General features: G+C 46.8%; 6 protein-coding genes and 1 long non-coding RNA gene across 8 annotated transcripts; 5 read left to right on the top strand and 2 right to left on the bottom strand.

The window, feature by feature from the left end:
* The first annotated feature begins 24,182 nt into the window (after positions 1–24,182).
* ube2v2 (ubiquitin-conjugating enzyme E2 variant 2) lies at positions 24,183–29,577 on the top strand. Its single transcript, XM_028977081.1, has 4 exons — positions 24,183–24,252; positions 27,698–27,846; positions 28,491–28,616; positions 28,731–29,577. Exons 1-4 carry the CDS (start codon positions 24,237–24,239, stop codon positions 28,875–28,877), a joined length of 438 nt encoding a protein of 145 aa, XP_028832914.1. The 5' UTR covers positions 24,183–24,236; the 3' UTR covers positions 28,878–29,577.
* A 1,977-nt stretch (positions 29,578–31,554) lies between these two features.
* nol7 (nucleolar protein 7) lies at positions 31,555–33,582 on the top strand. Its single transcript, XM_028978020.1, has 8 exons — positions 31,555–31,754; positions 31,835–31,895; positions 32,413–32,468; positions 32,549–32,574; positions 32,655–32,718; positions 32,786–32,907; positions 32,995–33,072; positions 33,297–33,582. The coding sequence occupies exons 1-8, from the start codon at positions 31,627–31,629 to the stop codon at positions 33,362–33,364; spliced, it is 603 nt and encodes a 200-aa protein (XP_028833853.1). The 5' UTR covers positions 31,555–31,626; the 3' UTR covers positions 33,365–33,582.
* A 920-nt stretch (positions 33,583–34,502) lies between these two features.
* Positions 34,503–44,115, bottom strand: ranbp9 (RAN binding protein 9). Its single transcript, XM_028977569.1, has 14 exons — positions 43,447–44,115; positions 42,736–42,847; positions 42,578–42,630; positions 42,140–42,307; positions 41,426–41,448; positions 40,559–40,743; positions 40,369–40,481; positions 38,019–38,127; positions 37,779–37,933; positions 37,384–37,534; positions 37,180–37,301; positions 36,190–36,341; positions 35,628–35,739; positions 34,503–35,533 (listed from the first exon to the last, which is right to left on the bottom strand). Exons 1-14 carry the CDS (start codon positions 43,664–43,666, stop codon positions 35,373–35,375), a joined length of 1,836 nt encoding a protein of 611 aa, XP_028833402.1. The 5' UTR covers positions 43,667–44,115; the 3' UTR covers positions 34,503–35,372.
* Positions 44,116–44,931: 816 nt separating this feature from the next.
* Positions 44,932–47,154, bottom strand: rnf182 (ring finger protein 182). The gene has a single exon (XM_028977570.1). The coding sequence runs from the start codon at positions 46,805–46,807 to the stop codon at positions 46,079–46,081; it is 729 nt and encodes a 242-aa protein (XP_028833403.1). The 5' UTR covers positions 46,808–47,154; the 3' UTR covers positions 44,932–46,078.
* Positions 47,155–48,433: 1,279 nt separating this feature from the next.
* On the top strand, positions 48,434–57,977 carry retreg1 (reticulophagy regulator 1). Of its 2 annotated transcripts, XM_028977172.1 has the most exons (9): positions 48,434–48,612; positions 49,071–49,177; positions 49,370–49,400; positions 53,695–53,815; positions 54,753–54,837; positions 55,228–55,350; positions 55,447–55,517; positions 55,592–55,706; positions 56,373–57,977. In XM_028977172.1, the coding sequence occupies exons 1-9, from the start codon at positions 48,452–48,454 to the stop codon at positions 56,888–56,890; spliced, it is 1,332 nt and encodes a 443-aa protein (XP_028833005.1). In that variant the 5' UTR covers positions 48,434–48,451; the 3' UTR covers positions 56,891–57,977. The 2 variants fall into 2 exon arrangements, with proteins under 2 accessions (XP_028833005.1, XP_028833006.1); XM_028977173.1 differs by lacking the exons at positions 48,434–48,612; positions 49,071–49,177; positions 49,370–49,400 and adding an exon at positions 50,890–51,527.
* A 4,913-nt stretch (positions 57,978–62,890) lies between these two features.
* LOC114789113 (uncharacterized) lies at positions 62,891–64,335 on the top strand. Its single transcript, XR_003749620.1, has 3 exons — positions 62,891–62,967; positions 63,583–63,627; positions 64,246–64,335. It is a non-coding gene; the product is annotated as an uncharacterized LOC114789113 (long non-coding RNA).
* A 91-nt stretch (positions 64,336–64,426) lies between these two features.
* and2 (actinodin2) lies at positions 64,427–65,723 on the top strand. Its single transcript, XM_028975586.1, has 2 exons — positions 64,427–64,435; positions 64,467–65,723. The coding sequence occupies exons 1-2, from the start codon at positions 64,427–64,429 to the stop codon at positions 65,721–65,723; spliced, it is 1,266 nt and encodes a 421-aa protein (XP_028831419.1).
* The last annotated feature ends 4,500 nt before the right edge of the window (positions 65,724–70,223 follow it).

The following is a 70,223-nucleotide window of genomic DNA, read 5'->3' as shown; positions in this document are numbered from 1 at the left end:
TAAGCTTAAAGTACCCACTCTTAGGGTCCATATTTGCAGCAATGACTTACATGCACATTGAATACTTCCTGTATTTGGTGTAATACAGAATAAAAGCGTTTTTCTACATTGAAAGAGAATATCTGCAAAGAGGTATATTGAAACCCTACACTGACATGTAAGCAGTCATAAAAAGGGTAGGAGAATTGCATCTATATACAAGGCCATCTGAAGATGGTTTTAATTACCACTTACAGGTAGTCTCAGAAATGTATAGAATTTTGTACTCGGAGCAGGTGACGGGCCTGATCAAGCTGCTGTATGATGGGTGTGACCCGTTCTGGGTTTTGAAATTCATCCTTGGATTTATGTGGCACTAATATCTGTTTCCCCAAGACATGTACATGACTTATTTCCATTTCAGGGATTTAGAGACGACATATGCATTTTTGGACGTCTTGCTAATGTTCACTCACCAGGTTTACTTACCATGGACGAGGAAGGTGAAATAATATAAGGACATCTGGATATAGATACTGGGAGAGAACCGGTTCCTGTACCTCACTGGGATGAGTCCAGGGCCACCGTAGCTCCTCGCCATGCAGAGAATCCTTCAGTGCCCTTACTACAGGGAATTTACCTGTACATTAGCCTGGAGGAAGAACCTGGAGGAATAACCAATCGTTTTCTATGAACAACAAGAACTCATCATTTTCCAGGACATTGTCAACCTGATTCTTCCCAGGGCGTAAAATACTTTTATAGATGACATTGCGGCACTGTCGGATCCGAGTATTCTGCTCGATGGTCGAAGCACAAGTACCTTCTCACTTCACTACATTGGAAACCCCCGGTACTTAGTAAAAAATGAAATGCAAAAGAACAAAATTGGCAAGAACTGAAAGGAAATTGCGCAGGCGTTCACGTGGCGTTCCCAATATTTATCTTTTTGTTTTTGTCACACATTCCTGCCACCATGGAACTCTGTGTATGTTGTCCGTGAGCCCAGACTTGAATACAATTGAACATCCCTGGAGAGATTTAAAAATGTCTGTGCACCAACGCTTCCCATCCAACCTGATGGAGCTTGACAGGTGCTGCAAAGAGGAATTAGCGTAACTGGCCAAGGATCGGTGCGCCAAGCTTGTGGCATCATATTCAAAAAGACTTGAGGCTGAATTGCGGCCAGAGGTGCATCGACAAAGTACGGAGCAAAGGGCAGTGAATACTTATGTACATGTGATTTCTCAGATTTTCTTTTTATTTTTAATAAATTTGCCAAAATTTCAAGAAAACTTTTTTCATGTTTTGTGTCGAATTCTGATGAAAAACGCATTTAATCCATTTTGGAATAAGGCTACACATAGCAAAATATGGAAAAATCCATACACTGTGAATGCGTTCTAGATGTACTGTAAAGGCTATTCTACTTACTACCACATGCTTTCAGGCTGCAGGCTGTTAAAATTGAGGATATAGAAAAACTGTTAATTATCTGGACAACATCCTCTAACAGCAGTCAAGTTGTCGTTTGTGTCAAAACTAATTGTGAATTTGTTATAAGATTAAAACGGAAGAGGACTTACTCTTTGCTTGAAGTGATTCGCGGAGCATCATTGTTTTCATCACAAGTGGCAGAATAACGTAAAGAATTCCCCGCTAACCTTTTCTTTTTGGCTGTGTTGCGTTTTGCCCAGATACAATGCTGCTATTTTCTGATTGGCTCTTGTGTAGGCCTTTTCTTTTTTTTTGATTGGCTGGTAATTGTCCGGCTCGAGGACCCAGCACTTGTTTCATAGTGAGGCGCTGTGGTTCCCCGATTTGGATCGCCACGTAGGTAAGGCCCTGCTGCTGTTCTGTCACCTGTATGTACTGTATAGTTAGTTCATTGTCTACAGTGCTTGACAAATCTATACAAAATGCCTCTGTGTATGGACCTGCCCTGTCTATAGTTACTTTTTACCAACTAAGCAGATAAATGGATGTTCATCTTTCATATTAAATTTATATTTAAAAAAAAAAGTATTTTCATTCATATTTTCAACTGCAAGTCCTCGGTGTGGGTCCCCGGTCCATGGTGAGGGGAGGATCCATCTTGGACATGATAAGTTTGTCTCAGCACAGTTTAGTGTGGTGACTAGCTGGCAGGGCTACTGTTTGGAGACTTATTCTCACCTGACGTGACGCTGGAAGCTAGTGTTCGATGACCGAAGTCTTAACTCGTTCTAAGAACAGTTGAGCCAGTCTGAGTAGTTCTTATTCAAGAATTAAACAAAGAATAAGGGAACTAAAAGAACACTAGAATAATAAAGAACTGCACTGCAACTTTTCTGCTCAGCCGCTACTTAAACTCTCACGCTCATCTATTTAATTAGTAGGTTAAATGAGATTGTAAATGAAAGTAATTAAGATTTTCCAATTTACGAAGCTTTGAAAAACAAAGAGTGTCCAAAGCGACTGGAGAATTTACGCATAAGCTTAAAGTACCCACTCTTACGGGCCATACTTGCAGCAATGACTTACATGCACTTTGAATACTTCCTGTATTTGGTGTAATACAGGGAAACAGAGTCTTTCTACAATGAAAGTAAATATCTGTAAAGAGGTATATTGAAACCCTACACTGACATGTAAGCAGTCATAAAAAGGGTAGGAGAATTGCAGCTATATAGAAGGCCATCTTAAGATGGTTTTGAATACCACTTACAGGTATTCTATTAAGTGTATAGAATTTTGTACTTGGAGCAGGTGACGGGCCTGATCAAGCTGCTGTATGATGGGTGTGACCCGTTCTGGGCTTTGAAATTCATCCTTGGAATTATGTGGCACTATTATCTGTTTCCCTAAGACATGATGTATTTCCTTTCCAGGGATTTAAAGACGACATATGTATTTTTGGATGTCTTGCTAATGTTCAGTCACCAGGTTTACTTACCATGGACGAGGAAGCTGAAATAATATTAGAACATCTGGATATAGATACTGGGAGAGAACCGGTTGCTGTACCTCACTGGGATGAGTCCAGGGCCACCGTAGCTCGTTGCCATGCAGAGAATCCTTCAGTGCCCTTACTACAGGGAATTTACCCGTACATTAGCCTGGAGGAAGAACCTGGAGGAAGAACCAATCACTTTCAATGAACAAGAAGAACTCATCTTTTTCCAGGACATTCAGTCAACCTGATTCTTCCCAGGGCGTAAAATGCTTTTATACAGTGGGTTGCAAAAGTATTTGCATCCCTTGAACTTTTCCACATTTTGTTACAATACAGCCACAAACATGAATCTATTTTATTGGAATTCCACATGAAAGACCAATACAAAGTGGTGTACACTTGAGAAGTGGAACGAAAATCATACATGATTCCAAACATTTTTTATAAATAAATAACTGAAAAGTGTGGTGTGCGTAATTATTCAGCCCCCTTTGGTCTGAGTATAGTCTGTTGCCCATAGACATTGCCTGATGAGTGCTGCTCTGTGACGGCCTCAGAGGTTGTTTAAGAGAATATTGGGAGCAACAACACCATGAAGTCCAACACCAGACAAGTTATTGAGAAATTTAAAGCAGACTTAGGCTACAAAAAGATTTCCTTAGCCTTGAACATCCCACAGAGCATTGTTCAAGCGATCATTCAGAAATGGAAGGAGTATGGCACAACTGTAAACCTACCAAGACAAGGGCGTCCACCTAAACTCACAGGCTGAACAAGGACAGCGCAAACATGTGGAAGAAGGTGCTCTGGTCAGGTGAGACCAAAATGGAACTTTTTGCCAAAATGCAAAACGCTATGTGTGGCGGAAAACTAACACCGCACATAACTCTGAACACAGCATCACTGTCAAATATGGTGGTGGCAGCATCATGCTCTGGAGGTGCTTCTCTTCAGCAGGGACAGGGAAACTGGTCAGAGTTGATGGGAAGATGGATGGTGCCCAATACAGGGCAATCTTGGAAGAAAACCTCTTGGAGTCTGCAAAAGACTTGAGACTGGGGTGGAGGTTCACCTTCCAGCAGGACAATGACCCTAAACATAAATCCAGCCCAACAATGGAATGGTTTAAAACAAAACACATCCATGTGTTAGAATGGTCCAGTCAATGTCCAGATCTAAATCCAATCGAGAATCTGTGGCAGGATCTGAAAACTGCTGTTTGCAAATGCTGTCCATCTAATCTGACTGAGCTGGAGCTGTTTTGCAAAGAAGAATTTCAGTCTCTAGATGTGCAAAGCTGGTAGAGACACACCCTAAAAGACTGCAATCTGTGCTTGAAGTGATTGGCGGACCATCATTGTTTTCATCACAAGTAGCAGAATAACGTAAAGAATTCCCCGCTAACCTTTTCGTTTTTGCTGTGTTGCGTTTTGCCCAGATACAATACTGCTATTTTCTGATTGGCTCTTGTGTAGGCCTTTCTTTTTTTTGATTGGGTGGTAATTGTCTGGTTCTAGGACCCAGCACTTGTTTCATAGTGAGGCGCTGTGGTTCCCCGATTTGGACCGCCACTGCTTCTGTTCTGTCACCTGTATGTACTGTATAGTTAGTTCATTGTCTACAGTGCTTGACAAATCTATACAAAATGCCTCTGTGTATGGACCTGCCCTGTCTATAGTTACTTTTTACCAACTAAGCAGAGAAATGGATGTTCATCTTTCATATTAAATTTATATTTAAAAAAAAGTATTTTCATTCATGCAACTGCAAGTCCTCGGTGTGGGTCCCCGGTCCATGGTGAGGGGAGGATCCATCTTGGACATGATAAGTTTGTCTCAGCACAGTTTAGTGTGGTGACTAGCTGGCAGGGCTACTGTTTGGAGACTTATTCTCACCTGACGTGACGCTGGAAGCTAGTGTTCGATGACCGAAGTCTTAACTCGTTCTAAGAACAGTTGAGCCAGTCTGAGTAGTTCTTATTCAAGAATTAAACAAAGAATAAGGGAACTAAAAGAACACAGGATAATAAAGAACTGCATAAACTTTTCTGCTCAGTCGCTATTTAAGCTCTCATGCACATCTATTTAATTAGTAGGTTAAATGAGATTGTAAATGAAAGAAACTAAGATTTTCCAATTCTATGAAGCTTTGAAAAACAAAGAGTGTCCAAAGCTACTGGAGAATTTACGCATAAGCTTAAAGTACCCACTCTTAGGGTCCATATTTGCAGCAATGACTTACATGCACATTGAATACTTCCTGTATTTGGTGTAATACAGAATAAAAGCGTTTTTCTACATTGAAAGAGAATATCTGCAAAGAGGTATATTGAAACCCTACACTGACATGTAAGCAGTCATAAAAAGGGTAGGAGAATTGCATCTATATACAAGGCCATCTGAAGATGGTTTTAATTACCACTTACAGGTAGTCTCAGAAATGTATAGAATTTTGTACTCGGAGCAGGTGACGGGCCTGATCAAGCTGCTGTATGATGGGTGTGACCCGTTCTGGGTTTTGAAATTCATCCTTGGATTTATGTGGCACTAATATCTGTTTCCCCAAGACATGTACATGACTTATTTCCATTTCAGGGATTTAGAGACGACATATGCATTTTTGGACGTCTTGCTAATGTTCACTCACCAGGTTTACTTACCATGGACGAGGAAGGTGAAATAATATAAGGACATCTGGATATAGATACTGGGAGAGAACCGGTTCCTGTACCTCACTGGGATGAGTCCAGGGCCACCGTAGCTCCTCGCCATGCAGAGAATCCTTCAGTGCCCTTACTACAGGGAATTTACCTGTACATTAGCCTGGAGGAAGAACCTGGAGGAATAACCAATCGTTTTCTATGAACAACAAGAACTCATCATTTTCCAGGACATTGTCAACCTGATTCTTCCCAGGGCGTAAAATACTTTTATAGATGACATTGCGGCACTGTCGGATCCGAGTATTCTGCTCGATGGTCGAAGCACAAGTACCTTCTCACTTCACTACATTGGAAACCCCCGGTACTTAGTAAAAAATGAAATGCAAAAGAACAAAATTGGCAAGAACTGAAAGGAAATTGCGCAGGCGTTCACGTGGCGTTCCCAATATTTATCTTTTTGTTTTTGTCACACATTCCTGCCACCATGGAACTCTGTGTATGTTGTCCGTGAGCCCAGACTTGAATACGATTGAACATCCCTGGAGAGATTTAAAAATGTCTGTGCACCAACGCTTCCCATCCAACCTGATGGAGCTTGACAGGTGCTGCAAAGAGGAATTAGCGTAACTGGCCAAGGATCGGTGCGCCAAGCTTGTGGCATCATATTCAAAAAGACTTGAGGCTGAATTGCGGCCAGAGGTGCATCGACAAAGTACGGAGCAAAGGGCAGTGAATACTTATGTACATGTGATTTCTCAGATTTTCTTTTTATTTTTAATAAATTTGCCAAAATTTCAAGAAAACTTTTTTCATGTTTTGTGTCGAATTCTGATGAAAAACGCATTTAATCCATTTTGGAATAAGGCTACACATAGCAAAATATGGAAAAATCCATACACTGTGAATGCGTTCTAGATGTACTGTAAAGGCTATTCTACTTACTACCACATGCTTTCAGGCTGCAGGCTGTTAAAATTGAGGATATAGAAAAACTGTTAATTATCTGGACAACATCCTCTAACAGCAGTCAAGTTGTCGTTTGTGTCAAAACTAATTGTGAATTTGTTATAAGATTAAAACGGAAGAGGACTTACTCTTTGCTTGAAGTGATTCGCGGAGCATCATTGTTTTCATCACAAGTGGCAGAATAACGTAAAGAATTCCCCGCTAACCTTTTCTTTTTGGCTGTGTTGCGTTTTGCCCAGATACAATGCTGCTATTTTCTGATTGGCTCTTGTGTAGGCCTTTTCTTTTTTTTTGATTGGCTGGTAATTGTCCGGCTCGAGGACCCAGCACTTGTTTAATAGTGAGGCGCTGTGGTTCCCCGATTTGGATCGCCACGTAGGAAAGGCCCTGCTGCTGTTCTGTCACCTGTATGTACTGTATAGTTAGTTCATTGTCTACAGTGCTTGACAAATCTATACAAAATGCCTCTGTGTATGGACCTGCCCTGTCTATAGTTACTTTTTACCAACTAAGCAGATAAATGGATGTTCATCTTTCATATTAAATTTATATTTAAAAAAAAAGTATTTTCATTCATATTTTCAACTGCAAGTCCTCGGTGTGGGTCCCCGGTCCATGGTGAGGGGAGGATCCATCTTGGACATGATAAGTTTGTCTCAGCACAGTTTAGTGTGGTGACTAGCTGGCAGGGCTACTGTTTGGAGACTTATTCTCACCTGACGTGACGCTGGAAGCTAGTGTTCGATGACCGAAGTCTTAACTCGTTCTAAGAACAGTTGAGCCAGTCTGAGTAGTTCTTATTCAAGAATTAAACAAAGAATAAGGGAACTAAAAGAACACAGAATAATAAAGAACTGCATTAACTTTTCTGCTCAGCCGCTACTTAAACTCTCACGCTCATCTATTTAATTAGTAGGTTAAATGAGATTGTAAATGAAAGTAATTAAGATTTTCCAATTTAGAAGCTTTGAAAGACAAAGAGTGTCCAAAGCGACTGGAGAATTTACGCATAAGCTTAAAGTACCCACTCTTACGGGCCATACTTGCAGCAATGACTTACATGCACTTTGAATACTTCCTGTATTTGGTGTAATACAGGGAAACAGAGTCTTTCTACAATGAAAGTAAATATCTGTAAAGAGGTATATTGAAACCCTACACTGACATGTAAGCAGTCATAAAAAGGGTAGGAGAATTACAGCTATATAGAAGGCCATCTTAAGATGGTTTTGAATACCACTTACAGGTATTCTATTAAGTGTATAGAATTTTGTACTTGGAGCAGGTGACGGGCCTGATCAAGCTGCTGTATGATGGGTGTGACCCGTTCTGGGCTTTGAAATTCATCCTTGGAATTATGTGGCACTATTATCTGTTTCCCTAAGACATGATGTATTTCCTTTCCAGGGATTTAAAGACGACATATGTATTTTTGGATGTCTTGCTAATGTTCAGTCACCAGGTTTACTTACCATGGACGAGGAAGCTGAAATAATATTAGAACATCTGGATATAGATACTGGGAGATAACCGGTTCCTGTACCTCACTGGGATGAGTCCAGGGCCACCGTAGCTCGTTGCCATGCAGAGAATCCTTCAGTGCCCTTACTACAGGGAATTTACCCGTACATTAGCCTGGAGGAAGAACCTGGAGGAAGAACCAATCACTTTCAATGAACAAGAAGAACTCATCTTTTTCCAGGACATTCAGTCAACCTGATTCTTCCCAGGGCGTAAAATGCTTTTATACAGTGGGTTGCAAAAGTATTTGCATCCCTTGAACTTTTCCACATTTTGTTACAATACAGCCACAAACATGAATCTATTTTATTGGAATTCCACATGAAAGACCAATACAAAGTGGTGTACACTTGAGAAATGGAACGAAAATCATACATGATTCCAAACATTTTTTATAAATAAATAACTGAAAAGTGTGGTGTGCGTAATTATTCAGCCCCCTTTGGTCTGAGTATAGTCTGTTGCCCATAGACATTGCCTGATGAGTGCTGCTCTGTGACGGCCTCAGAGGTTGTTTAAGAGAATATTGGGAGCAACAACACCATGAAGTCCAACACCAGACAAGTTATTGAGAAATTTAAAGCAGACTTAGGCTACAAAAAGATTTCCTTAGCCTTGAACATCCCACAGAGCATTGTTCAAGCGATCATTCAGAAATGGAAGGAGTATGGCACAACTGTAAACCTACTAAGACAAGGGCGTCCACCTAAACTCACAGGCTGAACAAGGACAGCGCAAACATGTGGAAGAAGGTGCTCTGGTCAGGTGAGACCAAAATGGAACTTTTTGCCAAAATGCAAAACGCTATGTGTGGCGGAAAACTAACACCGCACATCACTCTGAACACAGCATCACTGTCAAATATGGTGGTGGCAGCATCATGCTCTGGAGGTGCTTCTCTTCAGCAGGGACAGGGAAACTGGTCAGAGTTGATGGGAAGATGGATGGTGCCCAATACAGGGCAATCTTGGAAGAAAACCTCTTGGAGTCTGCAAAAGACTTGAGACTGGGGTGGAGGTTCACCTTCCAGCAGGACAATGACCCTAAACATAAATCCAGCCCAACAATGGAATGGTTTAAAACAAAACACATCCATGTGTTAGAATGGTCCAGTCAATGTCCAGATCTAAATCCAATCGAGAATCTGTGGCAGGATCTGAAAACTGCTGTTTGCAAATGCTGTCCATCTAATCTGACTGAGCTGGAGCTGTTTTGCAAAGAAGAATTTCAGTCTCTAGATGTGCAAAGCTGGTAGAGACACACCCTAAAAGACTGCAATCTGTGCTTGACGTGATTCGCGGAGCATCATTGTTTTCATCACAAGTAGCAGAATAACGTAAAGAATTCCCCGCTAACCTTTTCGTATTTGCTGTGTTGCGTTTTGCCCAGATACAATACTGCTATTTTCTGATTGGCTCTTGTGTAGGCCTTTCTTTTTTTTGATTGGGTGGTAATTGTCTGGTTCTAGGACCCAGCACTTAGTGAGGCGCTGTGGTTCCCCGATTTGGACCGCCACCGCTTCTGTTCTGTCACCTGTATGTACTGTATAGTTAGTTCATTGTCTACAGTGCTTGACAAATCTATACAAAATGCCTCTGTGTATGGACCTGCCCTGTCTATAGTTACTTTTTACCAACTAAGCAGATAAATGGATGTTCATCTTTCATATTAAATTTATATTTAAAAAAAAGTATTTTCATTCATGCAACTGCAAGTCCTCGGTGTGGGTCCTCGGTGTGGGTCCTGGGTCCATGGTGAGGGGAGGATCCATCTTGGACATGATAAGTTTGTCTCAGCACAGTTTAGTGTGGTGACTAGCTGGCAGGGCTACTGTTTGGAGACTTAATCGTGACGCTGGAAGCTAGTGTTCGATGACCGAAGTCTTAACTCGTTCTAAGAACAGTTGAGCCAGTCTGAGTAATTCTTATTCAAGAATTAAACAAAGAATAAGGGAACTAAAAGAACACAGAATAATAAAGAACTGCATAAACTTTTCTGCTCAGTCGCTATTTAAGCTCTCATGCACATCTATTTAATTAGTAGGTTAAATGAGATTGTAAATGAAAGAAATTAAGATTTTCCAATTCTATGAAGCTTTGAAAAACAAAGAGTGTCCAAAGCGACTGGAGAATTTACGCATAAGCTTAAAGTACCCACTCTTAGGGGCCATACTTGCAGCAATGACTTACATGCACATTGAATACTTCCTGTATTTGGTGTAATACAGAATAAAAGCGTTTTTCTACATTGAAAGAGAATATCTGCAAAGAGGTATATTGAGCCCCTACACTGACATGTAAGCAGTCATAAAAAGGGTAGGAGAATTGCATCTATATACAAGGCCATCTGAAGATGGTTTTAATTACCACTTACAGGTAGTCTCAGAAATGTATAGAATTTTGTACTTGCAGCAGGTGACGGGCCTGATCAAGCTGCTGTATGATGGGTGTGACCCGTTCTGGGTTTTGAAATTCATCCTTGGATTTATGTGGCACTAATATCTGTTTCCCCAAGACATGTACATGACTTATTTCCATTTCAGGGATTTAGAGACGACATATGCATTTTTGGACGTCTTGCTAATGTTCACTCACCAGGTTTACTTACCATGGACATGGAAGATGAAATCATATTAGAACATCTGGATATAGATACTGGGAGAGAACCGGTTCCTGTACCTCACTGGGATGAGTCCAGGGCCACCGTAGCTCCTCGCCATGCAGAGAATCCTTCAGTGCCCTTACTACAGGGAATTTACCTGTACATTAGCCTGGAGGAAGAACCTGGAGGAATAACCAATCGTTTTCTATGAACAACAAGAACTCATCATTTTCCAGGACATTGTCAACCTGATTCTTCCCAGGGCGTAAAATACTTTTATAGATGACATCACGGCACTGTCGGATCCGAGTATTCTGCTCGATGGTCGAAGCACAAGTACCTTCTCACTTCACTACATTGGAAACCCCCGGTACTTAGTAAAAAATGAAATGCAAAAGAACAAAATTGGCAAGAACTGAAAGGAAATTGCGCAGGCGTTCACGTGGCGTTCCCAATATTTATCTTTTTGTTTTTGTCACACATTCCTGCCACCATGGAACTCTGTGTATGTTGTCCGTGAGCCCAGACTTGAATCCGATTGAACATCCCTGGAGAGATTTAAAAATGTCTGTGCACCAACGCTTCCCATCCAACCTGATGGAGCTTGACAGGTGCTGCAAAGAGGAATTAGCGTAACTGGCCAAGGATCGGTGCGCCAAGCTTGTGGCATCATATTCAAAAAGACATGAGGCTGTAATTGCGGCCAGAGGTGCATCGACAAAGTACGGAGCAAAGGGCAGCGAATACTTATGTACATGTGATTTCTCAGATTTTCTTTTTATTTTTAATAAATTTGCCAAAATTTCAAGAAAACTTTTTTCATGTTTTGTGTCGAATTCTGATGAAAAACGCATTTAATCCATTTTGTAATAAGGCTACACATAGCAAAATATGGAAAAATCCATACACTGTGAATGCGTTCTAGATGTACTGTAAAGGCTATTCTACTTACTACCACATGCTTTCAGGCTGCAGGCTGTTAAAATTGAGGATATAGAAAAACTGTTAATTATCTGGGCAACATCCTCTAACAGCAGTCAAGTTGTCGTTTGTGTCAAACTAATTGTGAATTTGTTATAAGATTAAAACGGAAGAGGACTTACTCTTTGCTTGAAGTGATTCGCGGAGCATCATTGTTTTCATCACAAGTGGCAGAATAACGTAAAGAATTCCCCGCTAACCTTTTTTTTTGGCTGTGTTGCGTTTTGCCCAGATACAATGCTGCTATTTTCTGATTGGCTCTTGTGTAGGCCTTTTCTTTTTTTTTTGATTGGCTGGTAATTGTCCGGCTCGAGGACCCAGCACTTGTTTCATAGTGAGGCGCTGTGGTTCCCCGATTTGGATCGCCACGTAGGTAAGGCCCTGCTGCTGTTCTGTCACCTGTATGTACTGTATAGTTAGTTCATTGTCTACAGTGCTTGACAAATCTATACAAAATGCCTCTGTGTATGGACCTGCCCTGTCTATAGTTACTTTTTACCAACTAAGCAGAGAAATGGATGTTCATCTTTCATACTAAATATAAAAAAAAAACTATTTTCATAGTGATCCGCTTTCAGTCATCTCTTAAGACAGAAAATGTTTACAGGCTACTTTTTATCGCCAAAAACCTGTAGTCCTGTAGTATGTTTCTGTTCCTTGTAGTATCTGCCTTTTCTGCAGAGGCTTCTTTTTCCCTTCATTTGTTTGCACTTAAACATAGCAATCTGTAATAGCTATTTATTTTTTGTTAGCCCTTAGTCTTGGATCATTTTTTTCCAGGCTTGCCCTCATAGCGTGACGTGGTGGCTTCTCTGAGGACTTCCAGCCAGAGGATGACCAGCTTTGCAGTTGCCCGTTTGCAAATGTCGTTTGCAAGGTCCACACTGCCGGTCGCATCAATGCTCTTGCCCTGGCTCATCTTCAGCACACTTGTCACCGGTGTACCCGAGTATGGCCGCATTCCGTCGAGTCTTTGTGTGGGAGGGTGGCTACTCTCAGCACGAGTTCTCTCCTGGGCACCTGGGCACGTTGAGCATTCCGGGTGTGTCCATGCTTTTATTCCCGCAACTGCAAGTCCTCCGTGTGGGTCCCCGGTCCATGGTGAGGGGAGGATCCATCTTGGACATGATAAGTTTGTCTCAGCACAGTTTAGTGTGGTGACTAGATGGCAGGGCTACTGTTTGGAGACTTAATCTCACCTGACGTGACGCTGGAAGCTAGTGTTCGATGACCGAAGTCTTAACTCGTTCTAAGAACAGTTGAGCCAGTCTGAGTAGTTCTTATTCAAGAATTAAACAAAGAATAAGGGAACTAAAAGAACACAGAAAAATAGAGAAAAATCTGCTCAGTATACTTAAACTCTCAAACGCTCATCTATTTAATTAGTAATTAAATAAGATAGTAAATGAAAGTAACTAAGATTTTCCAATTTTATGAAGCTTTGAAAAACAAAGAGTGTCCAAAGCGACTGGAGAATTTACGCATAAGCTTAAAGTACCCACTCTTACGGGCCATACTTGCAGCAATGACTTACATGCACATTGAATACTTCCTGTATTTGGTGTAATACAGGGAAACAGTGTGTTTCTACCAGGAACGTTCACAACTGCAAAGAGGTATATTGAAACCCTACACTGACATGTAAGCAGTCATAAAAAAGATAGGAGAATTGCATCTACACATGAAGAAGGGTTATTACGATTTTAAATACCATTTATATGTAGTCTCAGAAGTGTATAGAATTTTGTCCGAGGAGTAACTGACGGGCCTGATCCAGCTGCTGCGGTAGGATGAGTGTGACCCGTTCTGGGTTTTGAAAGCCATCCTTGGATTTATGTGGCACTTATATCTGTTTCCCCAAGACATGTACATGACTTATTTATATTTCAAGGAATGCAAGATGGTATATGCATTTTTGGACGTCTTGCTAATGTTCACTCACCAGGTTTACTTACCATGGACGAGGAAGCTGAAATAATATTAGAACATCTGGATATAGATACTGGGCGAGAACCGGTTCCTGTACCTCACTGGGATGAGTCCAGGGCCACCGTAGCTCCTCGCCATGCAGAGAATCCTTCAGTGCCCTTACTACAGGGAATTTACCTGTACATTAGCCTGGAGGAAGAACCTGGAGGAAGAACCAATCGCTTTCAATGAGTTCAATGAACTCATCTTTTTCTAGGAGATTCAGTCAACCTGATTCTTCCCAGGGTGTAAAATACTTTTATACATGACTTTACGGCACTGTCGGATCCGCGTATTCTGCTCGAAGGTCGCCACCATGGAACTCCAAAAGTGTACAAAATGAAATAAATACCACAGAATGAAATAAATAACAATGTGAATAAATAAGAGAATTATATCAATACAATAGCGTCATAAGATTGTACAACAATTGAACACGTTTTGATATACAGCTCATTATTGTGAAATATTCTGCCATATATAAATAAATGTGCTTATTATTGAGAAATATTGGCTGATCTGTTATCACTTGTTAGTTTTCCTGGGTACTTGCTCGCCAGCCTGTATAACAGTTGTATGTATATAATGGTAGTACTCCTGCTTGGTGAGGGTTCAATCCACGACTCACTCCACACACAGCATAGTGCCATGTGCATCTAAAGGACTAGAACGTCTTTGATTGTTCAAACTACCGCCCCTGATGTAGGCCAGCGAGCTCCATAAATGAATATACTCTCAGTCAAGTTCTGGTCTTCAGGATCTGTGGCCTCAGAATCTGTACTACATCAGATACCCTCGTCACCCTCACCAGCACACTTGTGAATAAACTATGGATTCATGTGCTGCAGGACAGGAACGGAACAACAGCATTTATCAGACGCCCTTATCCAGAGCGACTTACAATCAGTATTTAACAGGGATTAAGTGTCTTGCTCAGGGACACAATGGTAGTAAGTGGGATTTGAACCTGGGTCTTCTGGTTCACAGGCGAGTGTCTTACCCACTAGGCCACTACCAAGCCCCAAATGGAGCTTGTTGTTTTTGGGGTCTTCACATGTCTGCTCCCTCATATCCCGTCCAGATCCCAACATACAGCTGGAACGTGGAAAACACCACTTTTCATCTAATGACTTAGAAGTTCTGTGTTCAGCAGATAAAACAGAGGTCCAGAAGCCCTGCGCTGCCATGTCTCCGACAGGCCCTCATCCGTCCTCCGCAGGGATGACCTGCCGCATGCAGGCAGCACGCTCCACAAAAACAAGCCTGCGGCCTGGGGAAGTTATTATTTTTCAAGTAAAATTATTCTGGTACAGCGCAGCCCATGTACAGCACAGCACAAGCATGCAGGGTCAAAGGGCACTTGACCCTTCATAAATATCTGCAGATGTCAACACATTCCGGCTCACAAGTGTCCTGGTTGTCCTGACCATTCATGAGAATAATTCAATTCACCTTCCTCTTCGAGCGCGAACGAATGGTTTAGCGGTGATGTTTTCTCAGCAGGCTTCCTGCCTGGTGAGCCATTCAGGTGTAACACACTCGCCTACGAACCAGACATCCCAGGTTCAAACCCACTTACTACTATAGTGTCCCTGAGCAAGACACTTAACCCTGAGTGTCTCCCGGGGCGTCTGATAAACGCTGTAAATGACACCCCTCGATGGACGGAGAAATCAGTAATATCTGACACTTCACAAATGTCAGGTCTGGGTGCACAACCACACAACCCTCTTCCTCCCATCAGAACAGTCTTCTGTCCCAGTATGATTGATGTTGATGCTCACAATTCTGTGTTTATGTGGCTATCAATACAATAGCCACATAAGATTGTACAACAATTGAACACGTTTTGATATACAGCTCATTATTGTGAAATATTCTGCCATATATAAATAAATGTGCTTATTATAGAGAAATATTGGCTGATCTGTTATCACTTGTTAGTTTTCCTGGGTACTTGCTCGCCAATGGCTCACCAGGCAGGAAGCCTGCTGAGAAAACATCACCGCTAAACCATTCGTTCGCGCTCGAAGAGGAAGGTGAATTGAATTATTCTCATGAATGGTCAGGACAACCAGGACACTTGTGAGCCGGAATGTGTTGACATCTGCAGATATTTATGAAGGTGCCCTTTGACCCTGCATGCTTGTGCTGTGCTGTACATGGGCCGCACTGTACCAGAATAATTTTACTTTCCCCATTACTTGAAAAATAATAACTTCCTGAAGTGGAAGTTGGTCTTTAATGAAGTGTAAAATGGGGATGACGAGGAGCGTGTCTTCACCGTAACATAAGTCCAACGGGTTGAGCTGCATCAGGTGGGCATGGTGGACTTGCAGAGGCAGGGTGGGGTCGCCCTGCTTTAAACATGTGGGTGGGGTTAGTCTGTTATCTTCACCTCAAACTTCACCTCAATACACTGTAAATCTCTGGACTCTGCAGTCCTGCTCTCAGGCATGCGTTAAACAAAGCCACAAATCTCCCGAGGAAGGAACAGGCCTTTAAAAGCTCTGGAGAACGTTATGTTACTTAACGTAACCCGGGTTCTCTGATACCACGAGTGAGGTATCTCACTATGAGAATGCCCTCAGCGTGACCGATCGTGGATGCACCAATGACGCCACGTCCGTCACAGACGGACCAATGGCAGCTGCACCCCGGGAGCCCCGCCTCCCTATATGAGGTGCTGCAGCCCACCGGAGCGGCCTTCTCTAGCATGCTCTTCCCCGTGCAAAATGCAAGGAGGGGGAAGTGGTGAGATACCTCACTCATGTTATCAGAGAACTGGGTTTACGTTAAGTAAACTAACGTTCTCTTTCAAACATTCGCTCGGTATCTCACTATGGGAAAGATATGGCCAACTCCCGTATTGAATGCTTTCCGAAGCACCTCCCGCACACGGAGTTGGTAAAATCTAAATTTGTGCGGTGTAGCCCAGCTAGCAGAGTTAACAACCTTGGGAACAAATGCAGGGTTAGGTAACAGCACGACCCTAGGCTCGCTTGTAGGCTTGTAGTTCATACACGAAGGGTGAACAGAGAACGCATGAATCTCACCCACCCGCTTCGCTGAGGACAGCGCGAGAAGCAAAGTTGTCTTATGGGTCATGAGTTTCACGCTCACCTCTTTCAGAGGCTCGAAGGGAGTTCAAACCCCACGTGACACGCTGATATAGCAGCCAGATACACTTTAACAGTGGAAAAAGCCCTGCCCTTGTCCAACATGTCCTGCAGGAAACATAACACATCAGTAACCGAACACACAAAGGGCAGGGAGACCAGCTGCATCCAAATTCAGCCTCTCACGGGCCAGACCCACAAATTCAGCTGACCAGGAGAGGGGTGGTAAATCTCCCAGCGCGAGGCGAGGACATCTTTGGCAGCCCTGCCGAACCTCTCCCACATCTGAGTGACCACCTGAGGGTGGAGCTTCCACTCCACGTACAGGGGGTTCCCCCTGGAGAGGAGGTCCGCCCCCAAATTCATCAAACCTGGTACATGAGTCGCCCACAGCGACGCGAGGTGGGCGTAACTCCAAAGAATTCATCTCTACGCAAGACCGTGTAGACGGCGAGAGCGTGTCCCCGCCATGCTGGTTGATAAACGCCACCTAAGTTGCATTGTCTGTCCTGATAAGAACATGACAGCCACGCAGGTGGGGGAGAAAATGCACCAAAGCGTGAAAAACTGCCAACAGCTCCAGGTAGTTCATATGGGCGTCCCGAAGCCGTGATGGCCAGAGCCCGTTGACCGTCACTGTCTTCCTTACGGACACGACACAAAATGGCGCACCGGACAAAAAATTGCCCGCCCTCTGCCACCAGTGGAGAGCCGTGAGGCAGTCCGTGACTGAACGGGCGAGGTGCTGGCAGCGCTGAAAATCCCTCATGTTCAACAGACCCAGCGGAACCACCGCTACAGTAGAGGCCATGAGTCCCAGCAGGTGCAGGCAGGTCCTGAACTGAACTGTGAATAAGAACAATAATAATAATAATAATATACAAAGGTTATATTCAGTCGTTTATTTGACCCCACCTCTGGAGATGCACGCGACCGTGCATCTGGCGTAAAAGTCCTCGCCACGCGGATTGAGCGGACGTCTGGACCGGCTGATCCGCTGCGGGCGACGCCTACCAAGGGCGGCCGAAGGAAGAAGATCGTTGTTTATTTAAAGGGCCTTTAGTCCAGGCCTACAGAGTCCACGTCTCCAGGAGCAACGGTTCACTTCCACTACGATAACATGACACGGTTTACATATTCATTTAAATGACGGCGGTAAGAAGAGTCATCTAGGACGAACTACGGCGGCCCGGCGAGATCAGCCCGAGGACGTGGAGGAGCCGTTGAGCGAGCCCTTCCGCGGTTTTAATGACAGTACGCGTCTCTCGGACAGTGAAGCACGAAAAGACACAGAATTTATCTGGATGCCCAGATACATTTACGTTTAGAGCATTTATCAGACGCCCTTATCCAGAGCGACTTACAATCAGTAGTTACAGGGACAGTCCCCCTGGAGCAACTTAAGTGTCTTGCTCAGGGACACAATGGTAGTAAGTGGGGTTTGAACCTGGGCCTTCTGGTTCATAGGCGAATGTGTTACCCACTAGGCTACCACCACCCCGTAGTATATATTATACATTCTGGGAGGGTACCAGTGCGCTCTTGGCATAGTTTATACTGAAACGCCGTGGAAAAGGAATCTGAGATACCTCCTGTGGGCAGGATAGATTCCTATGTGAAAATACGCATCCTGCAGGTTCACTTTAGTGAACCAGTCGCCAGGACGGCCCGAGCGAAAAAGACCCTTGTGAGTGAGCATTCTGAATCTGAACTGTCTGAGGTGTTTGTTGAGAACATGCAGGTCCAGAATAGGGCGGAGCCCTCCGTCGGTGCTTTACAGCGACTGTCCCCTGTCTGAAGCTGGTAGCCCAGTGTTGAGCCCGGGTCTCAGCTTCCCTGTTTCCCTGTTCCCTGGATAAGTTCAACCACAACAAGCGCTCGCCCGCGTACGGCCACCACTCTGAATCGCCCTACATGAAGTGAGCAGATTCAGGTCCGCGATCATGCAGATCTCCTCCCAGGTAGCTGGATTGGGGTTACCAGTGTCCAGCTGCTTCCCCAGCTCCTCGAGCAGTTCGGCTTGGTACACCATCAGGAGCGAGGTCACGTTAAGTGCCCTGGCGAAAAAGCACAGATGATCTTCTGATAAATGGAGGCGGCGAAGCGCTCCATTTTATCTGGGAGTGACGGTCCTGTTGATGAAAAAGAAGCCCTCCTAGTCGGGTGGAGGTGATGATCGTGGGGGGGTTGGAGAGCCCCAGCTCCTCTATGTCGCCAATATCCAAAACCGAGTAGCCCTTGATACGTACGCGGTTGGAAAAGGGTTAATCCCAGGACCGTCTGACCTCGGTCACACACGCAGGCACCACGGGAAGTGATGCGGGCAGACGAGAAGGGAGTCTTTTCCCGTCGAAAAAGTCCCTTTGCAGTGAGCGTAGCCATCCGGGTCAGCAAGCAACGCCTGAGCGTGCTCCACCCCCATGCATGTGATGCACATGTCCGCAGATGTTCACGGGGAAGAGTGCGAGAAGGCCGTTCCGGCGGGCTGTAGCACCTGATATAGGGAGGCGGGGCTCCCGTGGTGCAGCTGCCATTGGTCCTTAAGCGACGTGGTGTCATTGGTGCTTCCGCGATTGGTCACACTGAGGGCGTTCCCATAGTGAGATACCGAGTGAATGTTTGAAAGAGAACTGGCACACTGTAGATCTTGCATGCATCTCTTTTTCATCTTGTAAAAATAAACATTTTATTCTCAAAATTGCTATTACTGTTACATAGTTCCACACGAAGGGTTTTAATTATTAGTAAAAAAAAGAGTGACTTGTGTATTGTGTGTTGAAAATTCCAGTAATATTAATTCTTTTGTGTAGTGCCTGAGAAGGCAGAGTTACTGGAATTCTGTTCACTGCCCTGTTCAGGGAATGATGTTAATCTCCAAAGTGGGACTGGGAGTGACCTGTGGACCAACCTCTTCCCGTCACTCATGCCAGATTCCTCAGATAGGTGGAGCAGTTCAGAAAGAAGCCAGTAATTTCACACACTCAGGCCCTGTCCACACGAAAACCTGCGAAAACAGTGAAAGTGAAGTGATTGTCACATGTGATACACAGCAGCACTGCACACGGTGCACACAGTGAAATTTGTCCTCTGCATTTAACCCATCACCCTGAGTGAGCAGTGGGCACCATGACAGGCGCCCGGGGAGCAGTGTGTGGGGACGGTGCTTTGCTCAGTGGCACCTCAGTGGCACCTTGGCAGATCGGGATTCGAACCGGCAACCTTCTGATTACGGGGCCGCTAGGCCACCACTGCCCAATGCATCCACACGGCTTTACTAGATATAGCCGAGCTGGGTCGAGCTGAGTCAATGTTGAGGTGAACTCAATGACTGAGCGGCGAATCTTCGGCCGGTGCTGGTTTAATGTTGTGGGGATCACCTGCTTCCACCGTCCCGGGGCGTCCACGGTGAGTTACATGACACTAACACAACAGCGCTTTGACAAAAAAGGCGCTCTGTCGTCCACACAGAGACGCGGAAGAGAGAAATTTACTATGGAAAACCACCGTTTTGGATCCCCTCAAAATGCTGTCTCCGGGTGGATGTTCCGTGTGGAAACAAATAGGAGGGAATGTGTACTGTGAGCATTTTTTCCGAAGGAAGTAAAGCCGCTCAGAAACCTCTAGTGATTAGCCAAAGTTGAGAGTGGTGGAGAAGCATCCTCGTCTGGTCACCACTTGTTGATGGATGGATCTCTCAATTCTCATGAATTCATTCAGGGATAAACAGAGATCTTAGCAAGTCTTGAATACAGAGATCTGGATTCTGAACCTCGGGATCCTCCATGTAAGAAGATCCTTCTTACATGAGATCCTCGCAGTAATTTGAAGAGGAATTCTGCCTTCTCGCGGTAATTTGAAGAAGGATTCTTCCTTCTTGAGGTAATTTGAAGAGGAATTCTGCCTTCTCGCGGTAATTTGAAGAAGAATTCTTCCTTCTTGAGGTAATTTGAAGAGGAATTTTGCCTTGTCGCGGTAATTTGAAGAAGAATTCTTCCTTCTTGAGGTAATTTGAAGAGGAATTTTGCCTTGTCGCGGTAATTTGAAGAAGAATTCTTCCTTCTTGAGATAATTTGAAGAGGAATTCTGCCTTGTCGCAGTAATTTGAAGAGGAATTCTGCCTTCTCGCGGTAATTTGAAGAAGGATTCTTCCTTCTTGAGGTAATTTGAAGAGGAATTCTGCCTTCTTGCGGTAATTTGAAGAAGAATTCTTCCTTCTTGAGGTAATTTGAAGAGGAATTTTGCCTTGTCGCGGTAATTTGAAGAAGAATTCTTCCTTCTTGAGGTAATTTGAAGAGGAATTTTGCCTTGTCGCGGTAATTTGAAGAAGAATTCTTCCTTCTTGAGGTAATTTGAAGAGGAATTCTGCCTTGTCGCGGTAATTTGAAGAAGAATTCTAGCGTCTTGCAGTAATTTGAAGAAAAATTCTGCCTTGTCGCGGTAATTTGAAGAGGAATTCTGCCTTGTCACGGTAATTTGAAGAGGAATTCTAGCTTCTTGCAGTAATTTGAAGAGGAATTCTGCCTTCTCGCAGTAATTTGAAGAGGAATTTTGCCTTCTCGCGGTAATTTGAAGAGGAATTTTGCCTTCTCGCGGTAATTTGAAGAGGAATTTTGCCTTCTCGCGGCAATTTGAAGAGGAATTTTGCCTTCTCGCAGTAATTTGAAGAGAATGACTACCTTGTTGAGTAATTTGAAGAGGAATTCTGCCTTCTTGCGGTAATTTGAAGAAGAATTCTTCCTTCTTGAGGTAATTTGAAGAGGAATTCTGCCTTGTCGCGGTAATTTGAAGAAGAATTCTAGCTTCTCACGGTAATTTGAAGAGGAATTCTGCCTTCTCGCGGTAATTTGAAGAAGAATTCTTCCTTCTTGAGGTAATTTGAAGAGGAATTCTGCCTTGTCGCGGTAATTTGAAGAAGAATTCTTCCTTCTTGAGGTAATTTGAGGAGGAATTCTGCCTTGTTGAGTAATTTGAAGAGGAATTCTGCCTTCTTGCGGTAATTTGAAGAAGAATTTTTCCTTCTTGAGGTAATTTGAAGAGGAATTTTGCCTTGTCGCGGTAATTTGAAGAAGAATTCTTCCTTCTTGAGGTAATTTGAAGAGGAATTCTGCCTTGTCGCGGTAATTTGAAGAAGAATTCTAGCTTCTTGCAGTAATTTGAAGAAAAATTCTGCCTTGTCGCGGTAATTTGAAGAGGAATTCTGCCTTGTCGCGGTAATTTGAAGAAGAATTCTAGCTTCTTGCAGTAATTTGAAGAAAAATTCTGCCTTGTCGCGGTAATTTGAAGAGGAATTCTGCCTTGTCGCGGTAATTTGAAGAAGAATTCTAGCTTCTTGCAGTAATTTGAAGAAAAATTCTGCCTTGTCGCGGTAATTTGAAGAGGAATTCTGCCTTGTCGCGGTAATTTGAAGAGGAATTCTGCCTTGTCGCGGTAATTTGAAGAAGAATTCTAGCTTCTTGCAGTAATTTGAAGAAAAATTCTGCCTTGTTGCGGTAATTTGAAGAGGAATTCTGCCTTGTCGCGGTAATTTGAAGAAGAATTCTAGCTTCTTGCAGTAATTTGAAGAGGAATTCTGCCTTCTCGCAGTAATTTGAAGAAGAATTCTTCCTTCTTGAGGTAATTTGAAGAGGAATTTTGCCTTGTCGCGGTAATTTGAAGAAGAATTCTAGCTTCTTGCAGTAATTTGAAGACAAATTCTGCCTTGTCGCGGTAATTTGAAGAGGAATTCTGCCTTGTCGCGGTAATTTGAAGAAGAATTCTAGCTTCTTGCAGTAATTTGAAGAAAAATTCTGCCTTGTCGCGGTAATTTGAAGAGGAATTCTGCCTTGTCGCGGTAATTTGAAGAAGAATTCTAGCTTCTTGCAGTAATTTGAAGAAAAATTCTGCCTTGTCGCGGTAATTTGAAGAGGAATTCTGCCTTCTCACGGTAATTTGAAGAGGAATTCTGCCTTCTTGTGGTAATTTGAAGATCATTTCTGCCTTGTTGAGTAATTTGAAGAGAAATTCTGCCTCCTCGCGGTAATTTGAAGAAGAATTCTTCCTTCTTGAGGTAATTTGAAGAGGAATTCTGCCTTGTCGCGGTAATTTGAAGAAGAATTCTTCCTTCTTGAGGTAATTTGAAGAAGAATTCTAGCTTCTTGCAGTAATTTGAAGACAAATTCTGCCTTGTCGCGGTAATTTGAAGAAGAATTCTGCCTTCTTGAGGTAATTTGAAGAGGAATTCTGCCTTGTTGCGGTAATTTGAAGAAGAATTCTAGCTTCTTGCAGTAATTTGAAGAAAAATTCTGCCTTGTCGCGGTAATTTGAAGAGGAATTCTGCCTTGTCGCGGTAATTTGAAGAAGAATTCTTCCTTCTTGAGGTAATTTGAAGAGGAATTCTGCCTTCTCGCGGTAATTTGAAGAAGAATTCTTCCTTCTTGAGGTAATTTGAAGAGGAATTTTGCCTTGTCGCGGTAATTTGAAGAAGAATTCTTCCTTCTTGAGGTAATTTGAAGAGGAATTTTGCCTTGTCGCGGTAATTTGAAGAAGAATTCTTCCTTCTTGAGGTAATTTGAAGAGGAATTCTGCCTTGTCGCGGTAATTTGAAGAAGAATTCTAGCTTCTTGCAGTAATTTGAAGAAAAATTCTGCCTTGTCGCGGTAATTTGAAGAGGAATTCTGCCTTGTCGCGGTAATTTGAAGAAGAATTCTAGCTTCTTGCAGTAATTTGAAGAGGAATTCTGCCTTCTCGCAGTAATTTGAAGAGGAATTCTGCCTTCTCGCGGTAATTTGAAGAGGAATTTTGCCTTCTCGCGGTAATTTGAAGAGGAATTTTGCCTTCTCGCAGTAATTTGAAGAGAATGACTACCTTGTTGAGTAATTTGAAAAGGAATTCTGCCTTCTTGCGGTAATTTGAAGAAGAATTCTTCCTTCTTGAGGTAATTTGAAGAGGAATTCTGCCTTGTCACGGTAATTTGAAGAAGAATTCTAGCTTCTTGCAGTAATTTGAAGAAAAATTCTGCCTTGTCGCGGTAATTTGAAGAGGAATTCTGCCTTCTCACGGTAATTTGAAGAGGAATTCTGCCTTCTTGTGGTAATTTGAAGATCATTTCTGCCTTGTTGAGTAATTTGAAGAGGAATTCTGCCTTGTTGAGTAATTTGAAGAGGAATTCTGCCTTGTTGAGTAATTTGAAGAGGAATTTTGCCTTCTCGCAGTAATTTGAAGAGGAATTTTGCCTTCTCGCAGTAATTTGAAGAGGAATTCTCCCTTGTCGCGGTAATTTGAAGAGGAATTCTGCCTTCTCGTGGTAATTTGAAGAGGAATTCTGCCTTCTCGTAGTAATTTGAAGAGGAATTCTGCCTTCTCGTAGTAATTTGAAGAGGAAGTCTGCCTTCTTGCAGGGTGTCCTGCCCGGAGGACACGCCGTGGTTTTTTGCTCCCCGCTCACGCCTCTTTAGCGTCAGTGACGCTTTAGTCACGTGACGCCCTACGTCACGGCTCCGTGCGCGTCTGGACTTGGCTGGAGAAGATGGCGGCCTCCTCAGGTTAGTCTCCTGATTTGTGAAATGTTCCTCTCCGCGCCGGTAAACACGTCACGCTGCGTCGCGGTGGCCTCGCAGGTCCGAGTGGCGGCGTTTGGTGGTCCGCTTGTGGGGTGGATGTTGTAAAGCTGCGCGCTGCTACGGCAGCTGGCCTGTTCGGTGGCGGATCCTCGGTTCTTCTCCACGCGGAACCGGGGCACACCGGGCGCTCGTCAGAGCGGGGCGGCGGTATGTCGGAGCGCCGTTTCCGTCTTCATTGTGTGACACGCCGGCGGGTGGTCTGGTGGTGTCGGGCGGGGCGGGTGGGTGGGTGGGGGCTGACATTCAGCGACATCGTGGCGGGGCGAGTCCGACGGTACCGAGCGCTGCGGAGCACGACTTCCGGTACAAGCGGCGCGCGCACGCGCCCGTGTCGCCAGACGCGTCCAGACCATCACTACTTCACACATACACACACACACACTACTACTACTACTACTACTTCACACACACACACACACTACTACTACTACTTTACACATACACGCACACACTACTACTACTTTACACATACACGCACACACTACTACTACTTTACACATGCACACACACACTACTACTTTACACATGCACGCACACACTACTACTACTTTACACATACACGCACATACTACTACTTTACACATGCACGCACACACTACTACTACTTTACACATGCACGCACACACTACTACTACTTTACACATGCACGCACACACTACTACTACTTTACACATACACGCACACACTACTACTACTTTACACATACACGCACACACTACTACTACTTTACACATACACGCACACACTACTACTACTTTACACATGCACACACACACTACTACTTTACACATGCACGCACTCACTACTACTACTTTACACATACACGCACATACTACTACTTTACACATGCACGCACACACTACTACTACTTTACACATGCACGCACACACTACTACTACTTTACACATGCACGCACACACTACTACTACTTTACACATGCACGCACACACTACTACTACTTTACACATACACACACTACTACTTCACACATGCACACACACACTACTACTACTTCACACATACACACACACACACTACTACTACTTTACACATACACACACACGACGACGACGGGACACACACCAACACACAGCACGACGACGACGGGACCACAGACACACACACACGACGACGACGACGGCCAGAACACACACTGACGACACTGACGAGAGAACGGAACACACACACGACGACGGCACACACAACGACGACGAGGAAACAAACACCACACGACGACGACGAGGCACAAAACAGACGAGAACGACGGCACACACACACACACGACGACGACGGCACATCACACAGACGACGACGGCACACACCACACACAACGACGAGACGCACACACACACACACACACACACACACACACACACACCACTACTACATGTATACAAACCCACTACTACACACATACACACACTACTACACACACACTACTACTTACACACACACACTACACACACCACTACTACATGTATACAAACCCACTACTACACACATACACACACTACTACACACACACTACTACTTTACACACATACACACACACGCACACTACTACATGTATACAAACCCACACTACACACACACTACTTCACACACACACACTACTACTACTACTTCACACACACACACACACACAACTACTACACACTACTTCACACACACACCACACACACACTACTTCACACACACACACTACTACTACTACTTCACACACACACACACACTACTACTACTACTTCACACACACACACACACTACTACTACTACTTCACACACACACACACTACTACTTCACACACATACACACACACACTACTACACACACTACTACTATTACTTCACACACACACACACACACACACACTACTACACACACCACTACTACATGTATACAAACCCACTACTACACACATACACACACTACTACACACACACTACTACTTTACACACATACACACACACGCACACTACTACATGTATACAAACCCACTACTACACACACACACACTACTTCACACACACACACACACTACTACTACTTCACACACTACTTCACACACACACACACACACTACTACTACTTCACACACTACTTCACACACACACACACACACACACTACTTCACACACACACACTACTTCACACACACACACTACTACTACTACTTCACACACACACACACACACTACTACTACTATTACTTCACACACACACACACTACTACTACTTCACACACACACACTACTACACACACCACTACTACACACACACCACTACTACATGTATACAAACCCACTACTACACACATACACACACTACTACACACACACTACTACTTTACACACATACACACACACGCACACTACTACATGTATACAAACCCACTACTACACACACACACACTACTTCACACACACACACACACACACTACTACTATTTCACACTACTTCACACACACACACACACTACTTCACACACACACACTACTACTACTATTACTTCACACACACACTACTACTACTATTACTTCACACACACACTACTACTACTACTACTACTTCACACACACACCACTACTACATGTATACAAACCCACTACTACACACATACACACACTACTACACACACACTACTACTTTACACACATACACACACACACACACACACTGCTACACAAGTATACTACTATGCACACCATGAGAACGCAGCTATAATGCAATTTTATGTATACCATACATTTACATTTCTGGTTTACAGTCAGACTTTAAACATTATTTAAGCGGGTAATTATTATTATTATTAACGTAGGTATTTTATTCTGTATACACTGCAGTTTGCGGTGTATTTAACCCTTACATGAGATTACACGAGAGATTCTATAAGATGTGATAACAGCAGCCGTCATGCTGGACGTCACGCTGTAGATACTGTACATGAGACGTTATTCTTCTGCTCCGATAATGCTGATTGAAGGAGTGTGTGTGTGTGTGTAGTAGTTTGGGGCGGTGGCGGCCCTAAGGAAGCGGCCTCATAGTCAGAAGGTTGCCGGTTTGAATCCTGATCCGCCAAGGGGCCACCGAGGTCCCCTTGATGAAGGTCCCGTCCCCACACACTGTTCCCCGGGCGCCTGTCATGGTGCCCACTGCTCACCAAGGGTGATGATTAAATACAGAGGACACATTTCACCGTGTCGCCGTGTGCTGTGCTGCAGTGTCTCACGATGACTTTACACTTCACCGTCCCCGTACACTGCTCCCCGGCGCCTGTCATGCTGTCCACTGTCACCAAGGTGTGTGTGTGGCTCGGGATGGAGTGTGCGAGTGTGTGTAAAATTAAAAACCCCTTTTTTGTTGCAGGAGTTAAAGTTCCCCGTAATTTTCGCTTGTTGGAAGAGCTTGAAGAGGGCCAGAAGGGGGTTGGCGATGGGACGGTGAGCTGGGGACTCGAGGATGACGAGGACATGACGCTGACGCGGTGGACGGGCATGATCATCGGACCAGCGCGGGTGCGGCTCCCCCCCCAACCTATTTATTATTATTTTACGTTTTATTAGTTCCGTTTGGATGAGTTGTGCAGATTCGGAACAGCACGGATCCCAACTCCGTCCAGATGATCCGTAATCCGGGGGGGTCAGGGGTCATCACTGAACATTCGAGTTTATTATCTATTATTAGAAATGATATAGCGGCAGCTCCAGAGCCCGGCAGCAGTGAACAGCGCTTTTATTCTTATTATATAGATATATTATTATAGGAATAAATTAAACACGCCTCCTTTCTCCTTTTTTAAATATGTGCGACGTGTAAAATGACTTTTTCTCTCGTCTCGTTGGCGGTGATGAGCGGTAGTTTTAATAATACGACCATCATGGATAGTTTCAGATGCATTAGAAGTTATATAAACTAGTGTAGAAGAGTCGTTCTGTCGCCAATTTGCAGGCGTCTGCTCCTCAGTATGTGAATAATGTTGATTGTGGATGATTATTAACGAAGACTTTTTCTCTAATACAATCTTATGAAGAAGCTCAGAAAGAAGTTACTGAAGTAAATGTGCATATAAACCCCGAATTGTGGGATAAAAGAAGTTAGTGGGAGGGGAAGCAAGACGTCTCCTAACCAAACTCTCCTGTGCTGTTGTTTTTTTTCCCAGACTAACTACGAGAACCGGATATACAGCTTGAAGGTGGAGTGCGGACCCAAATATCCCGAGGCGCCGCCCACCGTTAGATTCGTAACAAAAATTAGCATGAATGGGATTAATAATTCCAACGGGATGGTAGGTATATTCTGTTCCAGTGCTGGCCGTTCATCTTATTAAGAACATTCTGAAAAATGTATAAAGGTTATGATGCTGTTTTTTTTTTTTCTTTCCTTTCCCCTCCTCTCCCAGGTGGATGCACGTAGCATACCAATTCTAGCGAAATGGCAAAATTCTTATAGCATTAAAGTTGTTCTTCAAGAGCTAAGGCGTCTAATGATGTCCAAAGAAAATATGAAGCTTCCCCAGCCCCCCGAAGGCCAGACGTACAGCAATTAATTGTAAATGATTGTTTTTGACCCTCTGTCTTAAACCTTAAACTCTGTTAGAAATGTCTTGTAAAAATCCTCACGAACGATGCTCACTCCGCGCGTACGCGTCTTGTCCCCGGGTGCACGATTGGACATTTCCGCGGGCCGCGCGGGGGAGAGAGAGACACACACCTGAGGGCACGGTGCACAAATGTCTTTTTTTTTTTTTTTTTTTTCCCTCCTCCCCCATTCAATGTCCCTTTGGCCATGAGCTTTAAGGTGATGGCAGGGCGGCGGCTGGAGGGACTGTACGAAGCATGCTACAAAGACATTTTTCTTTTTAACTCTCCCTTCCTCCGTTTCTGTTCTTTTTCGTCCTCCAGAGCTCCTTTTTACGTTCAGGTGGCTGCTCACCACTACAACCTAGATCGTGTGTGTATGACGGCATGCTATAAACCCGTAATACCCGGTTAGAGAGGACGTAACTTGGTAGGTAGCGCAGAAGACTTCCGAGGGAAATGCGTTGTGCCTGTACTCTTCCAGTAGCGTTTTCAGAAGAATAAAAAAAGTCGTTTTTTATGTTTTTTTTTTTCTGTCCTGTGCCGCCGCTTTTTTTGACACGTAACAGACGCCCTCCTCAGTTCTAAAAAGGTCCCTGCATTTAACTTCTAGAGAACATGGTAGGTGTATCAAAATGTGACTTGAGATTAAAATCACTCTGAGACTTATGTTGTGCCGTGTGTGTCTGTGTGAGAACGTTTCATGTGGAGAACAAGCATCTTTGAGTGCAGAGCAGCGGTGGCCAGCGCACCGGGAATCAGAAGGTCGCCGGTTCGAATCCCGACCCGCCAAGGTGCCACTGAGCAAAGCACCGTCCCCCCCACACGCTGCTCTGCTGCTCACCGAGGGTGACGATTAAATACAAATGACACGTTTCACTTCGGTGGTGGCCACTGACTGGTAGAACCACAACCAGCAGGAAAGTGATCTTTAAATCCCGCGATACCGAGCGACGTTTAAATGTCACGTCACTAACAGAACAACACGTCACTCGGTATCGCAGGATTTAAAGATCACTTTCCTGCTGATGTTCTAATGGGACAGAGGAAGCTTTAGTAAAGCAGTCCTACGCTACACTGTATATCTGTAATAAGTTATTGATCTGGTCAGAGGAGGATGGGTGCCCTGTGTCTGTACGGCCTTACAAGTATTGATTGATCGAGTCTACTGGGGAGGTGATGTGGCTGGACACCATGGTTACCGGTCATACCTGTCACCCGGACTCAACAGATCCTTTTCATGTCAGTGGGTGACATCACTTTTTTCCACATGTTGTTACGTCATAGCCTTAATTCAAAATGGACTAAATACATTTTTTCCTCAGAATTTTACACACATCTCTGCAATATTCCACCAATCAGGCCTGTATGGAACAGTGGCCAGACGGAAGCCACTCCTTACTAAAAAGGCACATGGCAGCCCACCTGGAGGACTCTCAGACCATGAGAAGCTAAATTCTCTGGCCTTATGAGACAAAGATGAAACTATTTGGTATGAATGCCAGGTGTCACGTTTGGTGGGAACCAGGCACCGCTCATCACCAGGCCAACACCATCCCTACAGTGAAGCATGGTGGTGGCAGCATCATGCTGTGGGGAACAGGCCAGGATAGAGAGAAAGATGACTGCAGCAAAGTACAGAGACATCCTGGATGAAAACCTGCTCCAGAGCGCTCCTGAAACTGATATCAAAGGAGTGTCTTCAGGACAACTCTGAATGTCCTTGAGTGGCCCGACCAGAGCCCAGACTTCAATCTGATTGTTTCAAGTCACTGGAGACCTGGTGGAGCTTGATAGATGCTGCAAAGAGGAACGGGCCAATCTGTCCAAGGATAGGTGTCCATCATATTCAAGAAGACTTGAGGCTGAAATTGTTGCCAAAGGTGCACCGAAAAGTACTGAGCAAAGTCTGTAAATACTTATTTCTCTGTTTTTTTTTATTTTAAAATTAAATACATTTGCCAAACTTTTTTCACATTGTCATTATGGGGTGCTGTGTGTAGAATTCTGAGGAATTCTAATCCATTGTGGAATAAAACTGTAAGTAACATAACAAATTGTGGAAAAATTGATTCGCTGTGAATACCTTCCAGATGTTCTGTCCATTCGATTCATCAGTAAAATCCATCAGCAACATGCAGACGTTGTCCTGATCTGATCCTGGCATCAGACAGAATATAGAATATGTGAAGTGAAAGTGATTAGTTGTCATATGTGACACCACAGTGCAGCACACGGTTGACACGGTGACGTGTGTCCTCTGTATTTAACCCGCATGACAGGTGCCCAGGGAGCAGTGTGTGGGGACGGTTACCTTCATCAGGGGGGACCTCGGTGGCACCTTGGCGGCTCGGGATTCGAGTCATATTATATTCATATCAGCAGGATAATATATTTTTAAAAACAAAAGGATGATGTGCACAGCCTCTTCTTTTCTCTGGCATGATTCTATATCGTTTTAAAACGAGGTCACTTTCACATGGAAGATCAAATTTTTGTATTAAAATATTTTACTTGTATTATATTAACTGGTTATTTACAGATCAGGTCCCAGTGAATCGACGCGTCATCATCTTACGAAGATTTTTTTTTTTTTAATGTCTTTATTTTAAATTCCTCCGAACCGACAGGTGGCGCTGCGCGGGTCCAACACGTGCTGCTAGCGGCTGCTTCACACCGCGGCGAGAAGACGGCGCGGTGTGCGGAGAGGCGGCCAAAATGAAGCGCGACGGCGGCGCGTCTCACGACTCGAGCGACGACGACGGAGCTCCGGACGAGGTGACGTTTGAGGATTCGAAGGCGACGGCGCTGCGGAGCGCCAGAGAGGCGGCGCAGGCAGCCAAGAGGTGACGGCGTGCTAGCGTGTAGCCTCGGGCTAACCGTGCACCTCCGCCGGCGACGTGTTAACAGTATTTTTCCTGAACAGAGAGAAGGAGCGTTTTAAAGAATGGCGGAGGAAGAGGCAACAGTTCTTCTTGGAACAGAAGGTACGGCCGCTTTTATTTACCCGGTCCGTCTCCAGGATGGGAACCAATCAGAGTAGAAACTGAACTGAAACGGACCAATCACGCCGCAGAAATAACTCTACGTTGAGCAATAAGATTATTATTTGAGGTTTTAATAGTAATATTTAATAAAACCGTATTAGTTAATGATTTAACGAAACTTATTGTGCGCTATTTAGTCAAATATGTACATTATTTAAAACCGCTATGACAGCCAGCATGTTAATTAGTTACATTTACATCATTTACCAGACGCCCTTATCCAGAGCGCCTTACAATCAGTAGTTACAGGGACAGTCCCCCCCCCTGGAGACGCTCAGAGTTAAGTGTCTTGCTCAGGGACACAATGGTTACAAGTGGGGTTTGAACCTGGGTCTTCTGGTTCATAGGCGAGTGCGTTACCCCACTAGGCAACTACCGTCCCAATAATTGAGAAAGAAAGCACAATTCATTTACTATTATCACGTTTTAAGAATTACTCGTGTTTTTATGCTTGTAGAAGAAAAGACTTCTTCCTGAAGATGTTCTGGAGGAGATAGGCGACTTTCCCGTACAGTGAGTTATGTCTGTGTATTTCTTGCTGACCTTTCTTGCTTACGTTCTTTGGTGTAATAAACTGCTTTTGTCTGTTGTAGGAAACTGGAGGTTTCAGAAGGAGGAGGTATCAGAAATCTGTGAAATATTACAGGTTTTAGTAAACAATGGTACATTTTTAAATATACCAACTCTTTCTGGATTTAGATGAACAGGCGGTGGGTGTAAAAGCGAAGCCTTCAGCTGGTGTGAAGAGGGCGAAGGTGCGGAGGTAAAGATCTGCTCGGGGTGAATTGGTGGTGTGCGGGGCTGGTTCAGTGAGAGCTGCGTCTCTGTAGGCTGCAGGCAAACTGCAGCGTGATGAGGGCGAAGGACCAGGATGAAGCCGCCTCCCGGCAGCAGGCCGCCGTGGACTTCATCCAGGCCCGACTGTACGGTCCGGGATCCAGGAGGATGACCAGTGAGATCCCTGCTTCCCGCCGATGCACGTCTGTACATCAACACCTTCAGTCATTCAAGTCTCCTTTTCTTTGTTTATTGCTTGCAGACAATCAACTACTTTCCATAAAGAGTAAGAGGGCTGTCCACAAAGGAGCTGCTGTCCAGTTCATGAATAAGTCGAAAGGTACGTTCAAAATCATTTTCAGGGTCGTGACCATCTGGAGATCTTTCGGTGCTGGTCTTCTGGAGGTTGTGATTTGGCGTGGAGTTGTGTCCTGTCCTTCAGAGAAGGGACCCTAACGTCCCGTTATTTCCTGACATGACCTAACATGTCTGGCTTATTCATTATTCCATTTTATTTGGTTCGTATTGTGTAGTAGTTAAATCATTTTTTTTTTTTTTTTGTAGGTGCGGAACTGAGAGCCAAGGCTGAGAAGTGCAACAAGAGATGGATCCACAAGAAGAAGCTGATATAACGAGAACAGAAGAGCAGTGGTCAGTAGGCTGGTGGAGATGATGCTGATCCCCGTTATGCAGAAGGTCCCTTACTGCCACTCGGTTGTTGTAAATTAATGGTCACTACTGTGTAAGTTGTATTATTGAAGATGACGTTATTTTGTGGAATGTCCCAGGCTGCTTGTTGCTTTTTATCCTTTTCTGCTCAGTTTTAATGGAAGTAAAAGGCTTTGTTTCAGTTTTGTGGTTTTATACCTGAGAACCTCTCTCCTTCTCAGGAGAGAATTATGTCTGTTCAATCCAAGCTTTCTGTATGAGCAATTAGACCCACTACCAGGCAGATCCAGATCCCAAGCTAAGATATTACTTCATGATGTTAAAGGTCCCCTGACATGAAAACGTGACTTTGTGAGATGGTTTAACATTAATTCCAGTTCCCCTAGCCTGTCTGTGGTCCTGCAGTGGCTAGAAATGGTGATGAGTTTGGTCATTCTGCTTCACCATTCAGAGAGCGGCAGCTCAGACGGTCTGATCTGGAATTTTCCCCCTTATGATGTCATAAGGGGAAAGGTTACCTCCCGTTTCTCATGCTTTTTCCCGCCCCTCCCCTAAAACATTCTCCACCGACCGTCATGGCTTACAAACGCGTGAAGCATTGCAGTAGCTCAGTGCTTTGATCTAAAAAGGAGCACAAATTTCTTTCTTTATTTTTTAGTTCCGTCACGTGAGATTCTGAAGAACCAGCGGGTTAATTTTATTTTTCCTGGAAAAGCGGCGACACGACTTCCTGTCTGTACCAAACATTGTGGTTGGTGAACTGAGGTGTTGACGTCATTTCCGCGAATGTCCCTCAACTTCTATAGGCCGCTGTCCTCCTCATTAGCGTTTAAAGCTACAGACACCGAAACAGTGCATCCTGAGAAATCTCATTGTGGGACTGGATCAGAGTGACTGTAATTCTGCACCATTAGGGCTTCTGAAAGAGACTTTGGATATAAAAGCACAAAATGTTCATGTCGGGGGACCTTTAAATCACCGAATACGAGTTTATGTACGTGGTCTGGCTCCGCTAGGCTTTACGACCTGTAAACCAGTCCGTGATGAGCTAGGGCAGGCAGGGTCAGCTTCTCCACAAGAACCGGAGCCTCGGCGCCATCCTCCTGGGTGTCAGTTTTATTGGAAATGGTGAAACAGTGCTGTAGACAATACTGAGTCCGTCTCCTCCCGTATGTAGGATAGATTTTAAAGGGCTTAGAAAATAAGGGTGGGGGTGCGGGACAGCTCCTCCAGGCCAGCGTCTCTTCGTCCCAACATTCCGCCGCTGGGCACCACACGCACACAGAGAGGTGCATGCTGGGACACTGGCCTGAAGCAGGCTGTGAGGAGCATCAACACATAGCATGAACAAAACTGTTACAAGTTCTCAAGTGTCCCAAAACATTGCATCAACCCAGCTGTGGCGTTGTCAGAGTGAGGCGGCGATTTGCATACTGAGGGGGCGGGGCTAGCTCATTATCATCACTAAGGATGAGTCTAGCAGCATTAGGCTTTAATGGGTTCGTCTTTTAAAACGGCGAAATGCTGCACTCGTCTCGTTAACAGAAATCCATTAGGGCTTCATAAAGGCTGATGGACAAGCTTTTTTCTTTTTAAATCTACTTTTGGGACCTTTATTATTTGGTCATGATTACTGCTGCCTTTCAACCAAGAACAAATATATTTCATATGCCAGTTTAATAATAATAACGTTAATTATAACGATAATAATTTGCATCATGCCTTGTAAACTAGGAAATAAACGATCAGTTTTTCACCACACCCCTCCCCCCCACCCTCAAAATTAAAAAGAAATTAAAAGACAAAAGAGAAGAAGGAGGGGGGCGGATAGCACGTGGCGACGTGGGCGTCTTGCTGGAGGATCCAGGTTCTACGGCAACACGAGTCCGTCAACAGAAGAACAGATCCGGGGTCGGGGGGGGGGGTCACGCGTGGCTGCCGCGAGACTGTTCACGCTGCACCCTGGTGGCTTCAGATGGCATGACGTGGGGGTTCTGGAGGTTGGTGCAGGTAGTCGTCCACCGAGGCGAAGGCGCAGGAGCCGCTGCCCGTCCGCGCCATCAGGGAGAGGCAGTGCGCGGCGTGGCCCATGGCCTGGGCCAGGGGGGGCTGCTTCGGCAGGTTCTGCGCCTCTGAAAACACACAAACACACGGGTCGCGCGCGGACGTCAGGCCGGCGCCGCATATTCAGACCTCACCGAGCGGACGCGCGACCGCCACACGTACCTAATATTGCACTGTTGAGGGTTGAGCAGACCGGCTCTCTTTGGACCGAGTCCAGCTGATACCCCACCGGGCTGTTCCAGGGGTCCGAATAGGCCAGCAAACTGAAGGCATCCTGCAGATACGGGAGATTCGGGAACATTACACACCGGCCGCAGTCTACTGTACACTAATCGGGGAATATTTGGAGAATAAAGATGAAAACAAATCCCAGTATATTGCAGGATGACTTGCCCACCGTTTTGTGCAGTGATGAACCCATAAGAACCTGGTGCTGTTTAGTTAATCACAGGCTGTGTGACCCCGGACTTGCAGCCAGACGGGCTTCTTGGTCACTAGTTACAGGGACAATAAGGGGTGGTGGTAGCCTAGCGGGTAACACACTCGCCTATGAACCAGAAGACCCAGGTTCAAACCCCACTTACTACCATCGTGTCCCTGAGCAAGACACTTAACCCCGAGTGTATCCAGGGGGGGACTGTCCCTGTAACTACTGATTGTAAGTCACTCTGGAAAAGGGCGTCTGGTAAATGCTGTAAATGCAATGAGTGAAGAGTGCCCGCACCTTGAGCATCTTCTTATTGGCGGAGCTTTTGCCACGTTCCCGGCGGAGGTGCTCGCTCATGGCCTGCAGCTCGCGTCCGAAGTGGATCATCCTCTCGATGGCCGCCTGGCTTCCTCCACACAGCTGCCTCTTAAACTGGGCAAGTTCCACCTCTGAATGAGACAAAAAATAAAAATACATACATTTACAGACCTCCTCCAGTAAACGTGCAAACTGGGATCACAGTGAAGACATCCTATGCAAACAGTCTTCAATGCAGAATAGAGCTGGTTTTGGCGGCCTGTCTTCATTTTAGTTTTAGTCGAGTCAGGCTGTCATTTCAGCCTTGGTCACGTCCAGACTCATTTTAGTCTAGTCAAGTTTCAAATTTTTAAGTCAGAATTAGCCATGAATATATTTTAGTCAATGAAAATTGCAATTTAATCTCTTTTCTAGTAATACAACTCTATTTAACCCAGCCAATACAGTACAAGTACAGAGTAGAACAGAGTAGAATTTAAATTAAAACAAGTTTAAAACATTTTTATATCATTGATACCGTACAGACTCGGGTCCATTCCACTCTTTTCCACTTCATTGTGGACACTTGATAACCAATCACCATATATATATATATATATATATATATATATATATATATATATATATATATATATATATATATATATATATATATATATATATATATATATATATATATATATATATATATATATATATTAAAAAAAAAAAAAAAAACAGACCACAAGCCTCCTGAAATTTAAATAATGCACAAACAGGAATTGAGGAGGTGACGTCATATGTGCGACCGGATGAGAGACACAGGGAACCGGAATACTGCATAATAATAATAATAACGCAATTAAATGAGAGGAAATAACGTCCTGTATTCTATTCGAAAATCTTTATTTTTGCTGACGTCTATTTCTCGTACTAATTTTTATTACTGACCGCTGCTGCAGAATAATGAATAAGGCGAGGACACCTCACCCATCTCTGCATCGCAGTCGTCCACTTCAGCTCCGTGTGTCGAGCTCCCGTTCAGGAACCCATTGGAGGAGGAATCTGAGACCCCGTTGGTGACGTGATCCACCTCCATCTCCAGATCGTTGCTGCGCGCACACACACACACACACACACACTGAGAACATCTTTAACACGAAGGACATCGGGGAAGAGCAGAACGGGCGGTACCTGGAGCCGGGCTGCTGGGTGCGGGCGCCATTGACGGAGCTGAGGTCGACCGTGCCGGGCGGACCCGAGGGACACGGCTTGTGGGGGTAGGCTGGGGGGTGGGCTTTACTGGATGACGAGGACACTCCGTTACAGCAGCTACCGTCAAAGCCTGCGAACGATTGAGAGAAGAAGTTATTCACCTGGTAAATGCTGTGAATGTCCTCACAACTCAGTTATTCCTCAGGCAATATATACTAATACTTCTTCTAAAGGGATTTTCAAATATTTGCTATACCGACAAAACTCTGTACGTATCGCTATAATCCTTATTATATACTTTTTCCATACTATTTTTTTAATCTACTGCTTAATTGGTCATTATCGAGTTTGAACGGTCAGTGCAGCACCCGTACCTGACAAGTAGGACTGGGAGCCAGAGGGTTTGTGGGTGGGGCTGCTGAAGGGGCGGGGCGAGCCAGGGTAGCTGTCCTGCGACTTTGGGCTGCGGCCACCCAGGCACCGGACCTCACTGTCCGTCCCGTTGACCATCTCTATGAACTGTCTGACCCTGGCGGGGACAGGTGAGGCCAAGATGGGTCACCAGGTCACAGGAGCTACATGTGGCCGGTCAATCGGTCCGTTCCAGAACTTACTTCAGCATGAATAAAAGGTCCGGGTTCCTCTCCAGGAGGCTGGGATAGAGCTGCTGGGTCGTCTCTATGGCTTCTCCCATTCTTCCTGCCAGAACCAGCTTCTGGATTTCTGCAGATGTATAAAAATACAGAAAAATCAATCCTTCTCAATTACATGCAAGTGACCTTCCTTCACAAAAGCAGTGAAAACGGTCCAGTCTCGCCATGAGAGCGAAAACAAGCACTTTCGGTTTAGATTGATAATATTTATTTGTATTCTTCCACAGCACTTATCTGATGTGTATGTCTTACCAAGAGATCTATTAACATTTCATTATTATGGCAATTTGCATATAACTCCAGAATGTTATGAAGAGCAATCAGATGAATTGCAAAGTCCCTCTTTGTCACGAAAATAAACTTTATCCCAAAAAAACCTGAACCTCTCTCCTTTTTTCCCCCCCTGTTTTTGATGATCTGACAGATGGTCGATTTTGGTGCAATCTTAGTAGCAGCTATATCATTTACATTTACAGTGTTTACCAGACTCCTTTATCCAGAGCGACTTACAGTCAATAGTTACAGGGACAGTCCCCCCCTGGAGACACTCAGGGTTAAGTGTCTTGCTCAGGGACACGATGGTAGTAAGTGGGATTTGAACCTGGGTCTTCTGGTTCATAGGTGAGTGTGTTACCCGCTAGGTTTCTACCACCCCATATCATTGCCTGTGAAGAACCTTTTATGCAAAGCAATGATGACTGGACTGTGGTTAACGGAGGAAGAACAACGATTTCAAGCATCAGCCTCCTTTTCAAGGATCCAGTCAGCTATTCTAACTCAATCAGCAGGACAGAATGATCTCCAGCCTTGTGCTCCTCAACACTCATTTCCCATATCAACCAGAGGACCACTGAAATGATCTCAGCAGGTCTTTGTGGCAGGGCTGAAATGCGGTGGAAGCGGGTGCTGTGAAGATGCTTCAGGGCGCCCAAGAAAGTCCGGGAAGCACCAGGACCGTCTCCTAAAGATGATTCAGCTGCGGGATCGAGGTGCCACCAGTGCAGAGCTTGCTCAGGAATGGCAGCAGGCTGGTGTGAGGGCATCTGCATGTACAGGAGATGAAGAATTTTGGAGGACGGCCTGGGGTCAAGAAGCCACTTTTCTCCAACAAAAACATCAAGGACAGACTGCTGAGGACCGGAGGAAAGTCATTTTCTCCGAAGACCCTTTACGATTGTTTGGGGCATCTAGAAAAATGATTGTCCAGAGATGAAAAGGTGACGCCACCATCAGTCCTGTCTTGGTGCACTGGTGGCTTAGCGGTTAAAGAAGTGGCCCCGTAACCAGGAGGTTGCCGGTTTGAATCCCGATCAGTCAAGGTGCCACCTTCCCCACACACTGCTCCCCGGGTGCCTATCAAGGTGCCCACTGCTCACCAAGGGTGATGGTTAAATACAGGGGACATGTTTCACTGTGTGCTGTAGTGTCTCACAATGACAATCACGTCACTTTCACTTGTTGCAACAGTAAAGCATCCTGAGACCATTCATGTGTGGGGCTGTTTCTCATCCAAGGGAGTGAACTCACCTCACAATTTTACCCCAGAACATCAGCCATGAATAAAGAACCAAGGTAGAACCAGGTACTTCCTCCGACAGCAACTTCTCCCAACCATCCAAGACCAGTTTGGTGAAGAACGATGCCTTTTCCAGCATGATGGAGCACCGCGCCGTAAGACCAGAGTGAGAACGATGCATCAAAACATTGAAATTTTGGGTCCACGTTCAGGAAACTCCCTAGACCTTCATCCAACTGAGAACTTGTCCTCAAGAGGCGGGTGGACAAACAAAAACCCACAAGTTCTGGCAAACTCCAAGCACTGATTATGAAGGAACGGGTCGCCGTCAGTCAGGATTTGGCCCCGAAGTTGATTGACAGCATGTCAGGGTGAATTGCAGAGGTCTTGGGGGGGGAAAGGGCCGACTTATAAAATGCTTGTAATTATACTTCAATACGGCACAGAAACACAGAACTTTGTGAAAACCAGGAATTGTTGTCAGAACACGACTGTGTACACGTCTCCTCACTTCTTCCTGTGGGGAACAATGCAGCTCTCGACTGTGTTCACGTTCATGTTTTATAAGGCTGATAAATGTCACGTTTGCAACTTTAAAAGCAATTAATTTTTACATCCTGGTCTCTTAGCTGCTTTGAACACAATGAATGATGCACAATCACTACAGAATATGTAAACATTAAAACCGATTATGTTTTCGCATCCGTAACCTATAAAGGAGTAATAAGGGGTGAAGATTCCAAAAGTTCTTCTGTTATTAAACCAAAGATGACTGTTTATGAAGACGAGACTCACTCTGTCGGTTTTTGATGGACGCCAGCTCCTCGTGAACGGCCTGATCGGTGGACTTGGCGAAGGCCTCGGCCGTGGCGCAGTAGCTGTGGTGAACAAGGTATGACGCCACCATCCTGAGAAGAGCAGGGCAGCAGATGTTCAGACCCCCATCATGCGGCGTTTCATCAGACAGACGCAGGGAGACACTCACTTTTGGATCATGGCCTGCCACTCCCCCTCCCGCTCCCCGATGGGGAAGTGTTCGATCTGGGCCTGGATCTTCGTCCTCCACTCCCGCATGTAGTCCTCAATGTCAAACACAAACGGATGCTGTCCAAAGTTGGCATCCACCACCTCCCCCGGGGTCTGCAGACCAACTGTGGGATACAGGTTGGGCTGCGATGACAAAAAAATAAAAATAAAAGTTTAAAAGTTTAAAGTGATTGTCACATGTGACACACAGCAGCACAGCACACACAGTGAAATGTGTCCTCTGTATTTAACTCATTACCCTTGGTGAGCAGTGGGCGGCCATGACAGGTGCCCGGGGAGCAGTGTGTGGGGACGGTGCTTTGCTCAGTGGCACTTTGGCTGGTCAGGATTCTAACCGGCAACCTTCTGGTTACGGGGCCGCTTCCTTAACCGCTAGACCTCCACTGCCCCCGGGGCAGCACAGACAGGCGTGGAAGGGGTTAAAACGCTCTCGTGTGGGCGGGGCCTTAGATCTTGACTATGAGGCCGCACACGACCTCGTTCATAAATCAGACGGGATTTAGGTGTGGGCAAATACTGGGTACAGACTGGCCGTCTCTAATAAAGTGGCCAGTGTTTATGCTCTGAAACACGAATAATTATCTGCATTTGTCTCGGGGACGGAGCACGTGGAGGCAGGTGCTGCACAGGTAAGGCCCACGGAAACATGCCAACGGCGCTTCTGCCCGAGGCCTTTTATTGTTTCACCTCTAAACATCTCCGTTCTACTGCTGAGAGGAGCAGTTAAAGACGTTTGTTATCTGGGAAGAGGTTCGAGCTGCTGGCCAGTTTCAGAAGGACGTCACAGCACGAAACCGATGCTTACCGGTAAATCTGTAAACGCTATACCTGCAGGAGGGAGAAAAAAAAAACAAAGATCACATCATACGGACGTACTGAAACACTGCAATAACATCAATAACAGTGGCAATAACTATGATTAATATTATATAGATATAATAGGTATCAAAATGGCCATCTTGGCCGTTATTATGACCAGTTACTGTTTTCCTCAGCTTATTAGACCTGCCGTGAATTCAGGGCTGGAACATTAAAGTAGGCTGGCAGTAGTCTAGCGGACTATGAACCAGAAGACCCAGGTTCAAACCCCACTTACTCCCATCGTGACCCTGAGCAGGACACTTAACCCTGAGTGTCTCCAGGGGGGGGGGGCTGTCCCTGTAACTACTGATTGTAAGTCGCTCTGGATGAGGGGGTAATTGTAAAAAAACTAACAATAATCATTAAAAGCATCTGACCGGTTTTATCGGCCACACCACAACCACGAAACCACAATCTGGAAAACTGGCGGCGCCAGAACCGCCACATTTCATACGCCATTCTACGTTTCTCAACCAAGCTAATCGTCTCTCTTCAGCCAAACATGACACTCAGGGTGTTTACTGCACAAAATATCAAGAATTTGAATGTTGTCAGAACTTGAATGTTCAAGGTGTCAGGTGTCTGTCTTTCCCTCTTCGGGATTAATAACGTTTTCTGATTCTGACGGTATTTACATCCTAAACAGCACTCCTCGTACCTAAACTGTGGCCATTCTTGGTGTAAAAGCAGGTGTTGTTGATGAGGTTGACACAGCAGCCAATCACATCGCCCGTGGTGAACGTGGGCCCGTACGGCTGGCCCGTCCCCGATGAGCAGAACGAGTGGCCGTCATCGCCGTGGTAGCCGTACGAGTGTTTGTCCCAGCCTGGAGCGTGACGGGAAGACAGGGGGAGGGGGGGGGTTATTTCTGCCGCCCCGGGCCGACGTGGTTTGAGCTCTCAGCGGCGTTTTATCTGAGACAGAGGGTCCCACCCTCGGGGGGAAAAAAGGGCCGGGACCCCCACAGATAACCACCAGGGACTCAAACATGTGACACTCATATATATATATACACACACACACACACACACACACACACACACACACTCACTCAGTCATAATGAGCTAGTATCATCCAGGCTGAATAACGCATTACCTGGAAGTCGGTTCATATTGACACCCTGGGCAGACAGGCCTATTCCCATGTAACTGAAAAACAGCAGCAATTATTCCCCTCATGCTGGACACGACATTACAATCTTCATATTCAGAACAAGTGGACTTAACGCGGACAAAACCGGCGCCACTACTCACCCATCTCGTCCCTTGCTGATGATTTTCACCTCGAAGTAATACACGCCGCAGGCGGCGGGGATCGGGTGGGTCGCTCGGACGGACGCCGCGTCCTTCGGGGTCTTTCCGTGACCTGAGACACAAACCCGGCGCGTTAATGTGCAAGGTCGGCGTGGGGTGTAATAGCCTCGTTTAAAATAAACAGGGCCGCTGAAGATGGAGGACTGACGTCACAAACTTGGGGGAAATGTTTTTTTACCGAAGCTGCGCTCCACACGGGGCCGGAGCGGCGACAAAAACGCGAGAAAACGTCCACTTTCCCCACGCTCGGCGGCGTGAAATTCCGCAGCGGGGCCCCGTAACGACGACGCGCTGACAGGCGGACAAGTGGCCGCTGAACCCGCTAGCCAGCCGGGCACGGCGACTAGAACCCACCGAGTGCGCGCCACCCGAGACCCGTTCACGAACAAGGCCGAAAAACACGCAGCACACGGTCCCCGAGGGTCCTCCGCACGACCGGCGGGGTCAAGCCCGTCCAAAGCGGCGGGCTGGCGCGCTAGCAGCCTGCGTGTAGCCACTAGCGGCTAGTTAGCAGCGCGGCTAACGGCCGAACTCGCCGAACCCGGAGCTCGGACTGTCGGCCCGGCAGACAGCCGCCGAGCCGGGCGCCGGAGGGTAGCCGGCCCCGCCGAGGCTAACGTCCGGTTGGGGGTTACGAGGAGCGCGGATCACCTTTGTAATGCACCCGGAGGTTGTTCTGGGAGAGGCCGATGTAGCTGAACTTGTCCTTGGGGCTCCACGACCGCGGCAGCGGGGTCTCCTGCTCGTTGACGGCCGGGTAGAGGCGCCGCAGCCGCTGGCTGAGCTCCTTCTCCTGCTCGTTCAGGGCCGAGTCTCCGTGGACAACAACCGACATCAGGAAGCCGCAGCCCGACGACGGTCCGCCCGACATGGCGACAGGTCGCTCCGCTTCGAGCCTGGATTCTTCACGTAGCTCGCCAGCCACCTCCGGCCGGCCTGCTGGCGCCCTGCACCGATGGATCTCGCCTGCTCACCCGGGCCTCAGGCGGCGGAGACCGATGCGGCGGGCCGGAAAAGCCCCGGAGAGCCTCTCGGTCGGCCGACTAAACTCGGCGGAGAATCGGCCCGACTGGCATTAGCTGACATGCACGACGCCGAACGAACCCGAGCCGGGATGAGGTCTGGAGCGTAATCCGACAGACGGAATTAGGAGCGGGCAGCTGTGCAGGTAAACCCGATCTTTTGTTTGTTGTCAGTGTGCGATCCGCAGACGCGATTGGCTGAGCGGAGGCTGGTCATACTTCCTGCAGGACCTCAGTACACGACCAGACAGACAGAAGGCGATCCGCGGTCCTCCCAGCGCACACGGGCGACGTCCAATCACGACGCGCGGTTATTCATCACATATTCATGAGGAAGGCGTGGCCTCGCCTTGCACTGGACTCACTTGATTTTCCGACAGGTGGAGCGATCAGCTTTTCAGAAGTGATCAGCTTTTCATGAGGAAGGCGTTGTCACATCCTGCACTGGACTCAGTTATTTTGCCGGTAGGTGGAGTGATCAGCTTTTCAGAAGTGATCAGCTTTTCATGAGGAAGGCGTGGCCTTTTCCTTCACTGGACTCACTTTTTTTTTCCGACAGGTGGAGCGATCAGCTTTTCAGAAGTGATCAGCTTTTCATGAGGAAGGCGTGGCCTTTTCCTTCACTGGACTCACTTTTTTTTTCCGACAGGTGGAGCGATCAGCTTTTCAGAAGTGATCAGCTTTTCATGAGGAAGGCGTGGTCACGTCCTGCTTTGGACTCATTTCTTTTTCCGGCAGGTGGAGTGATCAGCTTTTCAGAAGTGATCAGCTTTTCATGAGGAAGGCGTTGTCACATCCTGCACTGGACTCAGTTATTTTGCCGGTAGGTGGAGTGATCAGCTTTTCAGAAGTGATCAGATTTTCATGTGGAAGGCGTGGCTTTTCCTGCACTGGACTCAGTTGTTTTGCTGGCAGGTGGAGTGATCAGCTTTTCAGAAGTGATCAGCTTTTCATGAGGAAGGCGTTGTCACATCCTGCACTGGACTCAGTTATTTTGCCGGTAGGTGGAGTGATCAGCTTTTCAGAAGTGATCAGCTTTTCATGAGGAAGGCGTGGCCTTTTCCTTCACTGGACTCACTTTTTTTTCCGACAGGTGGAGCGATCAGCTTTTCAGAAGTGATCAGCTTTTCATGAGGAAGTCGTGGTCATGTCCTGCTTTGGACTCATTTCTTTTTCCGGCAGGTTGAGTAATCAGCTTTTCATGAGGAAGGCGTGGCCCTTTCCTGCACTGGACTCAGTTGTTTTGCTGGCAGGTGGAGTGATCAGCTTTTTTTAAATAAGTGATCAGCTTTTCATGAGGAATGCGTGGCCTTTTCCTGCACTGGACTCACTTATTTTTCCGACAGGTGGAGTGATCAGCTTTTCAGAAGTGATCAGATTTTCATGTGGAAGGCGTGGCTTTTCTTGCACTGGACTCAGTTATTTTTCCGGCAGGTGGAGTGATCTTTTTTTTTTTTTATAAGTGATCAGCTTTTCATGAGGAAGGCGTGGCCTTTTCCTGCACTGGACTCAGGTATTTTTCCGGCAGGTGGAGTGATCAGCTTTTCATGAGGAAGGCATTGTCACGTCCTGCACAGGATTTTTTTTTTCAGGAAAAATAGTATGTTTGCTTTTTTTACATGCACAGTAATGAATATATTCAGTATTTTCAGAAATAATCGGATTTAATTATATTAGTAAGAATAAAGTACATATATTTTATAAAATATTATATATTTTTTAACCTTCTTTACACAGACACACCAGCACCTACATTTCAACACTCATTAAGGCAAATACTTTTTAGATGTTTTGTAGATACTGCGTGTGTAACATTAGTACCACAGACTTGTATGTAATTTAATGTAATTTAATTTTTGAATGTAATGAAATAAAATGTTTACAATTTAAGAACAGCAGACGAAAAAAAACTAGACAAAATGGTGCATATAAATTGCCAAGTATAATCTAGACATTTTCATAAATAATTTGATGCATTAACCATTTGTTATCGTCCACTGGATATGTGCTTAACTTTGAATAATCAAGTATAAAACTTTATATAAAAAAAAAAACTATACTGACGAAAGCTAAATTAAATGAACGTTGTCTATTGTTGTTCTTTTATTTGAAACCTGTGAGCAGTACAAGCAGTTACTGATTATGAAGAATGATACTTAACTGACATCTAGATACTCGGTTTCCCGGTCAGGAAATTAAGAAAGAAACGCGTCCTGTCGTGCTGTGCATCTGGATGAAGGTCTGATGAGCGGCCTGGCCAGTTAAGGTGGCACGCAGTCCCAGAACTCATGGCACAGGCACTGACAGACCCCATACACCGTGATCATGAGGAGACTGACGGGCACCAGGCTGACCAGCAGCACGCCCACGGTGGTCTTCTGCATGATCAGCATGTAGACGCCCAGGGGCAGGGAGCTGAAGTAGAGCAGACCTAGGAGCCACACCAGGGCCCGGGCCGAGGTCTGGCACAGCAGGGCGGCACAGTTCCACACCGTCCACCTCTGGCCGATGGAGGCCATGGAGTCCAGGCTGGACGAGCGGTAGTCCCTGGCACTGTTCTGGGGACCAGCAGGCTCCTGCCGGGGCTCCATAATCGTGATGACCACGTAATTGGAGCTGCGTAAGGCTGAGGGCGACCCGGAAGCCGTCTGACCCACCAGAGAGCTCAGATGCCGGGTGCTGAGAAGTATCTCGCCACCTGAGCCGTCCAGGAGGTTCCTGTGGTTCCGTACCTGAAGAGACAAGGCCGTCACCAGGTTGAGGTCATCCGGCAGGCTGCCCGCGGCCTCTCCAGGCAAGCCGGTGACGTAGCGGCAGAACGGGCAGACCACCGCGTTCGGCGGCGACTCCCCCAGGTCCAGGATCTTAGCCAGACACTTGGCGCAGAGGCGGTGGCAGCACCCGAGCACCTTGGGCCGGCGGCCGGAGAGGCTGTAGGGGCAGTAGCAGATCTTGCACTCCAGCTCCTCTTCCGCGCTCTGTCCCATCATCTTGCCCGGCTCCTAGCTCACTGCCCTGGGGAACATGGTCCTGCGGCGCTTCCTGGAGGCAGTGCCATGCGCGCTGCGGCAGGCGGCTGAGCCCCTGGGCCGGGTTTGTGCCGTGGAGCCTTTCATGCAGCCTGTGGAAGGGTGGGGAGAGGCCCACGGCAGAAAAGATAACTGTTAACACAGCAGTAGAGAACAAACGGCGTGGCAACAAAGCCGGCCCTGTAAAAACCAGGCCTGGAATTCTCCAGTCGGCCCTTTTGTTGCCAGCGCAATTCAGTCCAATTAGCGATCCAACGCTCGGCCGTGGCGCACTGTTAACCCTGGCTGAGGACCTGGGGCGAGCCGCGGTAGAGAACCTTCCACGGACTCGAACAAAGTAGATCTGGCCGTACGCGACAGCACATACCTGGACGCGGAGTTCGATTAAACACGCCGTCCATGCAATTCTCACGCGTTAATCGGAGCAACGCTTGGCGCTGGGAAGCGTTCTTGGTTTTCCGCCAGGTCGGCGGGGAGAAAAAATGGGTCATGGCTCCGATGCTCTGCATTCCTCTGTGACCCCAGAAGACAGGTATTATTCAGAACTTGTGATGTGTGATGGGCCGTTTTACAAAGTCTCCGTATGGCCTGACGGTTCCTTCATCAGAATCAGAATCGTGTTTATTGGCCAAGCACGTACAAGGAAATTGATTTGCAAGGATGTGTGTACATTGTAGAATATGTTTATAAATATATATACTGAATATAAATGTATGTATGAATGTACATAGGTCTATAAGTGTGTATAGGTGCAGAGGGCCCCGTAACCAGAAGGTTGCCGGTTCAAATCCCGACCCGCCGAGGTGCCACTGAGGTGCCACTCAGAAAAGCACCGTCCCCACACACTGCTCACCGGGCGCCTGTCATGGTGCCCACTGCTCACTCAGGGTGATGGTTAAATACAGAGGACAAATTTCACTGTGTATCACAAGTGACAATCACTTCACTTACATTATATTATTATTTTTATTTATTTTTTTATTTTATTATTTACTTTATTTTTTTTTTTTTAGATGAACAATGTGCAGTACAATATAATGATTCGCAGTGAGACAGTTCCAGCTGTTTAGGAGGGAGATGGCGAGGAGGAAGAAGCTGTTCCTGTGTCGGGTGGTCCTGGTCTGCAGGCTCCTATAACGTCTGCCAGAGGGCAGCAGGTATGAGGGATATGAGATGATTTTCCCTGCCCTTTTCCTGGATCTTGAGAGGTACAGGTCCTGGATTTTTAAAATGAAGTGATTGTCACAGCAGCACAGCGCACAGTTCACACAGTGAAATTTGTCCTCTGCATTTAACCCATCACCCTTGGTGAGCAGTGGGCAGCCATGACAGGCGCCCGCGGAGCAGTGTGTGGGGACGGTGCTTTGCTTGGCGGATCGGGATTCGAACCAGCAACCTTATGGGGCCTCTTCCTTAACTGCTAGGCCACCACTGCCCCTGTCCTCTTGTTTGCTCCTGAGCATGTAAAACACAATTTTGAGTTCTAGATGTTTGGTTAAAATTGCAGGAAGGAAGTTGTCTGCTGCCATGTATTACTGGGTTCCTGCAGGACGCCAATTTGTACTTTACAATCACTTCTGCAGGTTTTCGAACTAAAACGCACAAATGGACGTCACGCGCGAGTGGCAGGTGACGTCATTTCCCCACAGCCCCGCGGTGACGTCACCGGGCGGAGATGCTCTGATGGCGGCGGCTCTGCGACGTCCCTGCGGCGGCTCGGCGCTGCTCGCCGGCGCGGCCGTCGCTGCGTCCGGCTCCGTTTTCTGGTAAGACATGAACGCCGGAGCGCTTTTAAACGAGAACAATTCGTTACGGCAATTCTGCTGAATCACAGAACAACAATATAATGAATGAAACACAAAATAAATCACATCACTTTTTTAAACGTCGAAGTAAAAAAGAACTGTGCATGTTTATGAAGATAAGATACGATACGATAAATCTTTATTGCCATGGTCACTTTTCAAGGAACAACGAAATTTAAGGTGCAGTCGGCTCAGGGAGGGGTATAGTTCAAGACAGGAATAGAATAAGACAGACTTATTAAGTAACAGCAAATTAATAGAATGTACTTGTATACGCACGTTATATACATTACATACGATTGACACGCGTAAAGAAATCAGCACGGAGGTATTTTCTGCGTGAGGGTCCTGGTCCTGTTGTCAGGTGGTAAAGGTCAGGGTCTTCACGCCGTTGTGTGGGTGTCCTTTTGTCCCCGCAGGCTCGTGACCTTTGGCCCCTGCAGACTGTACTGCCTCTTCTGCCTGAGTCTGGCGGCCAGGCTGACTTTTCAGCTGCTGAGAGGCGTGGCACGTTCCACCTCCACTGGTGCAGTATAACATTTAAGGGCGTGTTTCTGCTTGTGTACGGTACCTGGTACAGTTAATGGGATTTGGTATTAGGGGGGCCGCATTAATCCCGCAGTTAATGAATGCGGCGAGAAGGCAGAACGCCGCCACTGCGGTGTGGGTCGGATGCTTCATGTGACGTTGCTGACGCTCCCTCTTCTTGTCCTTGCAGGCGGTGGCCTGTGGCGCAGGGTGACTGGAGGGTGAGTTCAGATCGCCTCTCGGCTTCGTTTCACGACCCCGCGACCTCCACACAGATGTATGCCAGGTGGAGTCGGTGCAGCCTCCCCCCACTAGATGGCGCTGCGCCCTCTCTGTTCTCCATGAATGGAGTGGGCAGCAGCAGCTGTTGTTGGTGCAGATACGTCTAATGCCCGTTAATCCCAAGGAGCAACGTGGAAAACACGTCTCAGCACCGCAGCCGTAAAAAAAAAAAAACCTTTTGGGAAATAAGTATTTGACACATCGGCATTTTTATCAGTGTGGGGATTCCTAAGTGGGCTATTCACACAAAATGTGCACCAGATGTAGCCATCAAGCCAAATATTGAATTCTGAACATTTGAGTCATAATAAATAACGTGAAATGACACAGGGAATAAGAATTGAACACATGAAGATAACAAGGTACAAAATGGCAGGAGATCGCCTGAAGTCTGGCAGTATTGAGAGAGAAACCCCATATCAGTCCTAATAACGGCTTCTCATTACCCAGGAGGCACACGGCAAAGATCTTCATAATCATATCGCTTCATAAGCATTCTGATGGGAAAGGGTTCTAGGTGCTGAATGTTCCTGTGAGCGCTGTGCGGGCCATTATCAGGGAAAAGTACCGGGACATTATGTATTAAAACCTGCTGCCACCTACCAGAAAGAAAGAGGGTGGACATTTCAGCAAGACAATGATCCCGAACACAAGGCCAAGGAAACAAGGAAGTGGTTTCAAAGAAAGAAATTCAAGGTGGTAGGAGCCTAGTGGGTAACACACTCGCCTATGAACCAGAAGACCCAGGTTCAAACCCCACTTACTACCATCGTGTCCCTGAGCAGGACACTTAACCCTGAGTGTCTCCAGGGGGGGACTGTCCCTGTAACTACTGATTCTTAGTCTCTCTGGATAAGGGTGTATGGTAAATGCAGTAAAAGTAGTAGCTTGAATGGCCAGCCAGTCACCTGACATAAATCCCATAGAAAATGTTTGGAGAGAACTGAAGATCAAATCTTATTAAAAAAAAAAAAAAAAACCTCAAAAAGCCTTCAAGATTTGAAGACCATTTTGGATGAGTCCGAATCACTGCTCAGCTACAAGAAGATGTAATCGCCAACAAAGGCTTTTCTACAATGTACTAAATAATGTGTGTTCAATACTTATACCCTGTTTATTTATTATGGCTCAACTTGCATACTCAAATGTTCAGACACACAAGGTCCGCTCAGGAGGAAGAAGATGAGATCAAGCTCTGTAGTCACGAACCGTCCCACCTGGCCCTTTTTTAAACCGCCGGGTCGCTCTGCCTGGTATTTACGGTGGAATCGGTGTTAAACTGTCGCCTGGTTATGCATGAGCTTCTGTCACTCTGTGATGAGTAGGACGGTTTGATTGGATGAGGGAGGTGTTTTCGCAGGTTCTACGTTCTGCCATGTGTTGTTTGTTCCTGTGTTCTTGTGGCGAAAATGACGTAGCGCGCCAGCTGCTTTTAGCCGTGCGCGTGTGTGTGTAATGGATCGGATGACACGGCCCTCTGGGCTCCAGGAACTGTTTCCAACTTTCTCCTCATCGCTTCCCACTTCCCATTGGATGAGGTTCTGCAGCGACAGCCAATCAGAAGCCAACATTCTGGCCAGTGTGGGGTGTGCTGTGGAACATGGCGTGTGATTGGAGGGGACAGTGGCACGGCGGGTCTCGATCGTTTGATCTTCTTATGTCATTTCCATTACAGTCCGGTGTCATGGCCGCTCACTCTTTTAATAAAACTCGTTTTACAATGATGGACATGAAGAATCTGTCAGATAGTTGTGTTGATGATGATGATGATGAGGAGGAGGAGGAGCCTTCAGCACTTGTGCAACTCCAGTGATGGAGGTTCTAGAAACATCATGTGTATTTGTGAGATATGAAGTAAACAGTGTGTGTGTGTGTGTGTGTGTGTGTGTGTGTGAGAGGTGTCCAGTCCCCCCACCCCCTTTGTTGCGCTGCCTGTTGGAATGCCATCTGACTGGTATTTTTAGACCAGACGGGTAGAAAAACTACTGGCACGCTGAGCCACAGGGATTCATGTTCAGCCACAAAGCCTGCGAGATGCCTTCAGATGAGCCAGGGCTGAGATTAAGGTAAAGAAGGGTCTTCTGTCTCTCGGTTGAGTTGGACAGTTATTGGTACGATTTTCATCATATTGGCTACACTTAAACGAATACATTTTCTGTGTGTTGTGCATCATCATCGGTCTCATCATCATCATCATCATCACCTGGCTGTCAAAAGTCCAGTTTTGAAAACTGTAGAATGGATAATGGACAAATCGTCATCAGACCAGCTTGACTCGTTAATACAATTTTAACATTTATTAAAAAGCTACGCGTTTTTACTTAGTTAATAATTTGCGAGACTGTATTTTTATCGAATATGTAAAGGTTTGTCGCCACGTTGTATTTTTGGCCGATGCTCTGGTATATATTCTGTAGCCGCGGGGTGTACGTGCCTGGAGGCTCGTGGACAGGGATCCCGTGTCGTCCCCTCACGTGATACAGTCTGGGTCAAGTATGGTGGAATGGGGCCTGGGGTGGGGCCAGGTTCACTGGATGCTACACTTTTAATTATTAAAATGCATTAGCTGTGGATATTATCTAATTGAGCGAGAGTTGTACGTTGTGTTTTTAGTTACTGCTGTACAGGAGACAGTTTCGGCAGAAATCAGAACTATGAAGAGGTGACGTGGGACGTTGTGTGCGAGGTGGGCCGGGCTGCTTTCATTTTGCTCTATTTTTACACACTGTCTCTGGTAGGATTATCTTGGCTGCATGTACAGTACAGGCCAAAAGTTTGGACACCTTCCCATTCAACGTGTTTTCTTTATCTTCATGACCATTTACGTTGGTAGATTCTCACTGAAAGCATCAAAACTATGAATGAACACGTGTGGAGTTCTGTACTTAACAAAAAGTGGAGACCTGACCTCCACAGTCACCGGACCTGAACCCAATCCAGATGGTTTGGGGTGAGCTGGACCAACAAGTGCTAAACACCTCTGGGAACTCCTTCAAGACTGTTGGAAAAGCATTTCAGGTGATGACCTCTTGAAGCTCATCGAGAGAATGCCAAGAGTGTGCAAAGCAGGAATCAGAGCAAAGAAACTAGAATATAAAACATGTTTTCACTTATTTCACCTTTTTTTGTTAAGTACAGAACTCCACATGTGTTCATTCATAGTTTTGATGCCTTCAGTGAGAATCTACCATCGTAAATTGTCATGAAGATAATGAAGACAGATTGAATGAGAAGGTGTCCAAACTTTTGTCCTGTACTGTAGGTGGTAGTGGCCTAGTGGGTTTGACACAAAGTCCCAGGTTCAAACCCCACGTACTACCATCGTGTCCCCGAGGTTTGTGAGGTTTTAGGGAGTTGTTCCTTGTGTCCAGAAAGGGTCTAAGTATGAGGGCTGTCATCTGTAGCGGCTGTAAAGCCCACTGACACATACTGCTTATACAAAAATGAATTGTTGCTGATCTCTGCAGCAGCATGATTTTCTGGATTTTTATACGTTGTGAGGTGGAATTTGAGGTGGAATTTGTATTGGGTGTCAGAACATCCATTAACACCAACACTACTTAAAGTCTGAGACTAAAGTCTTTACACCTCACCGCTGTGCCATAAACAGGATCTTGCAACCCGGGTCACATGGGGCGCGTTGGTGGGTGAAGGTTTATTGCAGGGTCACATGGGGAGATTGACACCCCTCACCTGCCATGTGGGACTGAGCAGTCACCCTTCGGGGGTGTTTACACCACCTGGTCACCCGTGTCGCACCTACAGATGTATAGTGGGTGACAGCTGCTCCATGTCGAGCACCAACGTGTGGAAAACACGTCAGATGTCCCCATTCTGCTGGCATCTGTCACACTGCTGTCCCCTATTCCTATGAGCATTATATTAAAACACTGGCACCATGTATCACCATGGTTATTTGTTAGGTTATAATGCATTTACTCTGATAACACTGGTTCTCTTGTTCTGTTCCGGTTCTGTTGTCGTGGGAACAGAACTCACAATTTTGGTTTATTTATGCTTTTGAAATATGTGGCTTTCTGTTCATGTATTTGTTGCAATTTTAACAATTTGTGACAAAAAATCCCTAAATGTCACCTTGAGCTCCTTGGTTGTGTTAGAGAGGAACTCCAGCAGGACTCCACCCACTGACATGGCACCGCGGAGAACATATCGAGTTCTGCTGCTCCGAATCTGAAGCACTCATGGGTCCTTTACTTTTTCTCCCTTGTTTAGTTGGGACGTCATGGATCCCGACCATGAGAGCAGCTCTGAGTCGCCCTTCACAGATCCGTGGATCAGTCTGAAGATGTTCCTGGAGGAGACATCGTCTTTCAAGCAGCAGAACCCGGGAAAGGTATATGGAGGAAAAGGCCATGCGTTTTGCCGGTTTTATTCCATTCTTAGTGTATAAATGAAGGCACTATTACGTAGTTTCCTTTTTTCACTGTTCATATGCAGACGTGGGTAGTCACTTTTTGTAAAAAAAAATTTACTTATATGAGCAGGTTTACAACGGCAAACTTTGTACTTTTTACTTCAACACATAACGAATTGGAAACTCGACTCTGAACTTCGCTACGCTGGGCAACACTCAACTCGGTACTTTTATAAACCGTTTGTGTGCCTTATTTTAGCCAGACAGACGCCGCCAGTAGATCTAACACGTTTCACCGATCAGACACATGACCACACAAACCGGGGCGCCATGGCGGCACAAACTCGCCACACAGCACAGACGAGGAGTAAAAAATGTCAGATGCGACCATCTCCGGAACTAAAAGCGAAGTTTACAGTAAGAATACGGAATCCCGGTCTTTCCTCTCCACACTTTCACTGGTTTAATTTCAGCGTTTTATTGAATATTTCAATGCTGACATGTAATTGGGGTGTAGGGTGGTTGTAGGGTGGTAGTAGCCTAGTGGGTAACACACTCGCCTATGAACCAGAAGACCCGGGTTCGAATCCCACTTACTACCATTGTGTCCCTGAGCAAGACACTTAACCCTAAATTGCTCCAGGGAGACTGTCCCTGTAACTACTGATTGTAAGTCGCTCTGGATAAGGGCGTCTGATAAATGCTGTAAATGTAAATGTAAAATGTAAATGTAATTTTGTCTGAACACGTGGTGCTGTGCTACAGCGTTTCACTCGTTTCACTCGTTTGCCTGCTCCACCCACCTCTGATCATATGTAGTACTGTGAAAGTTGAGGTACTGAGAATCTGCGTGGACCTGGATGTGAGGAACGCCGTGTGCTGATCCCAGCGTGCCTCTGCCTCTCTTCTCTTCCAGTTCTGCCTGCTGGTCTGCAGCTTGTGTTCCTTCCTGGCGGTCCTCGGCCACTACGTTCCGGGAATTGTAATTTCATACGTTTTAGGTAGGCGCGGCTGCACATGAGTGAGGTGTCAGGGGTTTCGTATTCAGGACGTGCCGTAGTCAGAAATACATACTGATGATTTGCTGCCGTCTTTACGTTCATTTTGTTTTTTTATTCCATTCAGTCTTTTTCTTGTATGAATAATAAAGTCAACAATCTACGCACATTCCAGCTGTTAAAACCGTTATTAGACTTTATGAGCTCTGCCGGGTCGGATCCGGTGTCTGCCGCTCCGTCTGTACACGTTTATCATCCGGAGGTCAGTGTGGTCCTCGTTCCAGCGGCCCTGAATCCGTCTTCGTGCGTTCAGTAGGACAAATCGGGGTGACCCTATTAATGACTTCCCAGTGCGCCCCACCGTGTGTTCTAACGCTCCCTCCGCCTGCGCAGTTCTGGCCGTTTTCCTCTGGCCGCTGGTGTCGCCGACCGACCTCGGCCCGTGGGTCGAGCCGGTTCTGCAGAAGCTGGACTTTGGAGTGGGGGAGTTCCTTCAGAGGATCAAGGAGAACCACGGTACCAAGCACGAGCACACACAGATTACACACACACACACACATCACAGATCCACAACCGTCAAAACGCTGCAACCACCCTTCTGATTGCACACAGAGAAGAGGACCCTCCGGTCTCAGATGGACAGAGAAAGTCCTGAGGCAGATCTTTCATCCCTCTTCCCCAAGGTGTGGAGCAAGAAAAATGGCGCCATGTCAGGTCGTAGTCCGCGCTTGTTTTAAATGACGTGTGGTGATTGCAGCTGGACTCCGACGCGTGTAAGGAGTTGTCCGTGTCGGACACCGAGGTCACGTGGACGGACAACGGCACCTTCAACCTGTCGGAGGGCCACACGCCACAGACCGAGAACTCTGATGGTGAGACGCCGTCTGAGTTACGGACGTTCTGAGCTGATCACACATTTTTTCAGTCTTAAAGGAACTAATTAATTTATACGAAGATCAGTTACCGTATCGTATCCACTGAAAGTGAAGGTAACCGTATTTCGAGTCCTCACCGTTTCCAGGTTATAGTTTAAGATGGGGCAGGGCTCACTGCTCCCCGGGCGCCTGTCATGGTGGCCACTGTCACCAAGGGTGATGGTTAAATGCAGAGGACACGTTTCAGTGTCTCACAATGACAATCACGTAACTTTCACTTTCAAGATAGAGTGGTAGTAGCCTAGTGGGTAACACACTCACCTATGAACCAGAAGACCCAGGTTCGAACCCCACTTACTACCATTGTGTCCCTGAGCAGGACACTTAACCCTGAGTGTCTCCAGGGGGGGACTGTCCCTGTAACTACTGATTGTAAGTCGCTCTGGTTAAGGGCGTCTGGTAAATGCTGTAAATGTAAAAGTAAATGTTAAATTCATGCCATAAATTCATGTTTCTCTGCACCATATTTATATGATTGATGATATAATATGAGAACAGGACAGTTTTATGTAACGGGGACGTCCTGCATGCAGTTTAGTCTTAAGAACCAGGAGAGACGTAAAGTAACATGACCTGGAAATGACCTCTCCTCGCGATTCCCAGACCTGGACCGCCCCAGTGACCAGGAGGAGGTCTTCAGTGCCGGCCTGCCCGAGTTCCCCTCTGTGGAGAACGGCATGGGGACCAACGGCGATGAGGACGAGGACTTGAGCATCGGCCTGCCCACCGCAGCCGCCACATCGCGGTCAAAGCCCAAGCTCGGCAGAGCGGCCCTCGCGGAAGAAGCCCCGCCCACGGCGGCCCTGGAACTCGTCCAGAGGATGGCTGAGGACGCCATTGCCTCCGCCGTCACGGCGGCAGTCCAGGGGACGCTGCCTTCTCCCCCCCCTTCCTCCTCCTCCTCCTCCTCCACCTCATCTACACCCACGTCTGCTGACGCGCTGGCCCGCGCCCTGGCTGAGGACTCGGACAGCGAGGCGGAGGACTTCGAGCTGCTGGACCAGTCTGAGCTGGAGCAGCTGGAGGGAGAACTGGGCCTGAACCGGGCGGGTCAAGTGGCACCCGCCCCAAGCAGCACGCCCCCCACCGGCTTCATCTCCAAATTGCTGGGCCGCCGCTGAGCGCCCCGCCCTCCTGGACCGAGCTCATTCTTTCCATCGGCTGGGGTTCGGACCAGAGCTCATCGTCCCGGGGACAGGCTGGACAAAGTGTCCTTATGTCATTATCTCTGTCTGCGGACGAAGTCAGAATGCCGCTTTTTGGTTTAGAAGCGTCTCGTGTCAGTCCTCGTTGTTCAGAAGAATGGAGGACATTTCCAGCAGGTGGACGCCGTAGATGGCCGACTTGTTCGACCCATCAGACTCGCCGCACAGCTTGCACTCGCTATAATGTAGACGCTTTTCTTTTCTACATTTTCTATTTTTTTTTTCATTACTTAAAGAGCAACTTTTCATATTCAGTGTTTGATCTTGCATGCATGTGTTTCAGATTTGGGCTCGATACGTATCAAAAGTCACATAATATAATCACTATAATACACCAATATACATATACATACATATATATATATATATATATATACACACACACACACACACACACACACACATATATTGCCTTTTTAACCCTGTAAAAGGAATTCTCTGCATTGTGTTCTTGGGCTGGTTCTGTGGACATTACTGTTGTGGAGCCGAAGTGCATTTTCTGGGACCAGGTGGCTTTTATGGTTCGTTTTATTTCTGAAATGCTGTTGGCCTGTACGGAAACCTCAGTTGGGCTGTGACATCAGGGTTAAAGAGGTGATAAAGATTCACTCTGTAATGTAACCATGAGAAGTTCTGGGGTTTCATATTGGGGGCGTGGAACCATATGGGAATAAGTGACATTTTGTCAACCTTTACAGGAGAGCAAAAACAAAAGAGGCCGTATTTTCACCTCAGTTTGTGTTGTGTTCTCATTTTTAAATATGATTATTATTATTTATTATTATTAATATCACAAGCTTCACAAAAATACCTGACGTCCCCGCCCTGCTATCTGTGCCCTGCCGTTCCCGCCTTGCCATCCCTGCCCTCTTGTCGCCCTGCCATCCCCACCCTGTCGTCCCAGCCCTGCCGTCCCCCCATGCCGTCCCCACCCTGTCGTCCCAGCCCTGCCGTCCCCCCATGCCGTCCCCGCCATGTCGTCCCTGCCCTGCCGTCCCCTCGTGCCGTCCCCGCCATGTCGTCCCCGCCATGTCGTCCCCGCCATGTCGTCCCTGCCCTGCCGTCCCCCCATGCCGTCCCCGCCATGTCGTCCCCCCATGCCTTCCCCGCCATGTCGTCCCTGCCCTGCCGTCCCAGCCCTGCCGTCCCCCCATGCCGTCCCCGCCATGTCGTCCCTGCCCTGCCGTCCCCCCATGCCGTCCCCGCCATGTCGTCCCCCCATGCCTTCCCCGCCATGTCGTCCCTGCCCTGCCGTCCCCCCATGCCGTCCCCTCATGCCGTCCCCGCCCTGCCACCCGAGTTTAACTGAAATAAAGCATCACATCTTTCTGACTGCAGCTGGTTTGTGTTTCTTGCCAGTTTTAACTTGCCACACTGGCCACCGGTGGTACGTTCTGCAGTATAAAACATCATATGGACCATCAGTGATGGAGTGAGAGGTGTGAGGTATTCTGGGAAGGACGTAGTGTGATTTCTGGAAAAAAATCATAAAATAATTTATTGTCATAATAATATTATTCAGTGAGGCATCTTACAGAAACAGTTTTCATGCACAAATCGAGGTCCAGTACAAATGAACAATTCTGTTTCATTTTAGGAAACGAGCAGATAGAATTTATTTCAGCGTCTCCTCTAGATGGCAACACAATCCCATTTTCCATCCACAAACGTTCTCTCCAGGCTCTCAACCACTGCAGTCATGATTGAAAATGATTCTTTTTACATTGGATTTATACTCCTCTGCGCTGAGAAGGTGTGTGAGAAATCAGACCCGCCCAGACAGAAGCTACATTTCTGGAAATAATTCCAGTAGTAGGACTTTAAACCTCTAAACGGGGCAACGTGGCTCGTGTTAATGGGATGATGCGAGAGGTTATTTTCTTGGACAGACATACTGAAAGAGTACGAAAGGAAGGTGTCCAATGTGCGGCATTTAGAGTAAAGTTGGGATTTAACATGTTACAGGGGTCATGTGGAAAAATGGAGAAAGCTGCAATGGTGTCCGTAGTGCGAACAAAGTGCAAGATCTATATCAAATATTATACTCATTTACATTTACGTTTTACATTTACTTGGCAGACGGCCGTATCCAGAGCGACTTACATCGTGCTTCCATGTCACCATGGATGAAGTGATCAGTTCTGGTTCACTAGGACCCCCAACTATGAATACAATCATTTTATTCACTCTGTTCTAGTTTCTATACAGAAGTCAGACAAGAAGAAGGTTACAAGTTCATCTAAATCTTCTCTAAAGAGGAAGTTAATATTCGTTACTTAACTAAACATAGACAGCGGTAAAGAAAAGTTGGAGTTAAAAAACGTAAAATAACTGAATTATGGACCATACAGGCCTGCTATGAAACTGGCGGACACAGGAATCAGATTCGTGCCCATCAGTCCAGTCCAGTCTCCAGCAGAACACTGTCCAGAAGGTCACTTCCTCCATGGTCCAGTTCATGTAACACCTTCCTACCAGAACCTGCATGAACTGTCAGCCAGAGAAGCCCTGGATCAGACGGCACCTCAAGCTTTGGAGAAGATATGAGTCAGTTGTCCAACTGTCAGTGGTAAAATGTCCATAAATCCCACCCACTGCCAGCGGTCATACTGAAATGCACACATGTACGAAACTTTCTGTAAAGAAAAATATAAAAATCCACGTGCAGTCGTGTGGATTTAGTGACGTTTTATAAAAGAACCTTCTTTGTGGGTCTGGTACCGATGGTAGTAGCCCGGTGAGTAACACACTCGCCTATGAACCAGAAGACCCAGGTTCAAACCCCACTTACTACCATCATGTCCCTGAGCAAGACACTTAACCCTGAGTGTCTCCTGGGGGACTGTCCCTGTAACTACTAATTGTAAATTGCTCTGGATAAGGGCGTCTGGTAAATGCTGTAAATGTAAATGTTTGTGGATCAGTGTGACGAATGCTGAAAGATGATTGGACGTGACATTCTGAGGCTCGTTTGGAGCCGTCGGCCTGGAGTTGCTGCGCGAGGAGGACTTTACCGCATCTTGGACCAATTAGAGTCGGCGTTTCACAATGGCCTCTGGTGGCCCTTTAACTTTTGTTGGTTCTGGAACAGCAGGACGCCTGCAACATGTGTCCCAGGGCAAGGATCACGTCCAACATGGCTGTTCACCATCTGCCATGCAGATTCGAGGCAGACCTTCTCAGCAGGAGGAGTCCCGTTTGCTTTGGCTTGTTTTCTCTTCCATCATGCGTGGTTCCTCAGATCTTTTATGCCTTCCTTGCTCCTGCTTGATCAATATGAAATTAGCGTTCACATTCTTCCTGAGACAATGCCTCGTAAATTAGCCTGCACTGTAAATTCTGGGGATTTATGCAACTTCTGCCCCAAAAATGGGCAGTGCATCCTATTACATTTCTGCATTTCTCTTCCAAATGCACACTGCTCCTTGTTTCTGTGTCAGATTATTGTGCTGCCTTTGTGCTCCAGGATGAAAGAAAGTTTTTTTTTTTTTACTAGCGTCTTCCTGGAAAATATTCTGCTCTAGATACCTGCTGACACTGTTAAGATGTAAAATCTCCCGAATATTTCCTGATAGGTCAGTCACTTACACCACTAGATATTCGTGGAAGTGTGTACATATGAAAACTCACAATTACATACTTGTTTTTCATTATATTATTTCATTATATTATGCATACATTATATATTTAAAACTGTTCTAATACACACACACACACACACACACACACACGTGTTACATTATGCAGGATATTACAATTATATATGACCGACCACATACTCAATTATGTAATTATACCCAACCTTCCATTCTCATTGGCTGAGAGTAAATGAATAACTGTTGAATAATTGGAATAAATATATTGGTCATTTTAATACTGCACGTGGGCCTTTGAAAACCAACCTGGTAAAAATTCATTAGGCAGGAAGGGCAGAGGCGCTTTTTACACCTCGGGTTTGACCCTCTGACCTGTTACTCTTTGTGATTTTTACATTACAAGATGATATTACCGCGCACAGGAGAAGGACAAACTGGGCAGAACGTTTTTCAGAGCTGCTAGAAAATGATCTTTTACTCCAGGTGGTGCGGAGCTGCGAGAATTGTAAGAATTCCTGCCTGTGACATGCTGAAATTACGAGGCTCCACCACGTTCACCTCCAACCACTTCCACGCCGGATTGCAGGTTTTTGCTCACTGCTGAACACCTGTTTGGACATTTTTCAGCATAGTTATGTGACCGTGATTATATATTCAGGCTCAGGGCCTGTCCGATCCGGTCGTGCATCATCAGGAAATCAACTCTGACCGACCGCAGGGCGTTATGGTCCGAAAGAGTGTGTGTGTGTGTGTGTGTGTGAGGTTTCTGCCCACTGGTGTGCTGAATTTATTATAAATATATACATTATATTATGTTGTACAGCTTATTTGCAGTTTTATTACATCATCTAATTTTGACAGGTTCTGTAGTCATGTATTGACTGTTAAATTCATATATATTATTTAGAAATGATTAGAAATGTCAGCGTTGTATTTCTATTTCTTTTTATTTTTTTATTCAGTGTTGTCTTTTTGTTGTTTAGATGTAAAAGTTGTAAATTTATCAGCGTTAAACAAACCAGAATAAAGACCCAGATTCAAACCCCACTTACTACCATCGTGTCCCTGCGCAAGACACTTAACCCTGAGTGTCTCCAGGGGGGGACTGTCCCTGTAACTACTGACTGTAAGACGCTCTGGATAAGGGCGTCTGGTAAATGCTGTAAATGTAAAAGTAACACTACTCTGGTAAGTGAAGCTTTTATTGTCGTCCCATCCATATACACGGTACACAGTGAGATGAAATATCATCCTATCATGATCCAGGGTGGTAGTAGCCTAGTGGGTTAACACACTCGCCTATGAACCAGAAGACCCAGGTTCAAACCCCACTCACTACCATCGTGTCCCTGAGCAAGACACTTAACCCTGAGTGTCTCCAGGGGGGGACTGTCCCTGTAACTACTGGTTGTAAGTCGCTCTGGATAAGGGCGTCTGGTAAATGCTGTAAATGTAAATGTAATCCTGGAGGACGATATTTCCTCTTCAGGTTTGTAGGCCACTGGGCTTCTGTCAGAAACAGAGAAGAACAGTCGAGAGGTGAAAGGAGAAGAGCCCGGGGACGGACGATGTGCTGTGACAGGTCCAGGGTCCTGGCTGCAGAAACCGGTGATTTACTCGTGCTCGGGTTTTACCAGGCCTGCTGCCGTATGTCAGTTTTACGGCCTCCTTCTCTCCGACTTAACAAGCACCACGTTCCCCCGGCCCCAAATTCCAGGCCCGGGGCCAAGACTGGCGTCGATAATGGCCCGTTAATCAAAGCTCCAAGCCGTGATTTTATGATGATTTCTGCTCCTCATCAAGCCCACGAACCCTCTGGTTCTCCTCCACCAAGTACAGTCTTGCTGCCGAGGGTTCCTAATTACAGGACCCCCTATTGGTCGGTGAGATGTTCTCGTGGAGCCAATCGCCACAGAGAAAACAGCGGAAATCCTGACGTGTGTTTAACGACCTAGGGTTCGCTTAAAAAAGAAGCGGTCCCCCGGCACCCGGCCAGCAAGGTCCCCGGCCCAGAGCTGAACGGAGATCAGAGGAAGGTGAGTCCCGCCGGAGTCCATCACCTCGCGGTTGCATCAGATGTGTTGTTTATTCTGATATCAGGATGGTAGTAGCCTAGTGGGTTGCCCATGAACCAGAAGACCCAGGTTCAAACCCCACTTACTACCATTGTGTCCCTGAGCAGGACACTTAACCCTGAGTGTCTCCAGGGGGGGACTGTCCCTGTAACTACTGATTGTAAGTTGCTCTGGATAAGGGCGTCTGGTAAATACTGTAAATGTAAATATCAGCTGCTGCATTTTTTCGTCCTCAGGCGTTGCATAAAAATGTCCGGAGCCGCAGGACTCCGCCTCTTCGGCATGTTCGCCGGGCTGCTGCTCGCCGTCGTTCTGCTGCCGGGTAAGAGGTCTGCCACGACACCAGACACCACGACCACACACGCTCTCACGAGAGCCGACCTGGAAAAGTGTCCCCGACCGGGCGGTCAGAGGACTCGACTAGCGTGATGCAACGGGGTGAAGCCAGAGAACCAGACTCACACCTCACTGCAGCATGCAGCATGCAACATGCAGCATGCAGCATGCAACATGAGAGATTATCAATTATGGCGGCAAATTATAATCTAGCAGCATTTTTCAAGAATTGCTAAAAAAAACGTCCCTGGCAAAGTCCGTGTGAAGAAACCATCTGAACGTGTACGTTTGTGCATTTTATTCACGGCAGATTAAAGCGCTGCGGGGGACCGGCTGACGACGCTTTTCCCTCTGGCCATTAGTGTCGGAAGCGCTTTTATTTTACCGCACTGTGGTAATGAGGGAACCTCGGGCTCTCGCTGCCTCTGCTCGTTGTCGTTTAATGGGTGACACCTCCACATGTCCCCTGGAGCCAGCGTCCCCCGCTGGGCGCCTTTAAACTGAAGTGAACGCCCGCTGCTCACATTTCTCCTTGCTTGACTGGCATCGCAGCTGCCGCTTGACGGTTCCGTGTTCCTAATTTCCCTCGTTTGACACACAGACCTTCTGTGGGCCGGACCAGTGGGGCTTCCTGAGATGCAAGACGGTAAGGCAGTTGCTGAGTGGCGACCAGTGTTGGGGTTGTCCCTCTTCTGTGTGCGGGACGTTCCCTCTTTGTATGTCTTCTACTTGTATGAGTCCTGAGACCTTGAAGGATTCCTTGTGTTGTCAGGACATGAGTTAGCACCGGGCCAGAGACCATGCTTAGTGTTTGTCCCCAGAAGACAGACATTCCTCCTGTTGGTCTCAGGCTCTTTCCCTAATCTCCTAGCAAATTTGAGCTGAGCACAACAGCTCAGAAGCTCCTGGGCCAGTCTGAGACCAATCATCTCAGCAATAGATTACAGTCCACTTCCACAGTGGTGGGGGGGCAGTGGTGGCCAAGCGGTGAAGGAAGCGGCCCCGTAGTCAGAAGGTTGCCGGTTCGAATCCCGATCAGCCGAGGTGCCACCGTCCCCACACACTGCTCACCAAGGGTGATGGGTTAAATGCAGAGGACACATTTCACTGTGTGCACCGTATGCTGTGCTGCTGTGTATCACAAGTGACAATCACTTCACTTTATTTTTATTAATCATTAGTACATCCATACAGCAGTGATTCGTATAAATATATGGTAAAGACTATGGAACGTGACATGAAAGACAAGATGCCTTCATCACAGAAGCAGCCGCAGGGGAGAAGACGGAGGAGACAGACGCCCCGAGGAAGGTCGGCCGCAGCAGGAGGAACGTTGGCTACTACAGACGCCTGCCCGATTTCTGGAGCTGGTACAAGTATTTTGTAGAGACGCACAACCAGGAAGGAGTAAGTCCGCACGCAGCCAACGTCCAGGGTTCTGTTGCATGAACTTCGTGGATTTCTTGACTTTGTGTGTGATCGTAGGTGGAGGATCTGGATCGCTTGTACATGGCTTACCTGCAGAACAAGCACAGGAGTGAGGAGAAGCCCGACTTCAACCACTACCTCACCCACCTCAGCGAGGTCTACCGGGCCTGCGCCAAGTCCGACGACCCCGACTGCGTCGCAGAATCCACCAGCAAACCTCAGGCTAAAATCGTCATGCCTGTCCAGATACGAGACGCTCGCCTCCTGACGTGTAACCCCTACCTCGACCCCTACTGCCTCTTCCCAAGGCCCCCCAAGGCCCCGGAGGAGGAGCCGGCCGCCGCCCCTGCCAAGGTTCCCGCCCCCATCCTGAACTCCTTTCTCCCGCTGCCCCTGAGGACGCCTGTGGTCCCGTTCTACGCCCCCGTGGTGGAGCCCTTCCTCTCAGCCGAGCAGAGGGCGGAGCTTCTGCGAATCTGCAGCCCCTCTGACGTAGAGTGCTTGCAGTACCACTTGCGCGCGGCGTACGGCTACAAGCCCATCGGCCCCGTCCCCTCCTACGGCAGCCTCGGCTGTGACCCCAGCAAGGACCCCTACTGCTGGCCGAGACTGGTGCAGAGGGCTCCGTCCGGTCTGTACCACCTCTACCCAACCTGCGATCCTGATTACGACCCCTTCTGCGTGGCTCCGCCCGCTGCCCTGGCCGCCGCCGACAGCCAGGACGCCCCCAAGGGGCAGCACTGCAACCCGCTGTTCGACGAAGGCTGCAACCCCCTCAGCGCCACCAGGCTGGCCGGGCTCAGCAAGCCTGTGGTCGAGTTCACCCCCAAGGACGAGCCCGCCGCGCCGAGCCTCTCCTGTGACCCCCGGTTTGACCCCTCCTGCATCCTGGCGGCCGCGGCTGCCCTGAGGAGACCGCCGCCGCCCCTGCCTCAGTTCCAGACCCGCCATCGCCTGGGCATCCGGGGCCGGACCAAGGACGGCCACGACTGCTACGTGTTTTACGACAAGGACTGCGTCCCTCTGGAGGCCCAGGACGAGCGGCCAGAGTCCCCGAAAGCGGACTGTCACCCCTTCGACCCCAGCTGTGGGAGGTTCGCGCCGCGGCCGGCCGCCGCGGGCGGAGCCGCCGCGACCGGGATTATCGAGCCCCACCCGGACTGCGACCCGGAGATAGATTATAACTGCCGTCTGCGCCTGGCGGAGCCGGCCTCCAACCACGGTGACGCCGGCGCTGCAGACGCAGCTCCACAGTACGCCAGCCCTCCATTTCAAGATGTTCTGAGAAGATACCTGGGCCACAACAAGAAGTAGCCAACTGCAAATGGACAAAAAGAGATTCGTTTAGTGACAGTTCTGTAGTTATTACATATTATGCTTGTATCAACTGACGTATTCTAAATTAGATTTGATTAGTTTTGCTTTTTTTTTCCCTTTGATGTACATTGTTGGTTTTTATGTTCCGTTTTGCTGTTGTAGAATTGTAGCTTTGGCTGAAACTGCATTTATCGATTATGTTTTTTATTGTCAATTCATAATAAATTAATAAAACGAGACAAGTTTACAGTTGTTGGAAATGAAGTAATCACTCAAATCACACTCATCGTCACCAAACAATTCAACAATTCATATATTTATATGAAACACTGGTTGTCCCCTACGCCCCCTGAAAACAATGAAATGAAAATCCTCCCTTATTACGATGAAACCAAATCAATTTTGACTAAACCATCTTTTAGGTGTCATTTTTTTTTAAATCTACATATCTGCTGTTCAAGGCTACTGTTGCATTTGCACATGCTTTTCTCTGGTGTACTGCAGCTTTTTTAGATGAGAATCGCAGTTATTGTTGCCACCAGTGCACATACACACAGGACATCCTATGTCAACCAGTGATGCAGTGCTTGAAAGGTCCTTTGAGGAGGTTGTGGTTTGGTAATATCAGATAAGGATGCAATACCCTTTCATGGTGAGCATAATTCCGAGCCCACAATGTATAGGCAGTTACGTAATCTGAACTCGGTGTGGGGATGACGAGATTGTCTGCAGTGCCACGCCCTACGAGAATCCGCTTGTATTAAACCTCGGTTGGCTCACGGGTCCCCTGGATATAAAATATGTCCGAGAGATTTGCAGGCTCAGCAGCAGAGAAGCTGAAGAAAATGCTCATTCTTCAAACCTGGACAGTAATGTCTTCATTTAATAAGTGAAGTGATTGTCACATGTGATACACAGCAGCACAGCACACGGTGCACACAGTCAAATTTGTCCTCTGCATTTATCCCATCACCCTGAGTGAGCAGTGGGCGGCCATGACAGGTGCCCGGGGAGCAGTGTGTGGGGACGGTGCTTTGCTCAGTGGCACCTCAGTGGTACCTTGGCGGATCGGGATTCGAACCGGCAACCTTCTGATTACGGGGCCGCTTCCTTAACCGCTAGGCCACCACTGCCCCCATTTAGAGAGTCGGTTGACTCCCCCGAGTCCCCATTTTAAAATATATATACGTGCATGCATTATAACATGTGGGAGCTCCTCCTGCTCATCGTGTCATGTGGAAAACCCTGGAAATGTTATGTCGGAATGACGCTACTGTACCACCACAACACTGCTCTACAACCTCGGATACCTCGTTTAATGGTCCGGTCTCTGTCGAGAACGACATGACACGTTTTCTGGCGACTCTGTTCACCGGTGGCCTGTTCACTGGCCTGGGATCAGCTCGGCAATGGTCGTCTGCTGATTGTGAGCGTGTGAGCGATGCCAGCGAGGGGCGTCCAGTCCTTGGGCTTTACTTTACTTTACTTTATTTAGCAGACGCTTTTATCCAAAGCGACTTACAAGAGGCTTTAGTCAGCATTAAAAGTGGTTTGTGCTGACTTCACCTCGCCGCGCCCTTAATGCCCCCGGAGAGCAGCAGAATATCATTAGCTTGATCAAAATAGGCTATGAATGGTAATGAGGGCAAATATATCCTCTGAATAAGCGAACCCAAATTAACCGGGTATACATTCATTAGTTCGGAAGTGGCGGCGCCGCGGCGGCACGGTTCCATACGCTTTCATTAGAACGGTGAAAAGGGGGAGGAGTCCATTTACAGCATTTATCAGACGCCCTTATCCAGAGCGACTTACAATCAGTAGTTAGAGGGACAGTCCCCCTGGAGCAACTTAAGGTTAAGTGTCTTGCTCAGGGACACAATGGTAGTAAGCGGGATTTGAACCTGGGTCTTCTGGTTCATAGGCGAGTGTGTTACCCACTAGGCTACTACCACCCTTCGGGAACGAAGCCTTCAAATGTTAGGTTGAGAAACCCATACGTATTATGTCCCGTTATCCATCATTACTCCACACTGTCTGGTGCTGGACAGGTTTCATCGGTAGAGAAACGCTGTGAAAACGTCTCTATGATTTTTTTTTCATTTACATTTACATTTACAAGACTCAGATACTGTACATTCCATCATCAAAACTCCGCCCAATTCCTCCTGGTTCTGAACGGGTGAGTAGTGGCCTCCATCAGTCACTTCTGAACCAGACGACCACAAAGTCCCAGGTTCAAACCCCACATACTGCCATTGTGTCTCCAGGGGTGTGTAGGTCCTTCACGAAGATCTGAAGAATGAATCTGGCAGCAAGGTAGGTGAGATTCTGACTGGCCGTCTTCAGAAGATCCTTCTGTGAAGTGAAGTGATTGTCACATGTGATACACAGCAGCACAGCACACGGTGCACACAGTGAAATTTGACCTCTGCATTTAACCCATCACCCTGACTGAGCAGTGGGCGGCCATGACAGGCGCCCGGGGAGCAGTGTGTGGGGACGGTGCTTTGCTCAGTGGCACCTCAGTGGCACCTTGGCAGATCAGGATTCGAACCAGCAACCTTCTGATTACGGGGCCGCTTCCTTAACCACTAGGCCACCACTGCCCCCATCAGGACAAAGGGATTTTAATACAACGGAAAAGGCACAATGGTCCTGGACCGCCCGGAGACCGCTTACCTGACTGCAGGGAGGTGGCATCTGCCCCTTCTCGTCTCTGCTGGATGCTCCACAGGCTCCTCGCTTGTAATCACTGGAGGACGGCTTCTTGGTGGCTGGCTGGTGAGTCGGTTCTGGCCGACAGGTGGTGGTGGTGGAGGTGTGGTGGATGGTGGTAGCTTGGACAGGTAGCGGTCCCGCTGGGGAACGTCCCTGCAGAGGGATGTTGAGTCCGAGACCGGAGCTGAAGACGTGAGTTCCCCATGAGGCAGGATCAGCAGTGTTGCCCTCTTCCACCAGCTGACCTCCGCACAGCCTTCTTCCTTTTCCTCGTCATCGTCCTCACTCTTGTCATCCCCTCCAGCCACCAGGAAGTGGGGGCCGCATGGGCCAAACCCCCATCACTCATCGTTGTTCCTCCCACTGGATCTGGGCGCGGTTGAGGATGGCGCAGGGTTACTTGCTGTTGGGGGATCCGTGTCACCCACCCACGCCTCCGAGCTGGTCTCGTCCTCCAACCTACTTGCCCACTGGTCGTCCCGCTCGCCTGTGTTGCGGATCATGTCGAGAAGTGAAGTTATTTATCCTCTGCAATTAAGTGTGCAGTGTGTGGGGACGGTGCTTTTCTCAATGGCACCTTGGTGGATCGGGATTCGAACCTGAAACCTTCTGATTACGGGGGCGCTTCCTTAACCGCTAGGCCACCACTGCCCCATAAGCGTAAAGTAACTCTAAAGGCGTGTGGCGCGAGGCCAGGAACTGAAACTAAAACCCCAAACAAGGTCCATATTAATGCATTAATATGAAATTAATATGAAAATCATGGACGGCAGCCGTCAGGCTGATCAGAGAGAGGTGCGCTTGTTGGATCATTAAAATCTTGTCGGGAGGGACAGGTCAAGAGGGGGGGGGGGTGAAAGCTTCTTGAGGTTGTCTGTCCATCGGAGGCAGCAGAATGTCAGGAGAAGAACTCAGCCAGGGCCTTTTCATCTACTGTAAGAACCGAGCAGTGCAGCTTCATCATAAGGAGCTTCAGAAGTGAACGAGTGGAGAATGTCCTTCAGTCTTGTTCGGTCCTCTAGTGTCCTGCTCTAGATGTTTCTGCAGGCCCTCTTCCTGGCAGGACGGGGAATGCTCAGAGTGAACGATTCTTTTATTTGTTCTTCCACCTGTTTGTTTCTGCTGATGCTCAGCGACGTGTTGGAAGAATCTTCACTGCGTAAGTGGTCCCTGAGGGACTCGATCGTGAGTGGAGAGATTTCTCCATGTCTTCTACCCCACGTCTTCTTCACAGCGCCGCCGGATATACATTATGGATCAGCATGTGTGTGTGTGTGTGTCGCTCAGAGGTCATGTTTGGAAGTTTTAAGTTTTGATGGTGTTGTGTGGATTTTCTTTTATTCATAAAGGAGGGGACGGGAGGAGGATTTCAAATTCTGCAGCTCCTTGTGCATGTGGACCATGAGACTCCATCTGATCTGGTCTGAGGTCCTGAGCCTGTAGGTCGTGGTGGGAATCTCCACTGGAAGAGGTGCTCTCCTGCCCTGATGCCACATTCTAATCAGAGAAGATTTAGGAGACCTCTGAAGATCAAATGAAGAGGAAGAGTGTGAGAATATTTTATACCAACCACAGCAGGGCAACACCCTGCAGAAATTATCTTCATCATCACTATTTGTATATTTGTGCCCTTCTAGGTGCTCACAGTGAAAGAGTTTTTTTCAGTTTATAAGAAGACCATAACACTAAATCACAAGCAGGCCAGAGGCAGCAAGCATGATGGTGGAGTAGAAGTTTAACTCGGGATTCTGACTGTTCATCTGCAGAAAGTCCTTC

The sequence above is a fragment of the Denticeps clupeoides genome, chromosome 4 (genome assembly GCF_900700375.1).
Source record: "Denticeps clupeoides chromosome 4, fDenClu1.1, whole genome shotgun sequence".
Taxonomy (NCBI): domain Eukaryota; kingdom Metazoa; phylum Chordata; class Actinopteri; order Clupeiformes; family Denticipitidae; genus Denticeps; species Denticeps clupeoides.
This window is presented reverse-complemented; position numbering and strand designations above follow the sequence as displayed.

What these genes read in the sequence shown, in the direction of transcription:
- rnf182 (XM_028977570.1), bottom strand. Translation starts at nt 46,807, where the DNA reads ATGATGGGACAGAGCGCGGAAGAGGAGCTGGAGTGCAAGATCTGCTAC.
- retreg1 (XM_028977172.1), top strand. Translation starts at nt 48,452, where the DNA reads ATGGACGTCACGCGCGAGTGGCAGGTGACGTCATTTCCCCACAGCCCC. An exon ending in TGTAATTTCATACGTTTTAG is followed by an intron (nt 54,838 to 55,227) that starts GTAGGCGCGGCT and finishes CCGCCTGCGCAG; the next exon opens with TTCTGGCCGTTTTCCTCTGG. An exon ending in GAGGATCAAGGAGAACCACG is followed by an intron (nt 55,351 to 55,446) that starts GTACCAAGCACG and finishes GATTGCACACAG; the next exon opens with AGAAGAGGACCCTCCGGTCT.
- ube2v2 (XM_028977081.1), top strand. An exon ending in TGATCATCGGACCAGCGCGG is followed by an intron (nt 27,847 to 28,490) that starts GTGCGGCTCCCC and finishes TTTTTTTCCCAG; the next exon opens with ACTAACTACGAGAACCGGAT. An exon ending in TTAATAATTCCAACGGGATG is followed by an intron (nt 28,617 to 28,730) that starts GTAGGTATATTC and finishes CTCCTCTCCCAG; the next exon opens with GTGGATGCACGTAGCATACC.
- ranbp9 (XM_028977569.1), bottom strand. Translation starts at nt 43,666, where the DNA reads ATGTCGGGCGGACCGTCGTCGGGCTGCGGCTTCCTGATGTCGGTTGTT. An exon ending in CCTCCGGGTGCATTACAAAG is followed by an intron (nt 42,848 to 43,446) that starts GTGATCCGCGCT and finishes TTTGTGTCTCAG; the next exon opens with GTCACGGAAAGACCCCGAAG. An exon ending in TGGCAGGCCATGATCCAAAA is followed by an intron (nt 40,482 to 40,558) that starts GTGAGTGTCTCC and finishes TGCTCTTCTCAG; the next exon opens with GATGGTGGCGTCATACCTTG.
- nol7 (XM_028978020.1), top strand. Translation starts at nt 31,627, where the DNA reads ATGAAGCGCGACGGCGGCGCGTCTCACGACTCGAGCGACGACGACGGA. An exon ending in GGAGGTTTCAGAAGGAGGAG is followed by an intron (nt 32,575 to 32,654) that starts GTATCAGAAATC and finishes TTCTGGATTTAG; the next exon opens with ATGAACAGGCGGTGGGTGTA. An exon ending in GGGATCCAGGAGGATGACCA is followed by an intron (nt 32,908 to 32,994) that starts GTGAGATCCCTG and finishes TATTGCTTGCAG; the next exon opens with ACAATCAACTACTTTCCATA.